Source organism: Gymnogyps californianus, chromosome 20 (assembly GCF_018139145.2).
Source record: "Gymnogyps californianus isolate 813 chromosome 20, ASM1813914v2, whole genome shotgun sequence".
In the NCBI taxonomy this organism is placed as follows: domain Eukaryota; kingdom Metazoa; phylum Chordata; class Aves; order Accipitriformes; family Cathartidae; genus Gymnogyps; species Gymnogyps californianus.
This window is the reverse complement of record NC_059490.1, coordinates 4,271,937-4,323,395: the sequence shown is the minus strand read 5'-3', so window position 1 is coordinate 4,323,395 and position 51,459 is coordinate 4,271,937. Positions and strand designations below refer to the sequence as shown.

The following is a 51,459-nucleotide window of genomic DNA, read 5'->3' as shown; positions in this document are numbered from 1 at the left end:
GACAAATGCTCTTCCCTCCAGTTTTGGTGTTCTGGACCTTGATTTGAGTAGGGTGGTAGGTTCTCCTGCCTTAGTAAGCGATTCTTAACAGGCGCTACTTCTAACCTGGCAGGTCAGCTACGATACACAGGGTGAGTGGATTAGAAAACTGGATTCTGTTCGTGTAGACTGTAAAAGGGACGAGATCAAGTTTTGTATGCATTCCTATACTTGTATAGTCTTAATCTGTACAAAAAAAAGTGTTCTTGCAGCATGTCTGGTAACCTTGTTACCTAACAGGTACTAACAGCCCTCCTTTCCTTACAGCTTTACTTGGGCACCTCTTACTGTGCCACTTTTGTAGCAGTGCAGTACGACTTTTCAAAACTGAGCTTGACCATGTCACCTTTTCTAAGGGGTGGGGGGAGGGGACAACAATTATTTATTGTCCACTAAAGTTTGTCTACAGCAGATCAATAATCGGCCTTTTAATGTCAAGACGGATTCCAGAGCCATCTTTTGATAAGGGCAAACTGAGTGTTGGGAAGTTAATACTGCATTCCAGTGAACCAAGCCATTGGTGTCCTGTGCAATTGTGGGTGTAGAATTCTGCTGTCTACAGGATTCAAGTGTAACCATTTGTTAACTGTATTGAAGGTGTGTCCTTTATGAAGAAAGTGTTCCAAATTAAAAAAAGCTGCTGAAGTGTGTGCGCTTCTCTGGTCTTTCTGCTCTGCCTTCTGCCACAGGCCTCCCCCGCAGTAACCCCGCCACGGACCAAGGGTAGGAGAAGTCTCCCAGAATAACCCCAGGGAGCTTTCGGAAGGAAGTAGCAATTCCCACACTACTGAGCTAGCTGTAAGTATGACGCTGTCACACACACCACATATATAAAATACCTGCCGCACAGTCTCCTTCCCCGGAGAAAAGCAAAAACCACAGCGTGTAAGGAGTCTTATCAAAAGTACTTTATTTCACAGTCCATCTTTACAAAATAATAAGTAAAAGGCATACTGTTCAACATACAAATGTTAAATATACAAGGGGAAATACCAGGGAAAATTAAAGCTCGTCCAGCCTTTCGGTGTAGGTTCCTCATCGTGGACGTGTTAGAAGTTCACATGGCTTCTGATGTCATTGATCTGTTTTACCATTTCCCTTATGTGTTCTCCCCTTCAAGACAAATAAATCCAAGTCAAAAGGCTGCAAGTCATTTTTGCTCAAAACTAATCAGGAAGGAAAATACTACTTCATATGGTAGAAGCAGAGAAGGGGAGCACTGTTGCAAGTCATTTTGTTAATTACAGGCTGGATACAGACTGCCAAAAGATCCTTGGGCAAAAAGCAGGCTCAAACTAAATCTGCTTTAATAGTAGCATAAGGTGGCCAGTGCTGCTGTCACGACCTGGCCCATTTTATGCTTCAGACCATCTCGACAAGCTCCAGCTGGTGCAGCAGTCAGCCCCTCACGCAGCATAGAGGTTAAATTATACCCTAGAACCTTATACATAAGCAATTCTATTCAAGTGCCAGGGCTGGAATTCTACAGGAGGATCCAAGCTTTAACTTACTCTTCTTTCAGGACAGTTTGGATGCACTTGCTCTGGTAGGCACTGAGGGTGATGCTGGGTTTTCGGGGGCTGGTACCCTTTTCCATCTTTTTCTGCTGGTATTCCTTTTTCATTTTGACCTAGATGTCATGTACAAAGAGAAGACCCCAGTCAGTGGTGGTACTGCCTGCCAAAGTGAAAGCTTGTTACAGGTACAAACTGGTGTGTCATACAGCTGTGAATTCATTCTCTTTGGGTTAAAATCTGTGTGGTTTTGCACTCTTCCTCCCACCAAGAGAAGAGAATGTTACTGCTAGGACTGAGGAAGGTGTGTAGACTGACTTAGGGTTTATACTGGGTTGCAGAGGTTCTGTCTATATAGCTAACAAAGTTCAGAAGTTACTTTAGGATGTTGTTGCTAATTTAACAAAAGTACAAAGTTGCTCTATTGGAAGGACTGTATTCTCTCAGCACTATCATTACTTGCAAGTGAGGTATAACCTACCAGCCAGATAATTCGTTATCTCACCTGTCTGATAGCGTTGCTCAGGTGCTGCAGCTGGTCATGTATTGTCTGCAATTCTTTCTTCATATCTTTTTCACTGTCTGATAGAACAGGAAGCTGAGAGTGGAAACTCCGAAGTACTTTCTTCATCCTTGATGTACAAAGCAAGAAGTGTTGCCGAGTTAGCTTACCTATTAGACCAGTTCTGCTGAGACACCAACAGCCTTGCACTCTGTCACTCCTCCCAAGTCTCAGACTTCACTTTCCTCTTTCAGCTAGTCTCCCATGGCATTTCTAAATGGCAAGCTGACTCACTCTGGACCTGAAGTAGTACTGAAAAATCACCACTGAGCCCCAACGAAGAGCATTTCAGAAGCCCAGGCTTCTAACAAACCAGTGTGGCGCTTTCTGCCCACTCTGTTCTACCACACTTGCAAACTTCTATTTAACAGCAAGTGATCTGTGATGAAACGGAGCCTAGTTTGCACTCACCGGTTCATAATATCTTCTTGCTTCTCTTTGGCTTCCTCATACTTGTCAGCCAAGCGCTCAGCCATTTCCCGCAAACTTTTCCTTTATGCAAGTGAGACATGTTTATTTACTTTAGATTTACATGTAAGGCAAGTCTGTATGTGGAAACAGGACAAGGAGCCTGAAAAAGCAGGCTGGAGCAGGGAGTGAACCTACATGCTTAATTATAGCTGGAAATGCATTCACTTCTCACTTGTTTCACACAGGACCCCGTATAAAGTACTTTTTGCACAAAGGTGCATTATTCCTGATGTTTGACTTGATAAAAGCAGACATATTATACTCACCTTTCCTCTCGACAGTAATTAAGGTCTTCCAGTTGTTTCTTTTTCTGTCCCCACAGCAGCTTCACTCTTAAAATAAATACATACATAAAATCAAACCACCCGCAACAGCAAGCCAGTTGAATCAGGATTTACGCCACACAGAAAAAATGACAGAAGTGATTAATGCTCCTGGGAATATGAAGAACTAAAGACACTGAAAAGTGGGCAGTGGTGAGAACAAACTCTTCCATTTTGTCCTAACTTTATAATATAAATAAATAAGTGTAATTTGAAGAAGCAGAGACTTAATGCAATTTTCCTTGTCAGGATTATTGCTGAGCTCAAAGCATTTCCTGCCACCCACAGGCACAGGCAGACTGACAACAGCAAGAGGGAAGTGTTTTATGTGTGTGTGTTTACTTTTTTTTTTCTCTTTCCCCTATGAGCCACCATAGAGATCAAGTATTACGCTCACCCCTGCTTTCCCTGGTAACTCAATTTTCATTTCTGGTATTCCATTAGCCTTCCATGAGTACGTTTTACTCATTTACAAGGGTTAGCCCAGCAGCGGAGGTTTAGCGCTCAGTACTTGGTGCTGCTGTTTCACAGAGACGTATTTATGAGGGTTTTGTATTACCTTTGCTGAATTTCCTCCTTTGCCAGATCTTGTTTCAGTATGTATTCCTCTCTGAACACTTGTGTGGCTCTGCTAAGAAGCTGAAGGCATTCTTCAGGGGGAGGAGCAGCATCTTTATCAGCAGACCTTAAGAATATGAGAGACAGGTTTTTGCAGTCTTACTCCAACACGTTCCTTTCACAGGCTAAACAACTTACAGTATTTATGGTAAGGGCTCTGGGGGGCTCAGTTATGGAAGTGAGGGACTATAATTAAATCCCTTTGCTATAAATCATTTTTCTTCTATGAGGAAATCCCAAGGTGTCTTAAGATACTCGGAACCCAGTGGGACAAACGATGAGCAACCTAATCAGCTGAGGTCAGCCCTGCTTTGAGCAGGGACTGGAGCAAGATGACCTCTATCATTCATTGCTTGATTGGATGCCATCCCTGTACAGACAAGCTGCAGGAGCTGTGCCCGCATGATTGCTATGTCCCAGCCAATGCGCTGTTGTTCGAGCTGATGAACACACAGTATTCCTGAGAGTCTTCCCTCTTCAGGTCCCCTAGGAAAACATATTTACTTACTTCAGAAGGAAGGGATTGGCAGAGCTGCGCTGCAGGATGCTTCGGATATGCTTCTCAAATGAATGCTGTGACTCAGCCAGGATACGGAGAGGGGAAACGGCAACATCTTTGTCTTCTCTGGTACACAGCAGGGGAGGGGATGCGGGATGGACTGTACTTCTACCAAAGAACATCAAATTGGAGAACACAGTTTAAACCAGAAAAATTTAAACTCTGACATAGTTTAAATGGTAGTTAAAATGAGGAACTCATCCACTGTGGAATTAATGTATTACAGCAGTAAGTCAGAAGTGTTCCAAGGGGAAATATTTCAATTATGTGGTAAATCCAGCTGTAGACAAGGTTGGTGGAGCTCACATCCCCACATCTTTCTGTTTGGCCACAGCTGAAACTAGCAAGAATCATAAATACCCTTTTATTCAAGGAGAAGGAAGTTCCGTAACAAGGAAAGCAAGCGCTTGAACAGCAGAATGACCTGCTTGTCAAAGCAGCCTGCTAGGTCACTGTCCACCTATCTAATTTCAGATAATGGGGTTTAAAAGAGCTGTAAGAAAAACCTATTTAAGAACACTGCAGAAATGGTTTAAAAAAAAAAAAAAAGGTCTGTAAGAGAACCTGACATTAATACTAGCTCTGCTGAAGGTACTTGTCATACATTAAACAGTGTTCTCAGCAATAAACAAACTGAAAATAGTGCCCTCCCCTCAATGCGTTCACTTAATTGTGCGAATGCGAATCTACCACACTAGCTATGTCTTCCCACCACCCCCAAACAAAGTGAAGTTGCTTTGGAAATGCATCCTGAAATCCCACTACTTTAAAGCACTTTAAGAACCCACTTTTTTTTTTCCCTTTCATGCAAACATAACCTTGGTGCCCATTAACAATCTCTATACTACTGTCTGTAAACAAGTTTTTGATTTGCAGATTCCTCATTATAAAAATGAAGGGAAAAACCCAACAATACTGTCAAGAACCTTTTGATGCAACTCTTGTCCTAATACTCATTAAAAGTGATATAGATTAATTATGTCCCTACAAACACCTTATCAGTAGCAAATAACTAACTACTACAACAACACTTAAGTGCTCAGCCAGGGAGCATTCAGAAGGCAAACTTCATTGTGTGTCCTAAGAGATGCAGAAGTCTGGGGTGAAAGGCTCAAAAGAATAATAAAAGAAAATAATATCCTGAGATCCTTTTCACGCAACAGTCACGGATTTCAAACCGGCGAAGAACCACATACAAGAGAGGCCTCGTAATACACTCATAGGTGTTTGTGATGCAGATCATCGTGGGCCCCAGGATGTCAGAAACAATCCAAAATCCTCTAATCGGAGCAGGCTGCCTGAAAGGAAGAGAACACAAGAATCACCCGGTCAAAAAAGTTCTTTGTTCCTCCAGTTGTGCAAGTTCACTCTTTTGGAAAAGCTCTAGCTGTAGCAATCGGCCTAAGCCAGACACCTTGCACTGAGCTAAGAACCACTCCCCACAGTGAGTCCTGCAAAATCATTGTTCTCATACTACCCAACCTGACGGCAGCCAGCTGTACCAGGACAGACTCACCCAGCCGGAGAGAGGGAGCGCTTAAACAACTGCACTGTGAAACAGAAGCAAAAACCTGCTGTGACCCCGGAAACGTTACCCACTTCTGGTGCAAGGCACACACCTCCTCAGGAGAGGACACGTGCTCCCGCGTACCGCCTTTTTGGGCCAAACGCCCTCTCCCCAGGTAACTACTGGCACCATTAGTGAGTCACCATCTGTGCTGACTTAGGGAGCCCTTTAGATGAGATGACTTAACACCTATTTTTTCTGTATTTTCATAGTGTTTAATACGTAGCACATAGCTGCCTATAGATATGATTAGGCCTTATAAAAGTGAGAAAATAAAGCAGATAGAGATAGATAAAGTACATTGCATAGCCCAGCAAATGATGCCTCTTAAGCCTAAGCTCAAAAAATCAGATGTTCTTTTCGAGGCATTGTTTGATCCTTAACAAGGGGATAAAAGGAACATGTCAGCATTCAAGACTCTTAGCCAAATCAAGCCTCAGAGCTGTGCGGGGTCAAGTAAATGGAAGCGAAAATTTCTGCTGGTTTGATAGATGATTTTCAGACAGTAAGACAGGAATTTAAGCTTACTTCCCTAACTGTGCATTAAGAATCCTGATGCACAAATTGCTTATTTGTACTGTTTGAATTCTTTTGAGCTGACTTCATTATTTTTAATGGCAAGAATGCAGCAAAAGAGGGCAAATCATACATATTTTCCATAGCAACTCACTGATTTGGAAGCAACAGAAAGGGCTTGGTTTTTACCTGCATGGCAACGGCTTTGTACAAAGAATATGTTCAACAAAGCACTTCTGTTCTGCTCCCAACTCTTGTAAACTGTCTTTGTCTTCTTCATCTACAAAGAGATTTGTCAGAACGCATCAGATCCACGGTGCAGGGCAAGGGATTCTCAGTATTGCCCGTATCCACCAACTTGTTACTAGCAAAATGTAGGTGTTCAGACAGTACTCTCTTCCCTCTGCACGCAATAGTGTCTCGCCACTCACCTGAACCAAGGAATTTGTGCAGTTTATTGATCCATGTCAACCCCACGCTATGGACACCAGCTTCATGTGTGCAGTGGTATCTAGAGGGACACTTCGGATCTGAAATTTAAACAGCAAACGTAGGAGAAGGCACTGAACTGAGAAAAAACTCATCCTTCAAACCTGCACTGTTGAACACATGTATCAACTTATTGTCCAGTCAGCAATAACATCTTGTTGCACTTACTAACTCATCCCCATCCAAAAACTGAGCTAGACGCGTTAGCTATGTTATTAGAGTTCCGCATAAAATTAAATTACGCTTGAAATACCTGATGAATTGTTTTGAACTATCCCTATCACACCACATCTGTATCAATCCGCTAGATTTTAAAGGGAAGATCAGTTAAAGCCAGCAGACCAGCATTCTGACAAGCTTCTTGTTCAGAAAGACTCAAAACACTTTGTCCTACCTGACCTCCTGCCCCACAATTACATCGGATAGTCCAATAAGCAGATGATACCAATTCTTCCCTCAGGATCACCATCCCCACAGCACTTGCTTACACAAGTCATCACAGACGCAACAACTTCTACTTTATAATCCACAGCTAAAAGAATTTAGTATTATGTGACCATATGTAATCTGCCCGTGAGTAAACACTAAAGCACCTCCCAGGCTTGCTCTTTCCACAGCTTTATTGAAGACATCAGGCAAATCTTTAATACCACTGTTTGGTTGACACCAATGATTGATAATTTGTAAATAGCTTGATCCTAAATGCATGAAATAAAGCCAGTAAAAGCCAACAACCTGAATGACAACCCCACCTCGATGCAGTTTGATTGGGCAAGAGAAATCAGACTCCAAAGGCTCTTCTTCATCTCCTGATGCCAGTTTCAGTGCAAGTTCCAGCTCAACACATTCGAACACATACAGGGAAGGAATGAGATCAGATCTTGGGTCCCATGACTTTTCTGACTGTAAAAAGCATTGAATTCTTCTGTGAGACATCATTTAAATAGGAATGCCAACATAAACAGCATCAAGAGTTACATAATATAGGCAAGAGTATTAATTGTCGGGGAAAGTAGTTCAAGTCCCTTTATTTTAAATCTCAGAAACAGGGTTTCTCTTAGAAGATCCACTTTAAAATAGTTCATGGTAAGTTTGATCAAAAACTGACCTACCGTCAGGAGACGCAGAACTGACATTTAAAATAAAAGCATCAGAGAATCACAGCGACTGGCTGCAACAGGAGGAAGAAGCGCTACCTCATTATAAAAGAATGCAGCTTTGGCACTTGGCATTCACTTCCAGGCATCCTGCCATCTTGCAGCCAGGAACTTTGACTAAAGAAACAAAAACGCGGCTAGACAAGAGACAAGGTACCTGCTCATCATCCTCTTCTCCATCCAGTACCACACAGTGATAAAGCATTCCCGACTCAGTGGCAATCACCAGGATGTTTGGAACACAAGGCAAGCAAAGGACAGCACAGGCATCGTAGCCATAGTTATCTTCTGCAGCAGGGTGCATGGGCAGAGGGCCAAGCAGCTTGCCAAGATTTCCAGTGCTGGAATAAAGAAGATGTGTTCATAACACAAGGTGTGGAAGGGGAGTTCCCCATGGTGGCCTGCAGGATTTTGCTGCACAATAACTACAAAATAAGGACGATTTAAAAAAAAAAAAAACAAAACAAACAACAACCCAGACAACCCAACGGTTTGGAGTTCTGTCTAATTTCCGTTAGATAGCAGGAACCCAGACTTCTGCAGATTAAGAGTCTGAACTACACCTACTTGGTGGAGATCTCAGAGAAGAAACTGGAGCTCATTAATGTTTAATGCTTTGAAAGCAACCAAGCTACATTTCAACAAATTCAAGAGGAAACATTTTCATACAAGAACACAAAGTAGTCAAGGAAAGCTCAAGTTAATTATCTTTATCACTTAATTGGTTTCTTGCTTAATAAAGCACTTTACAAGCAGCATTTTGTGGTATGGCATTTCTCTAGGTAGAACTTTTGAAGGACTAAGCCCATTTCATTGCCTACAGACAGGATCTGCTCAATACTGCATCATTTCTCATGCAGAGGCAAATAGTGCTCTTTCTAACCTAAATACCACACGTTTTAATGTTGTTACACTAGATCTAACTCGTAAGTTTTCCACCATCCTCTCAGTTTTCTGGTAATTTTTTCTTGTATCACGTTTATATTCTTGATTCATATTCTTGCCTTCTCATTACAGAACATGCCTGCAAATCCTCTGTGATCTTGAAATATTTCTTTTCCTAAGATGCCACTGGCTCCTTCAGCCTCATCCAAAGCTAAGGATGTCTGTGCTGTGAACTGAAGGCCCCAAAATACACCTTAACAGCCTTAGACCCACTGATCGTTTAACAGTCCAGTATCTTCATTTCAGATGGTAAATAACGGACAGTGGATGCTCAGCAGCGGAAACTGCACCCTTAACATCTGGATGAAAAAGGATGACACGCTATTCTTGGATTTCAGTCTATTAGCACTGCCACAAAGAGATAAAACAGGCTGCAATACAATAAAACTCAGCCCAGCATCCATTACAGACAGAGTCCCAGCCAAACTGAGAGATGGCTCTCCAACCCTAACGTTGTACAAACATACAAGTGCCCCATGAAACCTGAGGATGAATGCAAGCCTACCTCTGTAGCAGGCTGATATATGTGAGGAATGTCTCTCCATTCTCATACAAAATGTAAAGCGGATAGGCCAACACTTCGTCATTCCCTCGCTGTCCAAGTATGTTCTTTGGGACCGGCACTAGCGGGCCAAAGTCAAACGCCACCGCGGTCTCTCCCAGCGATGCTGTATAGGCTCTCCTGGGGACAAGTCAGAACAAGACCTGAAGTCAGCAGTGACTGTGAGAACACAAGTATTTAACCAGGTCCATCGGTATGTGCTGACAAATTACTGCTAAACACCTGTCCATCGGTTCTTTGACATATGCTATTTTCAGCAGCAAAAGCATGCAAGTAACACCCTTCTTACAGTACCTCATTTCTGCAATACACCCACCAGCCAGCCCAGTTTCACAGGATAAAAGAGGAGGGCGTACTGGTATTTCCTGTGTGGTGCATCAGTCTATGACTTGACTAGTAGAGACCCTCAAGTTTTTGCTTTCCAACTAGGCCAAGAGGGAAATAAAAAGATCATCTATTTTCTGCCTTCCTCACTCAAAAAGCCCTTCTCAACCCCGTCGTAAAGACAATGTGTATTTTTCAAATGACTACTCTGACAAACACTTGACGGTACAGTTTGTTACCACTTTCTTTTAGAAGGATGGGAAAAAAGAAAAAATAAAAGTGGAGTTACTGTGCTAGGAAGAAGTCCTAGCACTGAAGAAGTCCATGAAAAAAATCACATCAGATTTTCAGGTAGATTTATCACTTATTCATTAAAAATATAACTGAGAATACAGAGCTTATTCTGTCAAAAGCATTTCAAAATACAAGAAGCCACACATACCCTTTTTTGATTGTAAGAGTCTCCTCCTCAGTGTCTGAAAGAGCAATCACTTTGATGGGTGTCTGAGGTACCTTCAGACTGTAAAACCTAGAGGAAGGAAACAGCAGCAATGGTCATTCAGCTGGCAGTGTTGCACATGTCCCTGCTGATGCAGGAACGTCAGTTGGTATCAGTCTAAAATTTCTCCCATCCTATTTTTTATTGGTAATCCTGGTAAGAATGGCAGGACACAAAGATCTAGTGAAAAATCAGACTGGCTATGACAAAAAAAAAGTAACTTAGATAATCAACTACAAACAGGTTTTACCTTATAGTGTTATCTGAAGTCAAGAGCACAATATGGGGCTCTAATGTCTCACAGGGGTACCAGGCAGCATGCTTTAAAGTCAGAGATGTTGAGCTTGTGAAGAACCTTTCTGCAATAGGAATAGTGCTGAAATACAGAGCAGAAATATGCACTGTTACAAGAAATACAGAAATTACTTCTAAAGGGAAGTGGGGGCAAGAGGAGCTAAAAGCCAATTAAAAGTTTTCAAAGCCATTAGCGGTATTATTCTTAAAGTTGGAGGGACAGCTTTAACTTGAAGCCCTTTGTTATCTCCACCTGGACATGTGCTTTTAACTACCGCAGCTAAAAGACCCCAGAAAGGCTAGAGAATACTACAGAGGAGCACCGTGCTCCTCAGCATTCGCAACAAGTTTAGAAGGCCATTTATTTGGGTCACTTGACAATCAGCAAGTCCCTGAGCCAAAATAACCTCACTGGCGATTGTCCCTACAACCCCGATACAACCAATGTCTTCCACATCTGTGTGCCCCAAGAGAGGAAAGGCTGTCGAGGAACGACGGCAGGACAAGATGTCGTTAACCGCCTGAGGTCTCACCCACCTACAGTTCACCGTGGATTTCCCACCTTCAAACTCCGAGTTCTTCCCCCAGCGTTTAGGCAGCTCCAGCACCATGAGCCCCTTCGTACCGATGAGCGCCACATGATGCTGTGTGGGGCTTAACAGCGTCTGATAAACCTCAAAAAGGGGTGGGTTTATGCACATAAGGGTCTGAAAATACAAATATTACAGTTAGGCACAAGCCATCAAAAGCGCTCACGGAAGTATGGCACATCTTTACTTTGGACGGTGATTTATACGATGGCTACAAGGTGCAGAATGAAGCAAAAACTCGCTTCCAGCCACGGCCAAGCGCAAACCGACGGGTTTCACTGAGGAAAGACCCACCGAGAGCGGGCGGGAGGGGGACCGGCCCCCCCCCCTCAGCCCCGCTCCCGTCACGGCCCCCCGCCTCCCCACAACGGTCCCCTCATAACCGCCCGCCGGCCCCTCACGGCTCCCCCTCAGCGCCGGGCCCCACCTGGTAGCGGCTGAGCCCCGCGGAGTCGGGCCCGCCGAGGCGGCGGAGGCCGATGGTGTGGAGGGCGCTGCGCTCGCCGTCCCAGAGGAAGAGGTCGCCGTCGAGGCCGAAGAGGAGGTTGCGGATGAGCGGCGGCCGGGCGGCGGGGGCGGCGGCGCGCTCGCGGAGGCGGCTCAGCACCGCGTGCTGCGGAAGGGCCGCGCGCCACTGCTCCGCCGGGCCCCACTCGGCCGCCATCGCCGCCGCGCAACCGCGGCGCCACCCTGGCGTCATCGTCCGCGCCGCCAATCGGCGGAGCCGCGCACCCTCCGCGCCGGGACTACATTTCCCGGCGTGCCCCGTGGCAGAGGCGCGCTGCGGCTCCCGGCGGGCGATGGAGGCGCCGGTCCGGCGACACCGCGCTCGCTACAAGGGCCCGGCCGCGCCGCCCTGGAAGGAGACCTACCGCCGGGTGAGTGGGGACGCCGCGGGGGGACCGGCCCGGGATGGGGTGGGGGGCTCTGCTCGCTCGTTTGGCCCCGGTTTGCCCTCCCCCCGGGCCGGCCGGGCTCGGTCCCGCCCGGGCGGGTGAGCTGGGCCGAGCCCGGCCCCTTCCCAAATCCTCTTTGTGAGGGCCTAGCGCTGCCGCCGCCCGGCTTGCCGAGGCCAACCCCCGGTAGGAGCTGTCACCCCGCTCCCGTGCAACCCCTCCGGGATGCGACCGGCCCTGGGGCCCCGTCCCCCACCCCAGCGCGGCACTAACGGGCTCCATGTGGTCTGCTCCCTCCAAGCGCTGTATGGAGAGGCTGAGGAGCAGCCGGGCGAAGCTGCTGGACCGGTACCGCCAGGCCGGGGAGAGAGTGTGCGGCCCGGCCACGGGCGCGCTGCTGGTGCAGGAGGTGATGGAGCAGGAGTGGCAGACGCTGCAGGCCGTGCGGGAGAGCCTGCCGGCCCTCAGGGGGACGGAGGCCCTGGCCCAGGTCAGTACAAACCTTGGGCTGATGCAGTCTCCAGCATCCTTGCATCAACACGCTACCTGTCTAATGCAGGCGTATCAGATACAGCTCTCTGCAGCTGTAACATCGGTCTCTCGCTGATTAGAGTTGGCAAAACTCAGGGCGTCTGGGTTTCTTGCTTCTGCAACTAGTGCGGGGTGTTGTGCTGTGCCTTTGGGCCCACGCGTGGGGAACTTCCTTACTTCCTTCACAAACTGCGTGTGAATCACGGCAGAGGGTGGGCTCCTCATCTGTGGCTTTTAGAGCTGCTCTGTCACTTCCCACTCCTGAGAATGGGTATAAAACTTCCGTGTTTTAAAAAGCAAGTTCGTGGACAGGCTGTGTTCTGATCCATTGTGGCTGGCTTTGCGCAGGTGATTATAGCATAGATTGCTTTCCACAGTGCATGGTTTTGCAAATACCAGACAGAAGAATAAGCAGAGTGAATTTACGTTGCAGTGACAGCTCAGTCAGGTGCTGGAAGTTAAGTGAGAAAGTAGCCAGAATGGGAAAATCACTGACTGATGCACCTTTCAGATGCTCGAGGACCCCGATGAGCTAGCAGTACTGGAAGAGATCCAACAAGAATTGATCTTGCAAGGTAATGTCTCTACACGTTTTCTGACTCCTATTTGATTTGTAGCATCCCTGACTTTCTAGTAATCCAAACTAGCTGAGGCTGCACTTCTTGGTTCTTGTAGCCCACGTGATATAGGGGAAGAGCCTCCTTAGAAACCTCTGTAGCCTCTCTAATGCATTAAGACCCTTTTGGGCAGTTTTAAGAGTTTAAGTGGCATTTTAAGGTCTGTGAGAAGCTAGTAAGAGAGGAGACCAGAAAAACAGCACTGAGGCGTTTGGGAGCTGTAGGAACCTGTATAAATCATTTCAGAATGTTTCTAAATTGTTGGTTGGAAAGTGGAAAGTCACCCACTTGAGACCGGCTAAAGACTGAGCCATAGGAAAAACTGGATTAACAGGAATGATTTCCTCAAGTGTAGAAATCTGATCTAAAGAAAGAAAAGTTCTTGGAAACTAGTGGCTGCCCCAGCCTCCACCTACCCAGCAGCTTCACGTGTGCTGCTTTGTCTTCAGTTCGTAACAGACGCCTGAGGGTATTTTGCTGTGTTATTGCAGAACAGTTGGCTATAGAAGAGTACGAGCGAAGTTTGCAGTTTGATGAAGAATGTCTCAATGCGATGCTTGATGGCTTGGATGCCAGCGACAAGGTCATCTGCCCGGTGTGTAGAAAGTAAGAAAGAAAGCCTTTGGCATTGGAATGAGGTTCCCCACTCCCCTACAGCAGTTTGGGCTTAGAAACCGGCAAAAGCAGTGGGCAGAGGCTGCTGTTAATGTCAACGAAACAAAAAAAAGCTGAGCAATGATCTCCTAGATCTAACAGGTTTTTTGCTAAAATCTACCTTTGTTCCGGTAGTTGCGATGATGCTCGTTGTATGCTCTTTCTAGGAATAACCTGACTGTGAGGAATCACTTGGTTTTTTGCCAGTGTGGATTATACATCAGCACGCAGGTAAGCTGCGCTGTGAGTAACGTGTTAAATGTGACATCTGAAGTCTGCTGCTGAGAAGAGGCAGCTTTAAGCTACAGACAGCAACTTAAGTGTAAGATTTCTTTTAACCCAATTTTCCTCAGGGTATGACTGAAGAGAAGCTTCGGTCACTTCTAGAAAACACTGTAACAGAGCACAGTCACAGGTGCTTTCACAACCCAGAGTTCACAGTTACCAGTGGAATGGAGGAGGAAGCCAGTCTCCTCATGAGCTGTCCGGTGAGTCTAAATGTCAAGTTCCTGGAAAGGATCTCTGCTTGGATCCACTTCTCAGTGACACGGGCAGAAACCACAAGTCCATTGATCCCCGGGGTTTGCGTTGCTGTTTTTCCACAAACGTCCTTGGAAATGGTTTTACTTTTGACTACCAGTAACCATAAAAAGAAAAGCCAAATTACACAACTTACCTTAACTGGTAATCTTTCAGGACCTGTCAAATTTAGTGCCTTACCTTTCTCACACCTTAGCCAACAACTTCCAAGTCTCGTGTGGAGCATCTCTTCAGGTAAGTGGTTCATGAAGAAAACTTTTAAAAATTACTTCAGTTTAAGCCTCCTCAAAAGGCTTGCCCATACCTCTTAGAAAACACATACCATCCCTTTGGCTCGAGCTACAGTGAGCAAGTTCTTAGCTTTGCTGCTTACGTAAAATCATTGTGAGGACAGTGTTAGGAGCAGAGCATTTCAAATAGTTTTGAACATTAATAATTCATTTGATACATTGCTATAGCTTCTCTGTTCAACTTACCTTTTGTAAAGGTCTGTGACTCCTGGACGATTCTCCTGTAAGTTGATTCGGCTGCTGCTTTTTTATGGGAAGGACTTCAAGACTGAAAATCCACCCAGAGCTGCTAGTATTTTTATGTATGTACTTGTAACTGCTGCGTCAAAGATACCTGAAAAGGCAGTAGTACTGCCTTGACCTGCACTTTTAATGGCACAGTATGTGTTTTGAAATAAATATACTTAGTTGATTTCAGCCTTAGTGTTGTCTTTAACAATGCATCAGTGATCTCACAGCTCACATTGGACTTCAGCTTTGGTTTCTGTTTAAACTTCGTATGACCTTCAGGCAACAACTGGAGCCACCAGTGTGAGTAGAAGACCGCAGCTGCTGCCCTGCAGCAGTGCCTTTGACATCAGCAGCCACAGCGTTCAGTCATTCTGCTGGAACTGAAGTGCTGCAGCCTCTCTGCGGTGTTTTTCTAAAATAGCTACACTAATACTAAGAATAGGTTATGGCAGCACATCCCTTTTTAAAACAGCTCCTCAAACATTGTGTTTAAGACCCTGAATTCTATTCCCTAACACATAGACAGCCAAAACTTCTAGAATGAGAGTCACATTCATGATTGATTAGCACTACTTGGCCAGCAACATTCCTCCTACAGACACAAGTCTGACAGAGGGCACGCTGCGTGTTTGGAGGTGCTGGAACAGCTCTCCCTGGAGAAAACTCTGGGCCAGCAGAGACCATCGCTGCAGCAACAGCTCCGTGAGCAGCTGTACTAACACTGCTCAGGCACAGACAAACACTGGCATCATTTTTGTGGCAGCTCTCTGGTCAGCAGTGGCACAGCAGGAAGAAGAGAACCCACCAGTTTTCAGTGATATGTTGAACAGATTTTATTCTTCACATTCGTTCTTAATTGTACAAAACCCACCAAGTAGGGTGAGGCAATTCTGGACCATAATGTTAGAGAACTTGATCTGGGCTGCAACATAAATACAAATCCCCAAATACAAGTGAGAATCCTCATTCTCCCATTCTCCAAATTCAAAGTTACTTACTCTCCGTATCTGTTGTGAAGATATATTTGGGTATTGCTGGCTGGAGCAGTGCTGTGGAATACCCACACTTGAAGACAGGTTTCCTAGCCTAACCTACTGACATTTGACAAAGCTTTTAAGGTCTTCAAGGAATTTAATGTACTCCTGGTGCTCCAGTGCAGTGCTCAGCTCTATTAACTCATCCGCAAACGTGTTGTCCACTCCTCGATCAGCCAGGAAATCCATTAAGTGATCGTACAGAGCCTGGAAGCAATGAACAGGAAACTCCCTTAGCAGAGCACACCGGGGTAGAGGTGGCTTTTAACACGTCCCATGGCAGCCAGCATTTCTTTCTCCCAGGAAGCTCAGGCCCACCTCCCACAGGAGACCAGGCAGCTCCCCATCCCCTTCTCGGCAGGCCTGGCCTTGGGTGTAACGTTCGGAGGGAAGGGGCTACGGAACAGGTCACCCAAACTTGGCCATATAAACCCAAACCCAGCGTAACAAACGAGCTGCACCCTGGAGATGATCGACTGACTGTAGGAGGCAGCAGGTAAAGTCTGTCAAAGATTACACATGCCAAGCTCTGCCTGTCCCCTCTGTATAAAGCTATGGCCTTGGGGGTGAATTGTTTTAACAGGCTGGAAAGGGGGGTATCTGATGTAAATATTTGTGTGAAAGACTAAGTCTTTTACAATCATCAACTTTTTTTTTCTTTATCTTTTTACTTCTACTTAACTGTTGCAACTCCAGCACATGTGGGTTCCCAACAGATTCATTACTACTGCTTAGTGCAGTAATGCTAATACCTGTCGTGCGTTTCTTGGGTTTTTGGTTTTTTTTTTTACAGACCAATATTACTGAGCAAATGATTAATTTTGGACTTCTGTAATCTGAGTAGGTCACAAATCATACACCTTTTTAATTAATTTTTCTATCTCAAGTCAGAGAGGAAAAAAAAAAGCGCAGTGTGGGATGTTCTAGAGCACACTAATCAATTTTAACATGAATGCTTCCCAAAGAGATACACTCTAGGAGTAAAGTTTTAACCATATGATACACAGCCTCCAACTAAGATTTAAGCTTTTGAGAGCCTGGCATTGAGAACGTATAAGCAGATGCCAGATTCTTGGGCATATTACTTTTTAGTGTCAGCACTATAAAAACATACCTGGAAAACCCAGAAAACAAAGACATCTACACGTGGTATCTGATAAGCTACATTGTTAAACACATAGATCAAGAGACGCTTGAGCAAGAGTCAAAGCATCTCTAAAATGTACTACAGCTGCTGGGAAATCGACTTATAAAGCCTGGAACAGAACAAGCTTTGACGTGTCGGTCTCTGACTGCCAGTAATGCCACCAGCACTGCATGACTGCTGGGACCACGTAATAATCCTCAGCTTGCAGCAGAACCACTGTCTCATGGCAAGTGGGGCAGAGCAGGGGAATCCCCTGTCTCAGGCATCCGGGACAGGACTCATTCATAATTCAGGAGGAAAGGGACAGCCAGGCGAGATACGCTGAAGTGCCCTCTGCAGCCTACGGCCGTGTTAGCAGCGCTTACCCAGTCAAGGGAATCCGTATTGAGGGTGTAGTTGGTGTCCTTCCAATCCGATTCTCCAGTGGGCTGAAAACTGACCTCCCGAACTGTGAAAATATCACTTTCTTCCTCTCCCTCATGTCCAACCTGAAGCAGGAAATGAGACGTAAGGCATACAACCAGCTCGAATTACCGGGCACCTTCAGCCATCTCATCCCGAAGCTAGAAATATTACACTGCAGGCAAAACCCCAAGACCAGTATTAAAGCTGTGCCTCCCCCCTCTCAACGTGTGCCTGTGAAGACGAGCACAGACACACGCGAGAACACAGGAAATCCTGCCAGTCTACCAGCTCATGCTGCCAGAAGCAACCTGATGTAAGTCAGCAGCCTGATTTTTAGAAAGATGTAAAAACCTCTTCTGTGTGGTTCTAAGTCTGTGCTCACGTCTGTCCAACCTTTGTCAGGTAGGACTGGCTGCATACATGATCCGTTAAGGTTTACAAAATAAACCACAAAGATCAGTGTGAACCGAAGCTCTCTATTTTCTCCCCGCCTTTTTCTTAATCCCTACTTCTCTTTGCGACACCTCACAACAATGAGATTTGCGAGTTACTGACACTGTATTAAATCTATCTTGTTTTGGCCATTCTTGTTTACCCCTCTCAAGTTGCCATGCTGTTGCAGTTAAGCCATGCCTCCCTTCTCTAATGTAATTCAATAAACGGGCCAATAAGCAGCCGATCAGAAACGCCAGGTCAGGATGTGAGGAATGCAATGGAACATCTCCTCCCCAAAGAGTGTTCTTGCAAACACAAAGTCTTTTTTTTGTGTGTTTAAAAAAAAAGAGAGGTAAGAGGAGACTGCGTTTTCTGCAGATTCAGAAAACCAACAGACTACAGAGAGCAGTTAAGATTCAACAGCGGCACAATTACACTACAGTCAAGCAGGAAATGCACAGTGAGTCACAGCCCAGAGCTGGCTACAGCTGACACACGACCAGTTTGATACCCACCTCGTCTTCGGGAAAATGGCAGTCAAGAACAAGGGTCTGTTTTGTATCATCTTTTATTACTTCCACAACGAAGTTTGGAGTTGATGTAAGATCAGGCTAAATAAGAGAACAGTTGCATCAGCACTGGAGTCTGAACAGGAGCCAAAGTGATGACAGTACAGCCCAGCAACACAGCCCATCCAGCGCAGGCTGCTCCCTGTCACCCTCTTTCTGGAGTCTCTGACCTGGCCAGGGCAACCCAAACTTCCCTCAACCTCGCCAGCAGCCCTTCAGCCCCTTCTCTGCGGCTGGTCACACAGGTAAAATGGCAGCTAGGAGCGCCTGCCACCCCCTGACAACCCAGAGAGCCTGCAGCTCACCTGGATGGGTCCCTCCAAAGTGACAGCAACTGGCAACAGACTCACATTGTTTTGACAGCAGGAGCTGCTCGTGCCTGCCCTCCTTCATGGAGGAAACTTGGCAGGGCACAGAGGCTGCCAAACACACGTACACACGCACGCATCAAGTGCACTGCGCCTTCTCAGCGGACACAGGCACGGCCGGGAAGGGAAGCAACGTACAAGTGTCCCCAGTATTGTCCCACCCGGCTGAGTGCGATGCGCTGGAATAACTACTACCCTTCAGAAAGTGCAAGTGAACTGCTACAAACGGAGCAGCCGCGTTCCTGACTCGTTTGGCATCAGTGTCACTGCAGATGAAGCCATCTGCCTCAAATTATATTGCTGATTTACAGCTTTTACCAGTGTTTTTACTAACAGTCTTATTAAACAGGAGTGAGACACTTTTGACCAACAAAACCACACAAGTGAAGTCACATGAATAGCTCTGCGTTTCACTGACATTGCCTACCAGCACTGTGAGTTACGCTAGCAAGTACAAAAGGTAGTATTTATTGCAGGGGGTTGCAAAGGGAAGAGATATCTGAGTTCCTCTCATTTCTGCTGCAGAGAGGAAGGTCACAGCCAAGTGACAGGCAACCCAGAAAAACCTGCATTTTGTGACTTAATGCTCCCAAATATCAAGTGAGAGGGAAAAAAAGCCTTAACACTTAAGGGCAAGGTCCTGACTTCCCTCTGTGTACCCATCACTAAAGTGCACATCAAGACTAAGTTACCTCCTGCTCCTCAGGTTTCTGCTCTTCTTGTGTGTCATCGTCAACTGAGGGTGGAATACTGTTATTGATGTTGAATGTGACTGTTATCCTGCAAAAGAAACAGAAGCAGTTACTTTGAACACACTCAAAAAATACCCATCCAAATTTCTTCTGTTTGAAGCTTTTGTTGTGAGGACAGCGTTACTGGTGTTGAATTCACACACCGTGAACAAAACCAGGTATTGCAGTTAGAGTTTAAGACACACACCTGAATGAAGCTGGCTTCCTCCAACTGCTCTCATGAACAAATGTTCCTCAAGTTTTACTGGACTGAACTGTTACTTTTAATGCAGGAAGACTGCACGAAACTTTGTAACACACAATGCAGTAGCAAACTTGTGTTAAAAAAAAAAAAAAAGGGCCTTTGACCCAAGGCAGTAAAACAGCGAGCCTCCGCAACATCCAGTTTGCACAGACTGGCCAGATAGCAATAAAAGTAACAGGAGCACAAGGAGAAATCTGGCTACTACTATCTGCTAGCCCCCTCAGGTACAGGGCTCGCCCAGATGAATCCTTCCAAAGGCCGCACTTACTTCTCACCGGCTATCTTCCGCACCAGCTTGGCCTCCGTGCCGTGCACTTCCAGCTCCCACCCCCCGGAGACCTTGGGCAGAGATTTGTGTTTCTGGATCTTCTTCTCCTCTTTGATCTCGTCCGTCAGGAACTGTGCGAAGGCTTTGTCACCTGGGGGGAAAAGGGGGGGGGGGGGTTAAGGCAAGGCCCCCGCGCTGAGGGCGGGCAGGACGAGCCCCCCCCCCCCGCCACCACGTGCTGCCCGGGATGGGGGCGGGCAGCGCACGTGTCCGCCTCGCGCCCCCCCCCACAAGGGCGGGAGCGCTCCGTCCCCCTCACAACGCGCCCCCCCCCCCCCCATCCAAACGGGGGTCCCCTCACAACGCCCCCCGCCCGCGCTCCCCTCAGGGCAGGACGCCCCCAGCCTCCCCCCCCCCCCCCCCGCTCACCCTCGGTGTGGAGGCCGCCGCAGCCGCAGGAGACGCCGCCGGCCGAGCCCCGCCGCGGGCGGAGCAGCGCCGTCCGCCACCCGCCGCCGCCCAGCTGCCAGAGGGAGCGCGCCAGGGGCGGCGCGGCGCCGGGCGGCGGCAGCAGCAGGAGGGCGCGGGGAGAGGAGGAGGAGGAGGAGAGGAGGCGGCGGGGCGGGTGGTGCAGCGGCGGGCGCAGGGCGGCGGCGGCGGCGCGCAGGGCCCGGGCGAGCAGCATGGTGCGGCGCGGCGAGGGCGGCGGGGCGGGGCGGGCAGAGGACACCGGCGGACCCGGAACCGCCCGCCCCGCTTCCGGCGACAGCCGGCCCCGGCGGCCCCCGCGGCGGGGAGAGGGGGCAGCGGGTTCGAGTCCCGGCCGCGGCAGAAGGGAACATGCCCACAGGATCGCTCACTACTATTTTAGCTTAAAATTAAGCAGCAAGGACAGGAGGACGGGGCAGGGACACCACGCACAGAGCACCAGTACTGGCCGCCTCTCCCGCCCCGGCGCTCAGGTGAGGCTAGGGCACCGGTGAAGGCGCAGAGGAAGGTTTAGGGATGTGGAAAAAATGCTGGCGCTTCCCTCTCGACTGTAACAAGAAAAAGCAGCGTCCGTGGTGAAAGCTACACCTGTACATCGCCCCACTCTTTGTTAGAATAGTCAGCTTTCTGGCAAGACCTCACCAGTTTACTCAGAAACAGAAAAAATGATTTTTTTTTTTTTTTCTCTCTCCTTTAGCAATAAATATTTGAGAGGGAAGATTGACCAAGGCAAACTGTTTCCTGGCACGAAGCGTGCCCTTTGTCTAAAAGCTGGCACGATTGCCCTCTATTGAGTAGAAGCACAAAAGGCCCATTGCTGCTCACCGCAAGGCTGTAGCAGGAGAGCATCGCTATCACCTCATCGCATCGAAGGACCGGGATTTTTACTCCCAGCTCCACACTGGAGTTTGAGCACCGCACACGTAATGACAGGGTCCGTTCTGCATGCGAGGCACAGAGTCACTGACCCACCTTAACATCTTTAACATCTGCACACCGACACCCCAGACCGCTTAAAATGAAGATGCTCCCACAAGAACTGAAAACGCTGGGACTTGTCCCTGAATGTCCTGTCAGCATTTCTTCCATCCACACGGCTTTCGTGTCTCACAAAACAACACCCAGGACTTGGATTTTTGCCATCACTTCTTTATTTTGGGAAAAATATACAAATTAGTTCTAAATAAACACCTATCTCCTCCCTTAAACAGACTGTTAAATTAGACTGCCCAAACAAAATGTGCTTATACTCCACTTCCCCCTACAGATGCAGAGTCTGTAAAACCAAGAAATAGATACAGTGCTTTGATAATTCCCTGCAATTCCTGTGAGTGAGAACAATTAAAATAGCTGCATACTCTTGAAATACCAACCCAAAACTGCAGCTGGTCATACATACAAAAGTGGCAAGTTTTGCCTGTGCCCCATTCACCTTTTTTTTTTCCTTTTCTTTTTTTTTTCCAAACCATCAAAGAACAATATTGCAAAGAGGCACGACAAAGGGATGTGTGTCCGTTTCCACTGCACCCCTGCAGACATTCAGTATCGCCCTTCCTAGGAACAGGCTGAGAGATGAAAACGTTCCAGGTACGCTGGGTACCTGCTTACACTCTTTGGGAGACAGCAATTTGCAGATCAGTACAAGTGACATTCCAGTTAAAAAAAAAAAAAAAAGAAAAAAGAACAAAAGAGGTCTTTGCCCCAGTTTTCAAAGCAAAAACCAAGGTAAGCCAATACTGGAGCCCAAAGAAAAGGCATATTACAATGTGATGTGTGTAACAGAAAGGACAATCACATGGCAAACACAGCCTGTCCCCACAGATCACAAGCAAAGCCAGCAGCTTTTCCTGAGCAAATGGAGCAAATAAGGGCTTGCCAATAGCCAATGACCGCATCCCTGAGCAGCCGTATTAACAGGTTATAAGCTTTTTTTTTCCTAAAGTTGCTATTTGAAGGATACAAGGACTAAACACCGCAATCCCATCACACAGCGCATGTAAACTAACCCCACTGTATTACACAATGACACTGCATGTGCAGAACAGCTTCCTCCCCGACTCTTTCAGACACCTGACCCGCTTTAGTTCAACTCATCCAAAAATCTGTATAAATTACTACACTGTGTCAACAGACTCTGTTGAAACTGGAAGTGACCTCTCCCAGAGAGGTTATGTTAGAAGTACTTAGGATATCATTTTAAAACAACTTATATTTTTCCCCCCATCAACACACAGTGACAATGGAATAAATCCACTTTCCTTCACATTAAAGAACAAGTTTTCGCTTTGGAGTGGCGCTAGTTTCTTAATCGCCTTTTTAAATACTGGAATTAAGTTTGGTACTGCCACTTTTCTCCAACAGGAAAAAAAAGAGATAGGTAGATGCCAAGGGAATATGGAAGAAAAAACAAGTAATAGCTACTAATGGTAGATCCGTGGCTCGTCAATGTCAAGCTCCAAACTTCTAATGGTAAACCAAAGTATAACTGGGACAGGGCTGGGGGAGGCAGAAGGGGGAAGAAGCACTGGTGTTAGAGCAGAAGACGCAAACATTTGATGAATCAAGGACCTTTAAAGGAAGTCCAATCTCTAAACCACATTTTCATTCTCATTTTGCCGAGCCTTCCTCAAGTTGGCCCGATTAGCTGTTGCGGATGATGTGCCAACTCCAAAGCTAGAAGTGCACGGACAAGAGTCAGAAAAGCCAGAAGTATTTGCTGAGGAACAACGTGCCCTAACAGCAAACGGGTGAACAAAGATGATGCCCAACACGCAGGCAGCTGGACAACCTCTCCAAGAAACCGCTGCCAGCCCCCGAGGCCTAGACACAAGCAGTGAAGACCTTGTCCAAGCAGGCATTCCCATAACTGGCCTTTGTACAGTCCCAAATAAGATGGTGAACATGACAAGCAGGCAGAAAGACGTTTGATGAGGTAAAAGACAGTAGCACCTCCCTTCTAGAAACAGTAAAAAAAGGCATTTTTTTCTCCGTATGTAGACATTTAAAACTTTTTTCTCCTTTTTTCCCCAATAAAACGTGCTAAGGATACAAGCACAATCATCAAAAATACCAAGTCTGCTCTGAAGAGCTCTTAGGATTTCATTTCCTCATATACAAGCCTGTTAAACTTCAGTTAAGTGTTAAAAACTGGAATCTGATACCAGCTCCCCTTCCCCCCCCCCCCCAGTATAGATTTATCACACACACATACACACGCGCGCAGAGTACATACTACGTTCCCCTTTTACAGATTAACTGTTAGAAAGGATGATTGTTCTAAGCCACGGAGACTTGTGAGGTCTCGCTCTCATGGAGAAGCCGCTTCCCCCTAAGGTTTTTACCTGATTTGCAAGGCAAAGCTCTACCGCTCCCAAACATTCATTACAAAACAAAAAAATAGCCTTTTAGGGTGAGCCTAAAAACCCTGGCCCTGCTGGTCCCAGACCCACAGGTCAGTTCTTGGCCGTGCGGAGCTTCCTGCGGAAATAGTCAGGCGCTGCATCGTACAGCCAGTCCGCATCCACCACGCACAGGTCCCGCATGTAGCACTTGTTGGTGTGAAGCAGCCCGTTGTAAACCACGCAGGCTGGCTTGCAGTGGAAGAGCACGGAGGAGGGGTGGATGGCCACCAGCTGGTGAGAGTCCACGGTCCTGTAGGTGCCGTCCGGCTGCAGCTCCGCGGCGTTCATGAAGAGGCTGTGAGCCAGGCAGCGGCGGATGTTTCCAGTATCCGAGCGGGAGGACTCGATTGGCATCGATAGCTGTTCAGCAGCGAGAGACACAAGAGTAAGCAAGCGTGTACGTGCACCCTCGTGGGGAAACACAGCCCCATTTTAGCGGGCTTCCGAGATCAGGCAATATTGTGTCAGAAATCCTGCTAGTGTGGGAAATACAAAAGGACTGCTAGAAATCCAGCTCAGGTAGATGTTAGGCTAATCCAGACTAATAGCAAACAAAGGATGAGCCGCAAAATGGATCGAGACTCTCCCTCTGGGAGTGAGTTTCAGGCCAACCAGCATTTGCAGTGGGACAGGGGTGCCAAACGGTGGCTCCCACGTCACATACAGACTGCCAGCAATTCAGCAGCAGCTCCCATGCTGCGCCTGACGCTCTGTGACTGGCAGGAACAGCGCTGATGTGAAAGCTGCTGTTAAATTGAATGCCTGACTCCGTGAAGAAGCTGCTGAGGCTGATGTCACTCAGTGGCGCACATAGCACAGTCACATCTACACTGGAGCTAGGAAATCCCTTAGGAAAAACTGTCCTCTGGCCGAGAAGCCTTCCCAGAGCTCCCCTTCTCTCTTCACCTCTCCTTGGCCCACTGAGCCCTGCAGCTCTGAGGTTTTGGGATGCAGCTGCAGAGTCAGGAATTTTACCTGACTATTCATGGGAGACTGAAAACAAAACCACATTTTCTCACTCCTTGGACTTGGTGCACAGCAAAATCAGTTTCGGGACAAACAGAAAAATACAAACAGGTGGAAGAGAGAAATGCAGTATGGCAACAAGTTACCTTTAAACAAATGTCCCTGAGCTGAGCTCTGACGTCTGACACAAGCATCATGTTCCTGCTGTTGACAAAGTTCTCTTTGCACCATTCCTGCAGCAGAGACACCAGGAGTTAGACAGGGCCGTTTCTTCACCCAAGAAGCATGACAGTCTTTGGATACCATGAAAAGCAGAATCCTCCAAACACACAATCTTTCTCAGAGGAAAGGTGCTAACCCATTTCCTTGTCATATTTCTACCCCGATTACTCCCCTCTGTCTACACTCCCTCCCCCAGCGCTAAGAAACAGCACGTTGTTGTTCTCTTCCCACTCAGAATTGCTCTGCAAGGCCGCGGAGTGCTGCGAAACAGCACTTGCTATCCCACAGGTGGTGAAAACAAATCACATAAGAATGACAGATGCTGCAAGGAATGGGGTACACGAGTCTACAGATCTACAAATCAAACTGAGGAGTTTATAGGATAGGATAAATCAAAATCTGCTTGTAAATATGCTCAGTGTTTTTGCAATGAATCCTGCCAAAGAGCATGTCTAGTTATTTATCAGCAAGTCTCAACACTCTCCCACTCCCTCCTGTTTCCAGCTGGAACCAGAGAAGGAAGAGACCTGGTGCTGATTACAGAATTGGCCTCATGAATCTTTGATAACCAGTTTTGTTACAGCTTTCTGGAGGAACCTTCAGCACTTGAACAGCTTTCTCCAATTACCCAATTGTAAAGGATGAGTAAGTCCTCTCTTCCCATTGCTTTCAAAGGATGCATATTGCATCAACTGTGAAGGATGCAGATGTCACTGCTGTATGCCAAAAAAGCTCCTCACCACCATGAGCCCAGACAGCACTGGCATCCTCAGAGCATCCTACCTTGTTGCCACTGACATTTTTGAAGGCCCTGTACACGTTGAGCAGGGTAAGATGATCCCCCTCACTGGAGATGAATTTCTTCCTGACAGATTGCACTTCATCCCGCCGGGCAGGAGGATTGTAGAGGACACTGTCCACTGATAACAGCGACACGATGGTCAGGATCTCTTCTGTACAGTGGAACTTGCGGGACAGGAGGATGGTCTGCAAATCACAGAACAAAAGTGATTTTTGGTCGACCAAATCCACTTCAGACTTGTCTGCTCACTGGCAGCCCAGGAACTTTACCAGGCATTGTTTAGGACAATTTCATAAACATTTGGGCCTAGAGATAACTGCAAATCCTGCTATGGGCCCACCGAGCACCTTTAACAGCAACTGTCATGCTCCCTCCTGAGACCGGCCACTTCACATACAGTACCAACGTGGCGACTAAAATCAACTACAGCATCAGACACTTCACCAAACTGCTACAGTGCTACCAGCAATCCCAGAAATTGCAAGGAAATTAGCCTTGTTTCAGCTGCAGAGGTGCCAGAGGAAAGAAATTATCTTTCAAAAAATCTCCCCGAATTAAACAACAAATGACAGGCAAACCAGCACAGCTGCTGTAAGTAAAGCTGTGCTTCGTTAACGTACAGCAAATATACTAGTACAGCTGCAGTCGCCCCAAATTCCAGACCTTGTTTAAGGAGTTTGAAAGAGAAATGCCAATGGTACTGGGAAGAGTACATGAGATAAAAATTAGCTAATTTTTTCTGTAGTTTTTACTTTAGAGAACTTTGGTTCCAGTGGAAACGCTGCCATCTTCCTTCCCAGGGGAGTTAGGACAAGCTGATCTTCCTTTCGTTCCACAGCTCCCAGCACGTCCAGCTGCTCAATCGCTGCTTGAATAGCGTCTGTCAAAACAAGGATGTTCAGGCTGTGAGGCCTCCTGGCTGGCACTGGCAGGGACGTGAAGGATCAGCTGGTACCATCACTACCTCTTTCCCCTGGCCAGAGGGTCAAGTACTTTCTGTTTAGAGAAATTAGTGCCCCAACTGTGGTTTATCCCCCTCTATCCTGTAGAACAATCACCTTTTCCAATTTAAGCAGCAAAAACAGAGGCAAAACTAAAGCTGTCATCTCTAGCTTTGAGCAGAGGCTGTGTGAGATTCTCTACGGCCTTCCTTGGCAGTCAAGGCACACCTTCATGTGCTTTATGACTCAAAACTGCTCCCTGCTCTGTTTGGAAGCTGGACTCTCCAGCTCTCTGCCATAACCATGGCAGCTCTGATGAGACTGAGCACAAGCAAGGAGCAGTCAATGAATCCGAGACTTCTGGACTACCAGGATAAGATGCAGCAGAGAGAGACTGCTCCTCTTTCACAGCCCTGACCTTCCATACCCCATCTTCTCTGGCTGGCCTGAAGACATTATTTTTAAGCAATTCCTCAGTGACTCGCTTGTCATTTTTTCCCAAGGCTACCTTTGTAACCACTTACCAGGAGATGGTTTGGACATAAAGTCAAAGGTGAGCACATCGGGAATTCTCAGGGCCAGGAGCTGAAGCATCACGCTGGCCAGGTTACACCTGCATAGGCAGAAAAAACAACTGAGATTGTTCTCTTTTTTTTTTTTAATTCTTTTTTTCTTTTCTTTTATTTGTCTGCAAGCTGAGATACAGTCCTCAGATCTGTGCTGCAACTTGATAGAGACTAGTCCAATGCTGGCTGGTGAAGCCTTACTTCCTAAACCAGAAAAGGTAAGAGGCGAGTCCAAGATTTGGAGGAAAGTCAGGAGAAATATTGCCCATGTGTGTTTGGAGACTCAGAGCCCAAGTGTCCACCCCGAGCAAATGCTTCCTGTTTTTCTGTTTAGTCTCCACAGTTCATTTTTCTTAAAAGTCAACCAGTCGATCCTAGATCCAGTTTTGCTCTTCAGTTCTTTACACAGCTCCATCTGTAACAGTACATAAAAGAGGCGTGGCAAGAAGCACGATGGTATCAGGGTTCTGTCCTCACCTCTGTATCTCAGGTATTGTCATTCTGTCAAACTTCTCAAACTCATCCTCTGTGTAGAGCCGGTAACAGATCCCACTGTCCTCTCGCCCTGCTCTCCCTGTGCGTTGCCAAGCCTGGGCCTTTGACACCCGCTGGACCGCCAACACTTCCAGACCAATTTCTACGTATGGAAAAGCATCACTTCAGTCAATGTCTGCGTAATGCACAGCTTTGAAAAACATGTAGGATTAACAATAAAAAATCCCAGGGTCTGCCATCCAAATACTGCTCAGACTTTACTTGGTTTAGCACCCTGAAGCAAAGCTAACTATCTCGCACTGTGTCCGTGAAGAGAAGATTCATATTTGACAGATTTTTACCCCCACATGGCTGGTAGTCAAAAACCCAAAAAAACAACCAAAAACCAACACCAAACCCCACACCTAAAACCTGGGATGTTAACTTAGACAGTGCAGAGGGTGTTTTAAATCAGCTTTCAGCGGGGCTCATTGCCTCAAATAACTTCTACAAAACCGAAAACAATCTCTGCATCGTTCCTTAGAATTCCTCACCGGGGCTGTACTTCTTTGCTTTGACCATGCCTGCGTCCACGACGTATTTTATTCCCGCAATGGTGAGGGAGGTTTCTGCGATGTTGGTGGACAGGATCACTTTGCGACAGCCCTGGAACGAAGAGCAAACTAAAGTCAGTCAAAAGCCACCTTAGATTAGCTGCAACAAAGAAACGCTGCTACTTTCGGCCAGCATGGGCCAAGCCTACATACCATTGCAGCACGTTGTGACCACATGCCATGCTTGCTATGCCAGCTCTTGTATATTAAGATAATCTCTGGTTCCTCATCAGTTTCTAAAACATGTGCTTACACTCGCAACAAAATACACCACCCAGGACAGCTGTTATCAATATGTCTTTAAACCATTTTGGTTTCATTTCTGGCACAAGTACAAGATCTGAATTCTTATTTATCTGCTGAATAGGTACAAAAAGGCCTGAGGCAGCACAAATTCCTTTTCTTACGGCCCTGCCAAATATACCCAGGTTTTTAGCTTTCTTAGTATTTGGCCCATTAACTGCTGTAGCTTTTTTGTGATATGGACACAAAATTCCTACGAAATGGGGCAAATTTCAATTCCTCTGCCCTTTTCACTCCCCCTAATTCTTCCTTCTTTTTATGATCCCAGATGACTTATCACATACATCTGTTCATAGCATCACAGTTGCATCGTCTTATATCACACTGGAACCATTCAGCCCAAAGTCAGTGGACGGTGGAGACTATTACCATCGGTACAGACAGCTTTAACCCCTTAAATTCCACGCGTCTTCCAAACACTCATGCAAGCAAACAAACTCATCCTGTTTACCCATCACATTGCCTCACCTTGGGGGCAGCCTGAAAGACGCGTTGTTGTTGAAAGTAGGGCAGAGAAGCATAAAGAGGCATCACCATCATCTGTGGGCAGCCATCAGGGAGATGCTTGGCAATGTCTCGACAGGTTTTGGTCATTGCTTCAATTTCTTCCTGACCAGTCAGAAACACCAGGATGTCCTGAGAAGAGGGTGCTTCCTGGAGCCAGAGGAAAAAGCAAGTGAGAAGTTAAGATGGTTTGGATAGGGAGGGAGAACTGAGATTGTAATGAAATGATGTCCTGACAGCACGTCAGCAAAGCAGGTAAGGAAGAAAGAAAAGACACACATGTGGTGCAAGGCATGCAACAGCCTGAAGTTCCCAATGGATTCACCAGAGGTGAAGAGTAAACCGCATTTTGCAGGACTGAGTCTTAACAGGATGAAGGAATTGCTTAAAGTCACCTGTCTATTTCATTAAATAACTGTCCAGGACGTGCAAATGAGAGCGCCAGCAAGCACCCGGGTACAAGCCAGTAAACAGAGAATTCAGGTCAGAGGAACATTTGGGTATTAGGTTATGAATTGACATCAGAGAACTTTGCTTAGCAGTCTCCTTTCAACTCCAGCCTCGATGTACAAGTCCCAAAATCCTAACAGCAGCAGCATCTTCAAAGCATTAAATGCAGTTTAATTAAATGACATAACCATCCAGCAGTTTTGCATTCAAACATTTAGTCACAAAATGCCTATAAGCTGTCATGTTAATAGAGTTCTACTTGCTCTGCAGTTACACTTTGACAGTAAATTAGAATCATCTTCACGCTACTGTTAGCTTATGCCTGGATTTCCCTCCACAACCCAAGGCTCTTCACAGCTGACCACTTCCAATCTTTCTTTCACTTTTGGAATAACACTGGCATTTGTCAATCCCTCCCTTGAGCCAATCCAATTCACTAACCCAGCATGCTCCCCAACTATCCACTTTTCCCGGAGGATGCAGTGAGCACCTCAGGGACATCTCTGATTCGGCAGCAGCAAGCTCAAGCCATCTCTTCTGCCACAGCAACCCATGAGCCCCCTCGATCAACAATCCATGGCCCCAGAGAGGCACAAACCTGACGAGACCACCATACCTGGTGGATTTGGAAGACTGACACCAGTGCTGCTTGGAGGTAATCACTCTGAGGCTGTTTGGTGTAAAAGATCTGAATGGGATGCTGCCTGCCTTCTAAATAGAGAACAGGAGCTCCATTGAAGTACTGGGAGAACTGGTCAACATCCATCGTAGCTGACATGATGACCACCTTCAATATGAGCATAAGATGGGTTAGCACTGCAGTTTTGATCCAGCAGGACACTTACCGGTCAGGACTAGCCAAAAGTCAGCTTCCTAAGACTGAGATATACGCTCAGAACAGCAAGAAGCACACAGAGTTTGGGACAGAAAAGAGTGATCATTCCTTGTTAAAGCCATCAGCTTTGGTATCACACAAGCATAATGTATTGGTATGATAAAATGAGCAAAGATGTGTTAAAATTCTTTTCTGACATTTAATAAAGAGAGCGGAGTACCCACAAAGCCAGGCTGTAGAATGGTCTGCTGAACGAGACTGTGCTAGGACCCTACCAGTCCCCTACGTGCCTTCCCCATCAAAACCAACACGCTTTCACACACTTTGTCATGCACTCACATAAAATCATTGCATGTCCACCCAACACACATGTGCAATCTCCTTCCCCAGCGTGAGCATGTCATACAGCTGTCATATCAGACAGAGCGCTCCTGTATCCAGGGTGCTCTCAGCAGCAGTACCAAAACCTCCCCCAACAACGCGTCTAGTCTATAGCTCACACCCACGGGGCTCTTAGGAAAAAAGGCAACATGGAGGTGACCAGATACCTTGTTCAGATGTGTCATATCAGGCCCACGCATCATAAGCTGGCCACCCTTAACTATTCAGATTTAAAGGGACTTTTTAGGAACAGAAAAATAGTCAAGGCTGAAACGTCAAACACTTTGGAAAACCCCAGGAGATACTCATAGCACTCAGAGTCCAAGCCCCATCCCTGCCCTTCGTTGCCATCCTAGATACACATACTTTTAGTGGCAGTTTGCCCAGTTCCTTTCGTTTCTTTTGTGCAGCTTTCACCACTCCAAAGAGTATATCAGTATGGATCGTCCTCTCATGGGCTTCATCCAGGATGACAACGCTGTACTTCCGCAGCATAGGGTCCCCAATAGCTTCGCGAAGCAGCATTCCATCTGTTAAAAACTTGATTCTAGTTTCAGCAGATGTAAGATCGTCGAAGCGTACAGTATAGCCAACCTACGGAAGCGATCATTACAGAAAGTACAAGCACAAAGTTACTTCCATTTCTCATTGCCATCGTACCACAAGGAAGGACTACAAAGCACTCTGGTCAATGCATCAGACAGAGCCAACTAGAACTCCAAGGAGGCTCTGGAAAGCATAACAGCGTATTTGCAGTCTGTGAGCAGTTAATCTTGCAAATCTAATAATCTACCCAAAGGATGCTCTCAACACTGTATCCCAATTGGCTTTTTCCCAACTAGAAGTTCATCACAAATGCTCCAAGTTTCCATTCCTTCCTCCCCTGCTAGAAACAACTCCATACTTTCTCCAAAGATGTTATGTAGGGGAAGTCTTTCTCCTCTACTTTTCTCCCACAGATTCACAGATCTGCACAGATTCAGCACTCTGCTCTCCTTGACAGTGACTTTTGATACAGTGAGCAATGGAAGACAGCACAATATTTTTTGCTTTATTCATTAACCAGTATTTTTTCAAACGGAAGAACACAGATGATAATCAAGAAGTAAAATACCACAGAGACAGAGTTAAACATGCCCCCACTCCAGCCACAGAAGCAGGTAAACAGCCATTTTTTTCCATTCAGGCATATTATTAAATGAAGACTACCTATTACCCCTGTGGCTGTTTTTTATCTTACCCATTAAGCCCAGATACGGCCCCATTGACACTGCAGTACTAAACCAACTCTCTAAAGACTCTGTAAAGCAACCTACCAGTTTCCCCAGCTCTGACTTCTTCTCATCCGAGACTCTGGCAGCTAAGGTTATAGCTGCTACTCTGCGAGGCTGGGTCACAGCAATGATGCCTTGGCGGCCAATTCCTGCTTCATAGAGGTACTGAGGGAGCTGAGTGGTCTTCCCTGAGCCAGTTTCTCCTAAGGAACATCAAAGGAATAGTTTTTTCCCTTTTATAGCATCTTCAAATGAAAGGTCCCAACTCATTTTTTTATGTTAACTTTTAACCATGTTTCAGGATGGGGAGGCTAAAGACAGGAAGAGGTTCGACAGCTTGCCCAAAGTCACACCACAAAGCTGTGGCAGGCCAGAGACAGAAACCAATGCCTTGCTCTAGTTGCTAGACCACTCCTCTACACAACTCCTTTCACCCAGGTTCTCTCCAGCCACGCTCTGGTTTAGAAACATATTCCAGTCTGTCCAGATGCGAAGTTTGTTGTGTAACACAGCCAACATAAGAAGATAATCATGCAGAGGAAGGAACAGACCCTGATTTGGTTTTATGCATATATTCACACTATGCACTAGGAAGTTTGAAAGTAAAGCTGCAAGTAAATTAAAGCAAAGCTTTTGTCAGAACAGCAAGTAGCGAGTTAAGGTTTGAGGCTCTCTTAGAGGAGCACTCAGGGCACCAACAAGCCAGCAAGTCTTTCTCTGCGCCTTCCTGAAATCAGAGGTAGTCCCTTCAAGCTCAGGTGAATGTCTTCTCCATCCATACAGCACTAGCCCACAACATAACAAACACTATCCCGTTTCCCCCCAGGTACATTTCCAACACAAACTCCGTGTAGACCCCTTTACCAAAGATGGCAATCAGCAAAAGCATACAGACAGCTACCATCAATACTTAGCACAGCATCGGCAACAAAAAGTGTAACTTACTGGGCACAGCATAACGTGGCACAAATCATAGTGCTTAGAGGCACTGCAAGTGAAACCATCTTGAAGCGCAACGTGCACGGAAGAGCAGAGAATGTTTTCAACATCACTGTCATTTTCCTGCACATTTTATTTCAGCTTAAAACACATCTGCAACTCAAATCAGATCCCCTTCAGCTTTCTACTGGCCTGTTAAAAGAACTGTTCTACGCGAAAGAGCGCGAGGCTCTGAAAAACAGAGCCCTGTACTCTCAATCCTTGCAAGACAGTAACAGCACAGAGCACACTGGGGGAGTGAGGTGAGAACTGACGAGAGAAGGAATAAGAAGCATGAGAAATTCAGGATGGCCACCGAGCAGAGAAGAATCAGAAAGCCAAATTGTAAGCACTGCAGCTGCAGACTGGAAAAAGCAGGAATGAGCTTCTTAGTGCGCTCTACAGCTGCAAAATTGTAAGTGGCATATTATAGTGTACATTTAGCAAGCAATAATGACAATCTCAGAGGAAAGGAGATAAACAGAGTCACGTCTATCAGTTACCACGACTTTTTTTTTTTAAAGAGTTCACTTGTAGGAGTGAAATACAAAGCATTTTTCATTTAATTCTAATAAATGCTGAGTCTTTAGACTTCCAGGTGGGAAGTCGCATGTCTTCAGCTCCTGAAAGTCAGACAAAAAGCTTATTAGTTTGGACTCAAAGAAAGCATTATAAAATTAGTGAATGCCCCCGAAAACGTAGCTGAGGAGACACTTTTTCCCAAAGAGCGGGGGTTTGCCATTTGCCTTTAAGCTGACCGAACTCCAGGCGAATGGCGAAACAGAAAGGCGAGGGAAATATTTTGCCTTCTCCATAAAAATTAAGTCACCAGCTGCCTTAACCAGTCAGAACTCAAGAATAAAAGTATTGCTAATTTACCAAATTTCAGCTTTACACCCAAACCATTCCTGCGCAACTTCTCACAGGCCGCGCCATTCCCCGACGCCCGGCAGGACCAGCCCAGACCCCGCGCTGGGGACACCCGCCGCCCTTCTCGGGACACCGACGATCACCTCGCCCCCGCTGAGCCCCGCTTCAGCGGGCAGCAACGCTCCCCGGGAGGCCGCGGTGCCGCCCGCTGAGAGGCCCGGGGCGGCGCTGAGGGGGAGCTCTGCTCCCGAGGCCCCGGAGGCGCCCGGCCGGGCTGTGGCGCTGAGGAAACCCGCTGCCCCCGCCGGGGCCGCCCGGCTCCCGCACTCACCGATGAGGACGGCGCTGTCGAGGCCGCGGAGCTGGCTCAGCAGCGGCCCCCGCGCCTGGAAGATGGGCAGGCCGCGGCGCTCCGAGTCGACGGGCGACGGGTGCCGGCGCGGCGCGGGGGAGCCGGGCAGCATGGCGGGGCGGGCGGGGAGCGCCGCCTTGAGCCGCTTGGCCGGGGGCGCCTCGCCGCTCGGCCGCATCGCCCCGCCGTCGCCGTCGCCGCCGCGCCTCAGGCTACCGTGTCGCCCGGGCGACGGCTACCGCCTCGCGCGCCGCCGTGGCGTCATCACGCCGCCGCCCCGCGTACGTGACTCACCGCCCCGAGCGGGGCGTTATGGGAGATGTAGTGCCGGTGCCATTTACAGGCATCGCTAACCCCTTCGTGTGCCCCCGGGGGCAAGGGGACCTCGGCGAAACCCGCTCTCCTAGCAGGGAAGTCCACAGAATCTAACCATCAGCTAAGGAGGGCAGAGAGCCGACGAGCAGATAATATCTCAGAGAGGCAGGTTCCCAACTTGTGTCATTCCAATTTATAACTTCACAGCACAAATCACCTCTGACATCACACACGGCTGATGATACCCTCTCCAAAGAGGACTTCGGTATTTAAACATGCTTCTTTGCGGGACAGGCTGCTCGAAAACGGTTTCAAGGGCAATTAAAGACCAGGTTCGGTAGTAATCTGTCAGTAATAGCCAATTTTGTCCTGGGGTACAAGTAAGCAACGCTTCAAAATTCTTCCCAGACACAGATACTATGGCATCACTCTGTACAGAGAAGAGTACGATCTTAAGTACTCCACCAGAGTGGAAGTGTGTGAGCAAAGCAGCTTTGGAAGAGCAAGGATGGACAAGCTGTCTTATCAATAGACGACTTAGAACAGGTTATCCTCAGGAAGGGGCACACCACCTTGCCCACTTCACAGTGGGGCTTTGGATTCACAGAAGGTTTTATCCCAGCCATAGGGCTGTCTTTTAGCTTCATCCCCACTCCCTAACATCCCACCGGCAAACTACTAAGAGGCTCTTAAACACTGATCAATCGCCTGTCTCAAAAGCTACCCTGCAGCAACATTGCCCAAAACATTTTTAGTACTCCTAGGGAGTAAGATTTAAAGTCTGTTTTGGGGGGGGGGGGCGGAAATCTCCCTTAAGCTTTTATAACCTTTAACAGATAAAATGCAGATACAAATGGACTCACCTATTTTGTTTATCAGAATCTAATACACTGCTTGTGCACAAAGCACATCCCCATGAGATCCCAACGCATTCATCTCCTAGACTACAAACAAGTTATAAAACCTGTAGCCAGTTTAAGAACAGCAAAATCTGAGACTAAACAAGATGATTACATGGGTCTCAAGGGTGAGCCTATCCTCCTAAATTTGGGAGAAAGATGCAGTTTCAACAATATCTGGTTTTATCTATTATGATATAATTAATAAGAACTACCCCGTACCATCCATAGTGTCTTAGGAGTGACTGAACATGACGAGCCAAACTGGGCTCTGAATTCTTTATGTGGCTCCTCAGATAGATATTGATAATCAACATAACGTCAAGCTAAATCCCACTCAGCGTCACTGACCTGTGTTGGACACTCAGTCCTCCCACAACAAACTTCATACACAGACCACGAATTTAACGAGCGGACAATCCTGTTTCCTAGCAGTTCTGAGAGACACTGGCGGGGAAAAACTTGCATTAATGCTGGCTCTTCAGGGACTTGCTTTTTCCAACATCTGCTTTTTCACCAGCTGCCTCAAGACTATAGGATTATACAAAGGATTAACAAAAAAGGATCCACAAGACATTTTATTCAACTCATCGTCTGAGATATTTGAGCAGTTCTGACTCCAGACAAGTTTTCTTCCCTAGTTATCCAAGTCATTTAATAACTGCTAGAAGTGTGCATGTGTGGGGGTGCATTTTGCAGAACTACCTCTTTAAATACACCAGTCAGACTCAAACCTGGTCATCTGAACACACAGTCTTCGAGGGAAAAGCCATCAAGGTGTAGTCTCAGCCTGCAAGCGTATTCACACAGAGGCACATTCCAGAAACCCAACTGGCAAAGTGAAAAACCTGCATTATGCTGCATGCTGTACTTCTTACAATTCAAACAAGACTGGAGACAATAGCATCTCAGATTAAAAAACCTTTTGCCATTGAAATAGGGACTTACACTTTCAACCATCTTGTAGCTGTTTTATCCAAGAATAAAAAAATGAGTTAAAACCTAAAAAGTTGGTTTTGTCCCCTGTAAAGTTTCCCATATAGTTTCCTGTATCAAATAACTTGAAAAAATGCTTTAGAAATCACTTTAAACAAGTACTCGTGGTCTTGTTAACTGAAGTTGACAGGAAATGGTTTCCAGTTTTAGGTTTTTGGCTCCACTGGATTAGTATTTTCATTACCAGCACAATAAATTCCCTGACTGGGAAAGACACTGGTAGCCTGGAAGCGTCTTGGATTAGACTGCCGTTTCATAAAGTGCTTGTATTCGAAACCATAGAGCTGTCAAAAAGTGTCCTTTCGGTGATGGGGAACAAGAGAGTCCCCGGTATGGAACTTCACTCAGGTCAGTCTCTCCCAGTTGTCGCTGGGTTTTGGCACAGACACTTATTAGCCTCCAAGGCGCTGACCTTCTCCCCATGCAAATCCTCCCGGTCGTTCTTCTGGCAAGGGATTGTAATTAGGATCATCTTCTGGTGTATCAAATATTGCTTTCCTGGAAAACAGAAGAGATTTTTTTTTTTTTCCTTTAGAATACGTGTTTCACAGTAAGACCAAGACCGCTCAAATTCTGCACATATAACAGCATTCTTCCTCAGAAACAGCCTGCCAAAGCACTGGTGATTTATACCCAAGTCACACTTGCTCTCCAATTAGAAGCCATCTGGAAGAAGGTCTAGAATTATGTGCCTAAATCAACCGAGACTGACGAGATTCAGCTGAAAGTTACAATTCCACCTCCAGTGTGAGGCAGAATTTCATACAGCTAGCATGTTCTCCCAGGACAGGATAAGGGAGCAAAACACGAATGGGATATTGAAGGGCTCTTCACATGTTGAGAAGGGGACAAAGCAAGAGTCAAATACAGGCAGTATTATCTCAATCTCACAGGCAGGATGCAGGCATTGACAGGCAGACTTGAAAACCACAGAGGAGTCTGCATTTGAGACAACATTAGAGACTTGGAGTTTCCAACTTATTACAAAAATCATGCTTAATCTCATAGGTTATTTTGCCACTCTCAAAACTAGTTTTAGAGGTTCTTTCTCTGTAGATTTGTTGATCCAGAAATAAAAACGTAGTACATTCTTTGAAACAAACAAACAAAAAAATCACAGGCTGCATACAAGCAATCATTATATCCAATACATCTTAAAAGTAAAGTGTGTTTAACAAGACAGTTCTTAGAATAGCTAAAGGGATTATTTCTCTCCACTCAGAGTGACAGGCCATTTCAGAGAAGTTTTCAGAACAGGAAAAAAGAAAATACCAGGGGTATTACAGGATTACAGCTAACACATCAAAGAAAATTAAAGCATCTGGGAAAAAAAATCCACAATTCTAGACCCAGACAAGAATCATACGCAGCCTTCTGAACACAGACACGTAAAAGGATTTAAATGGTAGCCTGAAGACAGGCTGACACTTTTTCCAGAGGAAAAGAGTTACTGAGACAGCACGCCTTGCTCCAACAGCCTTAAGATTCCTCCTGCACACAGCTGGGTGCATATACCCTCTGTGAAAACGGGAAGTCTCAAATATACCCTTATTGCACATGTGTAGTTGGACACTCAATTTGTCTAGAGTTGCATTTATATGAAGGTAGCCCTCACCAGAAACAGCCTTCAGCTGCTAAGGCCAAGTTAGACTAGTGTAGGCCTACAAAAGCAACTAGCACAGCTGTCCTGGGACAGCCATTCCTGCAGCCATCACCTCGTAAAATTACTTGCTGAAGACAAAGCCTATATTGAACAGAAATAAACTATCAATGTAAGTGTACTTGTTCAATCAAACCGGTATGACCCATCAGTTAAACTAAGCGTGGGTCTGAATATGTCATTTTAATTACCCAGGCTTCTGGAGGCCAGTTCAAACAAACAAAAAACCCACAAAAAAAAAAAAAGAGAGAATCAGTTCAGCTCTAGACAATTCTAAGAGTCTCACAGGGCTCAGCTTTCAATGTCTCAACTGCCCTATCGTTTAGGCAAGCTGCTCTCACCCAGGCTGCTGTACAGCATTACAGATGATTACAGCCCTCTACGCAAGAGGGAACCGAGCAGGCGTAGCACCACTCAATACTATAAACACTGAAGTTTTTTGCCCAAATTGTGAAATGAGGATGATTTACAGAAGAAAAAAATATTAGATATATTATATTTAATACCTCAGTCATTCTGTTCGTACACAGCAGAACTCTTAAGAGACATGCATCTTTGGTGCCACCAACAGGCAAAATTCAGTTAGCAAAGACTAACAAGTGTTACCAAAGAAATCAAAGGTTACAAAAACCCTTTAGCCCTTCTTCTGAAGAAGTTAGTTCCCACTTACACGCCTGTAAGATCCTCCTCCCCTGTTTGGCAACACATGAGTTAAATAAAAGAGCAAGTACAGACACACCACAACTCTGTCTCAAGCTGCCTAATTTACCAGAAGTCGATGTGACTGAATTATAAACAGTTTTCCATACAAGCACTTTTTCTACATCTGTTCCAAATCAGACACCAAAACTTACAGGACAGATGGTGTTCTCAGAAGCCTTCCACCACCGGGCTGATTGGGAAAGACATCCTCTAAGAAAAAATATATATGTCCAACAGCAATGCCTAGTATATAAAGAAAAGTCAAATGGTGATTTTTCAATACTTCTCCTTTACAACTTTCAAATGATTCACTAGAGTTTTCAGGAAAAAAAAAAAAAAACCCCAATAAAACAGACATTAATTTGTTCACAGAAAAGACGATAAGAGATACAAAAATACAAAAAAAAATGAAGCACACTGACATCAGATGAAAAGCTTAACTTACGCTACAAGACATCAATACAAGGAAAACTGCTTGTCACTATTAAACATACTGATGTTATGGCTTTATTAGAGTTGATAAAAATAGTAATATAAACTATTTTATTTCAATGGTCTGATGCCCACAATCAGATTATGTACCTGGGCTGATTCGAAGCAATAAAAAGCCAAAGCATCAGAAGCTCTTTCCATCCTCGTTACAGCACAAAATCTGCTACAATGTTTAGAAACCAGAAAAGCCTGGTATAAATACACTAGATGAATTAATACTAAGTAAAAGGCATTTAGCCCTTGGGTTTTTCCACATTTTGTGTCTCATGTAAAACATTAGCAGGAACAGATCCTTGTGATTCTTGCAATTGCTTACCCAGGAGATCCACAATGATGGAGTTCCCCAAAAGCAGTGAAAAGCCCATCAACACCCAGGGTAGAAATGGGGCTTGAAAGATAAGAAGACCAAAAAAGTTCATACGGACATAGGGATTCCTGCGGCTCCATACATACACGAGCATTATTGTGAATGCCTGACCCAAGAAAACCAAGTTCACAAAGAGGCCAAAAAGCTGTGATGTGTAGTTAAAGAAAATAGTTCACCAAGTAGTTGTTGTGAGGTCAAGCATGAGCAGAATCTCACAGCTTAACCTGTAATCCTATGTTTTCCATACAACTGCTAACTCTACTTTCCCAGGTTCAAGTAAATCAAACCTACTGTCGGTCAAATTCAACACCTATAGCAGGATTCAGGGTACCTGCAGCATGAATAATCTCTTTAAAGTATAATTTAGCATTAAGTCACTGAAGCAGCAGCATTTCTCTTAGACAACCTGAGCATGATTACACACCTGAGCAGTCCCCTTTTATCTGATAATCTCATTTCCACAATACTGTCAAGCAGTAAAAAGCCTGAAAGACCAGGCAGTATTTAACAGCAACAGTCACAAAGCATTCAAAACTACTTTAACAAATACTGTTATTCCTCATACTGCAAACAAAATATATAATCATCTAAGAATTAAGATAAAAGTAACATCATGGTTTCAGTTTTCATTCACATATCTTTAGCTTTAGTAAAGCAGTTTGGAACAAAAAAAGGATACAGTCATTAAAAGTCCTCCAAAAAGGAACATAAATACAAAATCTGCCGTCCGACCTCGAAAAGAGCCTTCTTCGAGCATTCGGCAGTAACGATATCTGAAGTCACAGGTCAGGAAAATTTGATTGCAAATAAGTTTAAAGAAAGATCCAAGCAGAAAAGGATTCAATTATACGTGAGCTTAGATGTAAGTCTTGTACCAATTTACTTCATCAACTGGCTCTTTCTGGGTGCCTCAGCAGAGAGGGCAGACCCACGAGAAAAAAGTTACTTGGAATTCTCTCCTGTATGTCAGAACCAACCTGAAGGATCAGGCTTGTACAACAAAGTCTTAATACCACAAAAATAAATGGCAAAATTCTGGACAACTTATGAAGGAAATCCCATTGATGTCCATTCATGACATCAGTGAAGTCAGCATTGCTAAACTCCCAGGAACTTCACGGTGGAGCAGAACCGAACCTTTGCCTATATGCACGTATAGCAACGTGCCTGTACTCTGGAGCTCTGCTTTCCAAGGAAAGAAAACAAACTTGAAGAAGGATACAAAAAGATCATGTTAAATAAAAAATTAAAGCCAACTGGTCCAAAGAATAAGTAGTTTGTGACTAACCTCCATACCTGGAAATAAGACAAATACAAGGACTTTAAACATGACAGCTTATTTTTATTGTCTAAATACAAACATAAGTAACAATGTAACTGAAATCTCCTTCGCAGTCAACAAATCTAAGACCTATGCTAAGATACAGTGATCGGCACTCTAGCTTCATTAGCTTTTTTAAAACATAACTCCAATATGAAAAGTCACAGTCATTTGTAACACTCAATTTTGAGAGGACAAGCACTTGCAAACTCAACAGTTTACTTAAAAACCTCCCATGCTTTAGAAAACACTTACTTGAAAGTGTTTAAATATTAATTCAGGGTTGAAATACAGCTGAAAGGGTGTGATTAGTTCTAATTGCTGAAAAACAAAAGAACATTTGATGAAATCAATACACCAAGAAAAAGCTATACGCACCCAAGTAAGTAACCCCCTTCCTCTGCGCCAAAAAGAGCCCAACAGGTTCTCAGTCAGCACAGTGAGCTTTCTAGCAAAAGCGAGCCTCGAAAACCTCTGCAGCCCCCCTCACGTTGTTACTATTTATTGGCACCTTGCACCTTTCCAGGTTTCACGGCGGGCTGACAGCGGGGGCCCTGGAAGCGCTGCTTTCACGGGATCCCCCCCCACTCAGAAGGCCCTGAGGGGAAGAGACCCGGCCCCGGGGCGGGGGAGGTGTCTGAGGTAACCCCTTCCACCGTTCCCAAGCGCATTCCTCTCCCCAGCCCGCCGGCACGGCTCCAACGAGCCTCGCCCCCCCTCCCAGGCACCTTCCGCGCAGCCTTCCTCTCCCCCGCGCCCCGCCGGCTCTGTTAGGCTGCGGGCGGCCGCCCGGGGCCCCGCGGAACCGGCCCCACCGCCCCCACCCACGGGCCGGGCCCTCAGGAGGGTGTGCGGAGGCGCGGGCCGGAGGGAGCAGGGCCGGCGGGGACGGGGCGGCCCCACTCACCACGGCGGCGGTGGTGAGGACGCAGGCCGTGGTGTAGGCCCGCGTAACGGGCGGCACCTGCAGGTACTCCTGCCGGAAGGTCTGGTACGCCATCTTAGCGCTTCCCGCGCCGCTTCCGCTTCCGCCACGCGTCTGCGCCTGCGCGCACCGCCTCCCGCCCCCACCGCCAACCCCCGGCGGAGCCAATCGGCGCCGGCAGCGCCCGGGCGGTCGCGCTGCGCTCTCATTGGCCGAGCAGCGAGCGCGGCCGCTTGCTCTCCTCGTTTTCCCCGCCCCCGAGGGCTGGAGCGCTTGATGATTGGGCGGCGCGTTTACCCTCGCGGCCACTGATTGGCTGCCGGCGGGGCTGCCCTCCTGAGGGAGTTCGAGCGAGGCGGGAAGCGGTGGAGGGAGCGGAGCGGCTGGTGGGCGAGCGGCGGCGGGGGAGCTCGGCCCCGGCCCCGGCTACCGGCCTCGGTCTGCGGCACCAGAGCCGGAGGAGCGGCCCCGGTGCCTCGGGTAACGGCGCGAGAGGCCGCGGCTGCGCTGGGCCTCCTGTGGGAGCCGGCGTCCCCTCAGCTCCGGGCTCGGCCTTCCCGCCTACAGCAAGGCCTGTCTTCCCCGGGGCCTGCGCTTCGCTCTGTCCTTTCCTTACCGGCTTTCATCCGCCACCATGTCGGTCAATCCCATGGCCTACGAAGCGCAGTTCTTTGGCTTCACCCCCCAGACGTGCATGCTGCGCGTCTACATCGCGTTCCAGGACTACCTCTTTGAAATGATGCTGGTGGTTGAGAGCGTAATCCTGAAGAAGCTGGACGGGTTTCCCGACTGTAAAATCAGCCCCTTCCAAATCCGGAAAAGCACGGAGAAATTTCTTCTCTTCATGAAGGAGCATTTTGATAAACTCTTCAGTAAAATGGAAGAAGTGCTTCTGCAGCTGGTGTTAAACATCCCTAAGAACGTGCTCCTTCCCGAGGACAAGGTCCACGAGCAGTACCCCTACAGCAAAGAACAGTTCCAGGCGCTTCAGGATGAGATCCGCCAGCTGCAGCAGCAGTACAGGGCTGAGGCGTCTGCTGGGCAGGCACTGCGTGCAGAACTGGAAGAACAGAAGGCTGTTCGGGCTGAGCTTGAGAAGATTTTGCAATGGTTTGATGGGCTTGAGAATATCTGTAGGGAGCATGGGACCAGCAACTTCAAAGAAAGCTTTGCGTTCTTGACACAGAATTCGAAGAAACTGCAAGATGTGCTGAAAGATGTTGAAGAGAAAAGCAAAAAAATAAAGAAGCATGATCAGTTATTGTAATGGGAATTGTGAAAAGGCAACAAAAATCATTTAGATGGCTTGCTTAAAATGATAGGGGCTTATCTTTCCAGAAGCATTTCCCCTAATCCCTTACTCCTCTCATCCTGCCAGGATCTAGGCTAAAAGCTGTCGAACTGTGTCAGTTTGCACCTATTGAGCACCTCCCTAGGGAAGCAGGGGGAGACAAAAGCCTGTAAAATGTAACTGAAAGTAGTGATTGGGAATAAATTTTGGGTTGGATAACGTTGGCTGTGAAGGCACCTTCCTGACTTTATGAACGTTAACTTTGAACATAACATAGCATTTGTTTATTTTAAGGATTATTTATTAAAAAAAAAAAAAAAAGTCTAAGTAAGACCTGTAAGAACGTGTGAGTGCGTTTCCAGCCTGATACCAGTTCAGGTAACAAGAGTGGATGTTTTTGTCAGTGAGGACATCGGGACTTCGTACCACTTTCCCGAAGGAGCTGTGTTGCACCGGCAGCGTCTTGTTACGGCTAAGGTGCCCTTCGCTGTGTTTTAAAAGCCAACAGCTAGGAAGCGCATAGAGAAGAGCGAGACAGTGACTCTGTTGTCAAGGCTCTGATGAGAAGGAGATCTGTTTGCATCAATACTGAATTTCAACCCAGTTTCTGACATTTCAGGGTTACTTACCACTCCACATACGTTTGCAAAGAGGTAGCTTGTGTTTTCTTTAAGCAAGGACAGCGTGCTGCTCCATAGACCGAAGATATAGAAGACTGGAGGAACTGAGCAACTCGATCACTTTGTCCTACTTCAGCTTATGTTGCTTTATATATATTTTTTGGTTTGTTTGTTTTTATTTTTGTTGTCCAGTGTCTTTCTTCCACTAAATAGCAAAGTTCATTTTATTCATGTTTAATCAGATTTTCCTGTAAAAATGTTGTGAATGATACGCTTGAGTTCTTTGAAGTCACTTAATTAAGCTTATTCTATCTGTACTTGATTCAAAATACATTACAGTCTGTGTGCATCTTTCCGTTGACCTCAGCAGGTCTTGAATCTCATGTACAGATGTATCATGAAATATCAATACTAATTTCTACTTTACTAGCTTAGATGTTTGAAAGACATTAAACTTGTGAATAATTTAGAAGTTACTGGAATAAAAAAGTGTATTAAAAGCATAAAATACACTTTGCAATTCTTTCTTCCCCGACTTCTGAAGACTTCATACAGAATCAGCTTGGTAAAACCAGTATCTTTAAACATATATTGCCTTGATGCGTGGCTGGAGCCCTGTGAGACTCGGTGGCCACTCTTGAAATCCTCACAGAGGAAATTAATTTCTGACTTTGAGCTCTAGAGTTCTGTAGTGAATGTTAGCCTGTGCGGAGGCTAGAGTTCCGAGGAGGAACAAGTCGTGAATCGGGTAAAAATTAACTTGCTTGTTTAGAAAACAACTTAGTGACTTAAAAGTTATCTAGTATTCTCTAACCTGAAGTTTGAAGAGTAGAAAAACGTGATTAATACAATGTCCGCTGTAGATAATCTTACCGGGAAAGCGTGTCTTCATTTTATACCATTACCATCAGTTTTGTGACCACTAGTCTGTAAATTGAATGCAAATATGTAGATATTGTTTCATTTAGTGCTAAATTGTAAAGAATAGCATTTGAAAAATCTACTAAGAAATAAGGGTGATGATAGGTTGAACCCAAAGAGCCCATGAACGTTTCCCCAAGAGAAGAACTACGAGCAAGAATGTGACAAAGGGGGACGAAACAATCCATTGCTGCCTGCTCTTCAGGGCACAGTTCAGCATAATTGCCGTCCAAATCTCGTAATGTCATGATAGATTCGTTGAAGTCCTCACAATTATTGGTGTCACCTTGTATTAGAAATAAAGAGGAGGAGAAAGAGGTGTGAAAGATAGTACTGACGTATCTGAAACCTTTTACTTTCTGCCTGCAATCCTGGATAAAGGCATTGCTGTACTCGGAGGGGGAACGTCCCGACCGTGAAGGTCCTCGCGTGTATTCATGCCGCGCTTCAGCATCTGCACAGTTCAGGTCTGCGTCGCTGTGGAGTGCTTTGGCGTGTAGGCACTGGGGGATGAAAGGGTGACCTGACTCCTGTTGAATTAGATCTTTTAAGGTATTTCCTCCCGAAAAAGGGGCGGGGGTTTTTTGGTGAATGAATAAATCCTTAATATGAACACATGAGACAGCCATTTACAGCTACTAGAGATTCTCAACGGGAGATTTTTTTACACTGAACACTTTGTCGAGGCTTCTGTTCAGCCGCGATTAAATGCTGGTGGTCTGATGACAAAACCGTTTAGCTGAAATAAAACATATGGAGAAGAGCAGATCTGTGGGGGAAAAAGAAGAAGGAACTTTGCCATGACCCCTCTGGAGGCTTCTGAAATTCAACTGCTATTAAAACCCTGCAACTTCATTTTTGTTCATGAAATCACTTTTAAGAATAAAAGTCTTTAACTGCGGGAGTGGGGGGGGTGTGGGATCCACGGAGAAGGGGGTTGCCAAATATCCTTCCCAGAGAGTAATAAAAAGTCTCACCAGGAGATCCAGCGTATTTCAGTGACGTAGGTGGCAGCAGTATTTTGAAGAACAATTGTTTTGTGAGAGGGAATAATGCTATTTTTTAAAATGCTTACCTATGAAATTCAAATAAGCATTAAAAGTCCTTTTTTAAGAACCTTTTCAATAAAACGGTGAATGAAATGAATACCCACAGGAGTTTTAGCGGAGGGAGGGTAACGCTGATGGGAGCTCACCTGGCCTAACGCCAGCGTTATGGTATGAAACTGAAAATACCGTCACAGGGCGAAATGAGCCCCAACGAAGCAAAATCCCTGAGCCCCATCCCTGACAGCGGGGCAGGAGCCCACCCTGAGCTCCCCGAGACCCCGAAATGCCAGCACAGCAGGGCTGCGCCGCCGGGCAGGAGACGCTTTGGCGGCAGAGGGCACCAGGAGACCGGCCCAAGGCTTCGCGGGCAGAAACCGCTGGTTTATTTTCCCCCCTCTCCGTAACCTTCCTGTGCTCCAAGAGTTATCGTGTCTCCTCACATAAATCAGTTGTTTTACCCTTAATGAGTAGGAGACACTTTGGGCATTACGTGCCATGAGGGAGCACGCACGTGTTTGCAGAAAGCTGGATCAGGACGTACCGAGTTTATACACCCTAATGCTGTATTTTCCTTTAAAGAGGAATTATTCTTATTTTCGCTCATTTGTCCTCAGACCTCTGCACTTTCTCCTCTCCCGACCAGGCAGCTTGCGCAGCGCCGAGGTCTTCTCCAGTACATCCTTCACGATTGGAGCTGTGGGCAAGCGGAGAGCATCAGTACTGGGCATGATGGTTGTACTGGGATTCGCCTGGACATTGCAATCGCTACACAACGCTTGTGTTGTGATTTCTGTATATTGCTGTATCACGCTGCTAAAGCAAAATCCCCTGTAATATCAAATCGGTAAACATCTCAAATAAGTAAATCTGCTATTAAACATTCAGCCCTCCTGGTGCGGATATCTGACAGACCCGCTCAGGGAGCACTGGGCTCTGGCAGGGCCGTACCCGCACCGGCCTCGCGCCCTCCTGCGAACGCCCCTTCCTACCTGCTCCCAAAAATGATGTCCTGTCACGTCCGCTCCCACCATTCGAGGCATCATAACGAAATATTTTAAAATAAATTATTTCCTGATGCTCCGGAGAACGGTGCAGGAGACGCCTTTGGCCGGCACCTGCCACCCTCGGGCAACAAGCCTGGGAGCTGCCGCCACACTTTGCCGCTGCGCTTTGCAAAAGCTCGTTAGGCAGCTGCCTGCAAACACCCTGCTCCGCTCCGGGCTGCCGCTGCCCCAATCCCTAATTGCCAGGGCAGCTCCCAGAGCCTGGGCAATCCCTCCCGATTAACCTCAGACACTCACGCAGCGTTACGGCATCCGGCGAAGGCCACAGGGTTTTCTTTCCAGCTTCACTTGCTGCTGCGGCAACTCATCCTTCAGCTGCTGCTTCTGACCGTACCGGAGGGGCATTCCCAACCCCGAATCGTGCTCACGTATTTGTGGGGTCCCTCGAGGTCCAGACGCTGGTGAGCAGCTCGATGTACCCCGACTCCATCCTCAGTGGCCTCTCTGTCCGTCCTTGTCCCGCTCTCCACGGGCTCCCATCCCTTGCGGAGGCTGATTCTGCGCGTCGGAGCAGCGACGGCCACGGCACGTGTCCCATCGGTGACAGCGGTACGGGTACAAGGCAGGCAGAGACGGGATGGCACCAAGCTGCTGCAGGAGTGGGACCTGGGACTGGCTTTTAAAGAAAGGGGAGAACTTCCGCGTGGTTGATTTTAATGCTCATTTTCTCTAAATGATTGCACGGAGCTGGAAGATTCAGAGCCCCAGGCTGGGAGCAAGGGACTTTATAAGACCCAATGTAAAAAATATAACCAGCTGTTATAAAACATTACCAAAAGCCTTTTGTAGGGGGAAAACAGCCTTGCTGTAGTGCGCTTGGTCCAATAAACATGCCAGCAGCAGAGCTGAGGTCTAAGGGGAATGAAGCCAGTGGTTTTCTTACCAGGATAACACACACTCCTGGTCTGGAGACGCGGGAGCCCCGAGGCTCGTCGGGGCCGAGGACATCCCAGCAGCCGGATATGCCATCGGGATGGGGAAAGGCTTCGAGCCCCGCTGTGGCTACCGGGACTATCAGGTTCTCAGCAAAACTCACCCCAGGGAATAAAAAGCACTCACGGGCTGCGGGGAGGACGTGCAGCTGGATTTGCAGCCCCCGCGCATGGAGGAGGGGGTCAGGTGCAGTGGGGAAGGAGCCGGCACCATGTCCCAGGGGTGGTGGTGTCCCCAAAATGCCCTGCAAACGCCTGGGAGTTCAGTTCCCAATGCAATGGGAAAAAATAAAATAAATAAAATTAAGAAATTTTTGGCCAGCATTCACAGCTAATTCGAGTGCTTGGGGCCAGGAGCTGCAGCCCTCCCTGACCTATACTCTGCATGACGGTGTAATTAACAGCCGTTAATAAACCCACACCTGGCAAAATGCCAGCCTGGGGCCAGGGGGGGTTACCATGTGCTTCCTCATTAAAAGCTTTAATTACAGGCAGGAAACGCCGGTGGCAGCCACACACTTTAATTGCTTCACCTCAAGCTGGCGGCGGGTCAGCTCGCTCCCTCGCTGGCAATCCCACGGTGGCTGGGGGCTGCCATCCCCGTCCCCGTCCCCGTCCCCATCCCGCAGCAGGGCTGAAGGGACCAACGGAGCAGAGAGGAGATGCTCACGTGACGCCATCCCATTATAAGGATGAAAAAAAAACCCCTATTATGCCAAAAAATTGTCTTTCACAGGGATTTTGGCTGGCCCAGACTAAGCAAGAGCATCCCCCTTCCCGAAACAGCCCTGAGAAACCTCGTCTGCCAAAAAAAAAGATAGAGATCGACAGGCAGGGAGGCAGACGGGCGCTGCGAGGCACCACGGCTGATGTGAGTTATCCCGGCTGGTGTGCGTGGCGGCTCTCCCCTAATGTGTTTGCACATCACGCATCGTAAAATCGGATGGGAGCGAAAGCACGGAGTGCCTCGGTGGGATTTACGGCAAGCTGCCCTGGTGCTGCCCCCCCCTGCACCCCAGCCCCCGCGTTAAAATAAACGGGGCACAGAAAATGGGCATTCAGATCACATTAGTGGCAAAACGTTGCTTTACTCAAGCGAAGAAACTCGGTCAGGGCTTGATGCTGGCATCTCCTGGCCGTCTTTGCTAGACCTCCCCGGAAATTGCTTGAGAAAAGAACATGGTAAACAGCTTTTTCCTACTCAAGGAGATGAAAAGACAAATCCTGGAAATGTTTGGCAACAAAGGGATCGCTTTCATATGTAAGATTTCCCCTCCCCACCCCCCAATTAAACCATAGGAAAGAGGAAGCGTGATTAAACAGCCTTTGCCGGCGGAAAGCCTTGGAGGCGGCTGTGCAGCTTGGTGTGGAGCAGCACGGATAACGATAAAGGGTGAAGTTTCTAACGGGGTTACTCCCGGTTGGGGCTGTGTCTTCTGAGGGCTGATGACTCCCCCTTCACTGGGGACAGGAAAAAACATGTCCCTTGCACAGCCTGGCACAGCTTTGGGTGCTTCCCCAGCCGTTCATCTTGCCTCCACGTCCATCCTACCAACGCCGCAGTTAGTTTGAAGTGGCAGTCGTGGCTCTCAGGGCCAAACCTGGCACGACAAAATGTGATTGAGAGGTTGGTTTAGCTCCACCTTGGCTGTAACTAAGGACTCAGGCTTTTGTTTTAAAACCACCACCCGTTTGTAGCCGGACTGTGCCCAAAGCCCGGGCAGCAACTGCTTACCAGCACCCAAACCTGCAGCTTGTAAGGACACGCACCAGCATCTATTATCAGACCCAGCAGAAACGTCTTCCCATCTTTTGTTGGAAATCATCATGGGAAATTTCATTTCAGCCTGAAGAGAAAAAATAATAATAATAAACTAAGCAAACGAACTAGAGAAATAACGTCAAGGCAAGATTGAGCCTTTTGAGCTCATTTCCCTGTATGGATCCTGCCAGCCGGCGATGGCACAAAACCAGACGCTTTGGACCCGATGGTCCCACGCCTGTGACCCCTCTGCTTGGTGCCCTCGCACCCGCCAGCAGCTCTGATTATTTTTGTCCCCTTGTCCCCGGCAGCTCCCCTACCAGGCGCTTCACTGCATGCCCTCTGCCTGGGCGCCCGTGGCTCCCGTACGCCTGCTTCTGGGGATTTATTACCTCTCATTTCCCCATAGAAAGGAAATTCTCCCACTGCTTTACCTCACTTATCCCTCCTGGGCTGTTATTACTCCTACTTACACAACTCGGAATATTATTCCCTCCTGTCACCTTAATTTCTAATAATTAGTATTTGGTGTAACGCTACAGCAGAAGTCAGCTCTTAATGAATATTATAATAAGCACTAAATTATAATTTACTGCTCGAGAATTCCATTTTGAAACGCAGCCCATTTAAAAGAAAACGAGGGGGAGCAGCTTTCAAGCCACTTACCTGGCTGGTTCAAACCCCAAATCGAGTCCCCAGCGAGATCCTAAAATGACCACAAACCCTGGGGGCATTTACTGGCCTGGGACACGTCACCGACCACGTCTCGGGGCTGGATGCACGATGACGTGACCCACCAAGGTGGGACCAGGACACTGCATCCCCGGGGAACAAGCAATTATGTGACTGCAATACTTTATTTACTCCCTGACAAAATGCTGGGATATCAATCCACCCGGCATGGGAGTGGGCGATAGCATTAATCCAGCAAAAGTTCTTGTGCATTAACGAGTCCTCGACGTCCCCATTTGGACACCCGAGCCCCTGCTGGTCCCTCTTACGGAGCGGTTTTCCTTCCTTTCGTGGCAGTGGTTGCAGCGGGTTCAGCCCCGTTGCTGTGGCACTGGGGCACATCTGGGCATGTTTTTCTGAGCTTATCACACAAATCGCCTCTCCGATAGCACAAAGCAACGCGGTACCTTCCTTTTACCTGCTAAGGCTCGGCTGGTCGGGATCGCTGCAGCCCTGAATGACCTGGCCCCAAAGGGGGTTTCAGCTCTTTGGTCACTAACTTGGCGTTGGTGTGCCAGAAACAAGCTAGGAAACCCAACTGGAGGGAAAAAAAAAGGAGAATAAAAATTTAAAGCGATGTTCAGTGGCTGCCTTGAGCCCGCGGGAGCTGGTGATGGAGCTTGTCCCCTCCTTTCCAGCGCCAAGTCAGCCCACGCCCCTTGCAGCCACCGAGCCCTGGCCATTTCTGCCGTGATTTTGGGAGAGCCGCAGCCGCCCGTCCTCATTGCCAACCCGGAGAGGACCATTCCCTTCACAAAAATGCAAAGACTGGGCTTGTTAAGAAGAAACATCCCCAGGTGAAAAATAAAGCTACATGGCTTATAAAATTCAAGCAAAACCCCGCTCTGTTTTAATTGGGGCTGCACCTAAGAGATCGTAACCGCTACAGCCTTCGTGACAAGTAACAGGGCCACAAAGTGCTTTTTGCTCAGTGTTTGCAAAATAAATAGCAGGTTTTTGTCTTAGTGTGGTTTGCTGG

General features: G+C 47.0%; 5 protein-coding genes across 8 annotated transcripts; 2 read left to right on the top strand and 3 right to left on the bottom strand.

Moving 5' to 3' along the window:
* Window positions 1-925: 925 nt before the first annotated feature.
* NUP88 (nucleoporin 88) lies at window positions 926-11,693 on the bottom strand. The gene is made up of 17 exons (XM_050909006.1): window positions 11,457-11,693; window positions 10,977-11,146; window positions 10,396-10,521; window positions 10,089-10,175; window positions 9,266-9,442; window positions 7,973-8,156; window positions 7,411-7,561; window positions 6,601-6,699; window positions 6,359-6,449; window positions 5,283-5,384; window positions 4,036-4,194; window positions 3,469-3,594; window positions 2,853-2,918; window positions 2,527-2,607; window positions 2,059-2,185; window positions 1,551-1,669; window positions 926-1,152 (listed from the first exon to the last, which is right to left on the bottom strand). Exons 1-17 carry the CDS (start codon window positions 11,691-11,693, stop codon window positions 1,089-1,091), a joined length of 2,166 nt encoding a protein of 721 aa, XP_050764963.1. The 3' UTR covers window positions 926-1,088.
* A 136-nt stretch (window positions 11,694-11,829) lies between these two features.
* RPAIN (RPA interacting protein) lies at window positions 11,830-14,967 on the top strand. The gene is made up of 7 exons (XM_050909012.1): window positions 11,830-11,907; window positions 12,227-12,415; window positions 12,968-13,031; window positions 13,565-13,679; window positions 13,895-13,958; window positions 14,081-14,215; window positions 14,755-14,967. The coding sequence occupies exons 1-7, from the start codon at window positions 11,830-11,832 to the stop codon at window positions 14,782-14,784; spliced, it is 675 nt and encodes a 224-aa protein (XP_050764969.1). The 3' UTR covers window positions 14,785-14,967.
* Window positions 14,968-15,606: 639 nt separating this feature from the next.
* Window positions 15,607-20,695, bottom strand: C1QBP (complement C1q binding protein). The gene is made up of 6 exons (XM_050908981.1): window positions 20,440-20,695; window positions 20,011-20,161; window positions 19,439-19,526; window positions 18,325-18,420; window positions 17,335-17,457; window positions 15,607-16,029 (listed from the first exon to the last, which is right to left on the bottom strand). The coding sequence occupies exons 1-6, from the start codon at window positions 20,693-20,695 to the stop codon at window positions 15,880-15,882; spliced, it is 864 nt and encodes a 287-aa protein (XP_050764938.1). The 3' UTR covers window positions 15,607-15,879.
* A 3,014-nt stretch (window positions 20,696-23,709) lies between these two features.
* On the bottom strand, window positions 23,710-42,184 carry LOC127024275 (derlin-2). Of its 4 annotated transcripts, XM_050908737.1 has the most exons (18): window positions 42,092-42,184; window positions 41,440-41,505; window positions 41,086-41,159; window positions 40,543-40,636; window positions 39,813-40,008; window positions 39,157-39,247; window positions 37,055-37,140; window positions 32,275-32,435; window positions 31,325-31,552; window positions 30,359-30,529; window positions 29,257-29,442; window positions 28,426-28,537; window positions 27,875-28,034; window positions 27,356-27,444; window positions 26,643-26,770; window positions 25,872-26,075; window positions 25,013-25,099; window positions 23,710-24,260 (listed from the first exon to the last, which is right to left on the bottom strand). In XM_050908737.1, the coding sequence occupies exons 1-18, from the start codon at window positions 42,182-42,184 to the stop codon at window positions 23,952-23,954; spliced, it is 2,535 nt and encodes an 844-aa protein (XP_050764694.1). In that variant the 3' UTR covers window positions 23,710-23,951. The 4 variants fall into 4 exon arrangements, with proteins under 4 accessions (XP_050764694.1, XP_050764696.1, XP_050764697.1 ...); XM_050908739.1 differs by lacking the exons at window positions 37,055-37,140; window positions 39,157-39,247; window positions 39,813-40,008; ... (2 more) ...; window positions 41,440-41,505; window positions 42,092-42,184 and adding an exon at window positions 34,412-34,487; XM_050908740.1 differs by lacking the exons at window positions 23,710-24,260; window positions 25,013-25,099; window positions 25,872-26,075; ... (6 more) ...; window positions 31,325-31,552; window positions 32,275-32,435 and having other exon boundaries at window positions 35,751-37,140; window positions 42,095-42,184.
* Window positions 42,185-42,623: 439 nt separating this feature from the next.
* MIS12 (MIS12 kinetochore complex component) lies at window positions 42,624-44,557 on the top strand. Its single transcript, XM_050909028.1, has one exon. The coding sequence runs from the start codon at window positions 42,744-42,746 to the stop codon at window positions 43,374-43,376; it is 633 nt and encodes a 210-aa protein (XP_050764985.1). The 5' UTR covers window positions 42,624-42,743; the 3' UTR covers window positions 43,377-44,557.
* Window positions 44,558-51,459: the final 6,902 nt, after the last annotated feature.

Excerpts from the sequence above, each read along its gene's own strand:
- LOC127024275 (XM_050908737.1), bottom strand. The coding sequence starts at position 42,184 with ATGGCGTACCAGACCTTCCGGCAGGAGTACCTGCAGGTGCCGCCCGTT. Across the intron at positions 39,248-39,812 it reads CATCATTGTGGATCTCCTGG|GCATTGCTGTTGGACATATA; the intron begins GTAAGCAATTGC and ends TTTATATACTAG. Across the intron at positions 28,538-29,256 it reads TCTTTCAGGCTGCCCCCAAG|GGCTGTCGCAAAGTGATCCT; the intron begins GTGAGGCAATGT and ends TCTTCGTTCCAG.
- RPAIN (XM_050909012.1), top strand. The coding sequence starts at position 11,830 with ATGGAGGCGCCGGTCCGGCGACACCGCGCTCGCTACAAGGGCCCGGCC. Across the intron at positions 13,032-13,564 it reads ACAAGAATTGATCTTGCAAG|AACAGTTGGCTATAGAAGAG; the intron begins GTAATGTCTCTA and ends GTGTTATTGCAG. Across the intron at positions 14,216-14,754 it reads GTCTCCTCATGAGCTGTCCG|GTCTGTGACTCCTGGACGAT; the intron begins GTGAGTCTAAAT and ends CCTTTTGTAAAG.
- MIS12 (XM_050909028.1), top strand. The coding sequence starts at position 42,744 with ATGTCGGTCAATCCCATGGCCTACGAAGCGCAGTTCTTTGGCTTCACC.
- NUP88 (XM_050909006.1), bottom strand. The coding sequence starts at position 11,693 with ATGGCGGCCGAGTGGGGCCCGGCGGAGCAGTGGCGCGCGGCCCTTCCG. Across the intron at positions 10,176-10,395 it reads ACTTCAGATAACACTATAAG|GTTTTACAGTCTGAAGGTAC; the intron begins GTAAAACCTGTT and ends TCCTTCCTCTAG. Across the intron at positions 9,443-10,088 it reads ACTCTTACAATCAAAAAAGG|GAGAGCCTATACAGCATCGC; the intron begins GTATGTGTGGCT and ends ACTTGTCCCCAG.
- C1QBP (XM_050908981.1), bottom strand. The coding sequence starts at position 20,695 with ATGCTGCTCGCCCGGGCCCTGCGCGCCGCCGCCGCCGCCCTGCGCCCG. Across the intron at positions 19,527-20,010 it reads CGGAAGATAGCCGGTGAGAA|GATAACAGTCACATTCAACA; the intron begins GTAAGTGCGGCC and ends TTTCTTTTGCAG. Across the intron at positions 17,458-18,324 it reads GCCATTTTCCCGAAGACGAG|GTTGGACATGAGGGAGAGGA; the intron begins GTGGGTATCAAA and ends TTCCTGCTTCAG.